This window comes from Lepisma saccharinum, chromosome 2, assembly GCF_977018435.1.
Source record: "Lepisma saccharinum chromosome 2, izLepSacc3.1, whole genome shotgun sequence".
NCBI classification, from domain to species: Eukaryota; Metazoa; Arthropoda; class Insecta; order Zygentoma; family Lepismatidae; genus Lepisma; species Lepisma saccharinum.
Window position 1 is genome coordinate 36,918,311 of NC_139230.1, and position 72,089 is coordinate 36,990,399.

General features: G+C 35.3%; 2 protein-coding genes across 3 annotated transcripts; both read right to left on the minus strand.

Annotated features, from left to right (window-relative positions):
* Window positions 1-14,666: 14,666 nt before the first annotated feature.
* Window positions 14,667-19,575, minus strand: LOC145984401 (uncharacterized). Of its 2 annotated transcripts, XM_083118061.1 has the most exons (4): window positions 19,347-19,575; window positions 18,451-18,873; window positions 16,765-16,924; window positions 14,667-14,721 (listed from the first exon to the last, which is right to left on the minus strand). In XM_083118061.1, the coding sequence occupies exons 1-3, from the start codon at window positions 19,540-19,542 to the stop codon at window positions 16,893-16,895; spliced, it is 651 nt and encodes a 216-aa protein (XP_082974187.1). In that variant the 5' UTR covers window positions 19,543-19,575; the 3' UTR covers window positions 14,667-14,721; window positions 16,765-16,892. The 2 variants fall into 2 exon arrangements, 1 of the variants encoding a protein (XP_082974187.1); XR_014441306.1 differs by lacking the exons at window positions 18,451-18,873; window positions 19,347-19,575 and adding an exon at window positions 17,404-17,429.
* A 1,223-nt stretch (window positions 19,576-20,798) lies between these two features.
* LOC145981773 (uncharacterized) lies at window positions 20,799-22,188 on the minus strand. The gene has a single exon (XM_083115192.1). The coding sequence runs from the start codon at window positions 22,050-22,052 to the stop codon at window positions 20,799-20,801; it is 1,254 nt and encodes a 417-aa protein (XP_082971318.1). The 5' UTR covers window positions 22,053-22,188.
* Window positions 22,189-72,089: the final 49,901 nt, after the last annotated feature.

The window sequence follows — 72,089 nt, forward strand, 5'->3', positions numbered from 1 at the left end:
TTTATCCTATATACTTTTACACTACTCGAATTAATCGAACTTTCACCAGCTAGACTAGAAACGACAGCTCAAATAGCACTTCAGGTAGTATTTTTTGAACAAAAGAAGTGTTATCCCTAGTTTATATTGCATATAACGCGACGTTTTTCGTGTTAAAGTGCAAAATTCGGTGTTATTCTGAAAAATGGTATAATTCGAGTTATTTCGAGATTCCGAAACACCGAAAACTTGCCTCCTTTATTTACCCAAATCCATTTTAGACACTTTATTGTGCTTTCTTCAAGTATTCAGTGTTATCGTGAAAACGAAAACTTTACGTCCCTACTCATAATTTAATCAATATAAATCTGATTTTTTAAATAATTTCCTATTACCTTTAAGCAACGAAAGCAATCTCGTAATCGTATTATTTAGCACAGGACAATCATAATTAAGAATATCTATAGTTTGAAGCACAGAATTTTACTCTTTTTACAATTCTTGGATATTAGAATGCAATATCACCATAAGTAAATGCAAATGTGACAACTAAGCTTCGCTTTAACTTATTTCCAAAAAACAGAACTTAAATTTTAGGTAGTTTAGATTGTGTCAGGAAATATGATTTTAATGCCACGAACATTTTTGCACTCTTTCGACAGGAGGGGAAAGTGACAGCCACCTTACACTTTATCTCATATTTGTTTCTTCCATCCTCTAAAAGCTGGATATTTTTTGCAAGATCATTGATGAATTTACACTTTCGCTTCGTTATTTCATAAAAGTAAATATGACTTCATAATCAAAATTCTCACTAAGCGTTTCTGTATCGCGTATGTATGACTCTAAAATGAACTGGCCGACCTATGTGACGGAGTGGTTAGCACACCGCGCCACAACTCCAGAGGTCCCGGGTTCGAATTCCATCCTGGGTATGGGTGTTCTTTGTGAGTGCCCCTTCATGATAATCATCATATGATCCCTCATCCTCATCTTCGCGATTAGCAAAAGTGGCAGAAAAGGGAATTAAAATAAATCAGTCCATCAAAAAGGAACTGCTCAAATTACATGTGTTTCACAAGTCTCAGATTGCGAAGCAACGAGTTACAATAATACATTCTAATTACTAGGGGTGTGCGGGACAGAACACATTTTTTGGTCGGGATGTGGAATTTTTTTTTAAATCCCGACGTTCCGGACGGGTAAAATCCGCAATTTCCCGAGAAATTTTCAGGAATGGGTAATGATAAAACATTCCCGACGGTGTGGAAATCAAGAATTTGACGTCATTTCCCTTTCTTTCGATTTCTGAAATAAAAAGCTAACAATTTCAGAGAAGTGTCAAGACACTTATAATGCAAAAAACATCAAGAGTTAACCACTTTTTAAAACGACCATTTGGAAGTTTAGAGTAGTCACCCCCCCCCCCCAAATCTAACAATTTCATAGTGAGCTCTCTTAGTGTAATTGATCTGAAAATCATTATTTTAGCTGATTTTCCAAGTGCAAAAAACTGAAAATTTGTTTTACGCAAGAGCTTAAATTCCAATTTTATTGTATAAAAATTCTTAGATTTAGATAATTACCCCCTATGACACCCAATTTTTTAAAGTTCACTTTTTCAAATAACTAAAGCGAAATCCATTCCTTTTTTTAACTGTAAAAAATAGTTGACTCACATGAGTCAATTTTAAAATTTTTGCAAAATACCCCAGTATACATTCGGTCCATTTATATCTGAACCGAAGATACCGTACTTGAATATTCTCATATCCTCCACCCGGGTTCGAATCCCGGTCGGGCTTGGTTGTTTGTGAATGTCCATTCATCAATTTCATCATTTCATCACTCATCCCCATCTTCGCAAATTAGCCAAGAGGCACAAAACGCGAAGTAAAATAAACTAAATCAAATCAAAAAAATCAAATCATATCCTCCAGTGTTATGATATTGTTTGTGCTTGTAACTAATCAGTAACATCATGGCGGTACAAGAAATATACAAGTTTAAGATATTCTAGTAATATTTTGGGCCCTAGCAATTAGCTACTTGAACTCGAGAGCGCTCCGTCATATGTCTTCAGCTAATCGTATTACTGCCGGACGATATATAAAATCATTGAGTAATGAAACTTTTTTCCAACAAGTATATTTTTTTGCAACTAGATGGCAGCATCTAGTGATACTTACTGCTTTCATGTTCTCTAAGTACATTTATTTGCAACTAGATGGCATCGGTGATATATAAATTACTGTGTAGGAAGTATTTTTTGGGAACCTAACTTGCGTCACATGCAAGAATTCTCATGTAACCTATTTTTTTACTTAGACAAATCAATAGCTTTGTTACGAGAATTCTTTGCATTCCAAACATTCCTGAGAGTTATTATTTTTTTTAACCAGTAACATTGGGGGCCCTACAAACTTAGCTACGTCAACTTAAGAGTACTTTTTTTTGCAACTAGATGGCGAGCACTTACACACACATACTTCTATTTGTTAGTAACCCCCCTCCCTCTTCTGGAAAAGTGTAATATGCATGTGTATGTACAAACATTGAGGCATTGCTAAATGTTACTAGCTCGGAGAAAGTTATGCATGCTTAGTTATGAAAGCTATATTAGTACTCTCCATTGCAACTAGATGGTGAGCACTTACATACACACACACACACACACACATCCATATGCTTCTATTCTGCTTTCATGTTTCTCAAACTACAATTATTTGCTGCTAGATGGTAATACTGTGTAAGAAATAACTTCTCTTCCCCCTTTGGGGGGACTCTGTAATATGCAGGTGTATGCAATGCCCTGTTAGAAATATTATGTCGATAATAGAGAGACAAAAAACTGAATGAATGCATGAATGAATGGCAAGGTCACGCATGTTGAGCGAATAGAAAATCAATGTTAGCATGTAACACTGACATATGCAGTGTGCGAACATGGGATCGATGACATGACACGCTAAACAGATTCAACTTGGAATAAAGATTGTTATCTGTTTCTTTGCGTGTAATAAAGAAAGATAATAAGTAATAGATTTTGTCTTAAAGTTTTCTTGACCTATTGGTTATTTGCAAATTATTAAAACACTCATATCTCGAAAACTATACAACGTAGAATGGTGCGTTTTTTTTATTCGCTTCGTCTCAACGTACTCTTTAAAATTAGACCAAAGTCGACATAGCTTATCATAAAAAATATTTTATATTTTCAGAATTAGTAAAAAATATATTAAAATGATAAAAATATCCCAAAAGGAAAAAATGCCAATGAATGTATTTGGCTATAAGAAGCAACATATTCCCCAAATAGAGAGAAGTTCAGACAGCAGCATGCAAGTGATTTCCGATCTTCACCGTAAATTAAGAGGGTTGGTCATTATTCAACTTAATAGTATATGGTACGAAGTTGATGAGAATACCGGAAAGCATTGTTATATGTTTTTAACAACAACCATCCATCATATGAAATCCCTGTGACAGGAAAGATTCAAATAAGTATCTCTCCTCCAAATGCTGCTGTTGTTCATGTAGGAAAAATCTCTATAGAATTAAGCACAATAATATGTTTCCCAACACATCATACGATGTAGAAAAAGGAAATTTCCTCTATGCTGAAATAATTGGCGATTATGATAAACTAATTCCCCTATTTATCGAAATAAGAATAATTTATCCTCTTATGAATATATAAATACCGAAACAAAAATAAATAAATAAAAATAAAACAGAAACAAATAAACAAAACAAAATGGACATATTTGGAAACAGAAGAAGGCAGGAAATACCAGATAATTCCCGCGACATTGCCAGATTAGACGAACGTCTTAAGAAACTTAAATCCGATTTATTAATATTACAAAATTCTTTGAATGTAAGCCTACACGCTGAAATTACCAATCTACAGTCTGAATTAATTAATCCCATAGTAAAAATTGATGCGGAACTCAAGTCTTTACTTCAAAAATATACTAATTTACCGTCTCTCGATAATGTTGAAAATTTAAAAGAGAAGTTAGCTAAATTAAAAAATGATCTTGAGAAATTCCGTCAAATTCAAACAACTACCTCGGAACATCTAAAGCAAGAATTAAATAACCAAGCGAATACTATTCGTACCGAACTACTTTCCATAATTGAAACTATCAAGACAAGATCAATATGAACTGCTTAATGCAAGCATTCTTGAATTACTGGACCAATTTTTATCTTTTGAAATTCCCTCACTGGAATATATTAAATCCGAACTGCAAACAGCAAACAGACCAATTACATGCAGCCATAAGAGAAGTTCAATCCAAACTACAAACATTAGAAGACTTTATCAATAATTTACCTTCATCTTCCGAATTAAATACCAGCATCAAATTGCAATTAGAAACTTACGAAGATTTTGGAAAAATACAGGCTACCATAGCTCATATTGAAGATACTTTGACAACCATGAGAAACGAATTGACGAATGTACAGGAAACTCTGGAATTTAAGTTGCCAAGCATAACTGAATCTTTAAAGGTAATTCAACGACAGATCACAAAATTAGAGAATCTCAACACTGAATCTGAACTATCTCATTTTCACCATCTCATAGACGACATACCGAACAAATTGCAAACACTGCAACAGTCTACCCCTACATAAGATGACATACAGCAACTTAAAAATGCCTTAACCAGTGTAGCAGATGCTACAGAATTAGATGTAGTTAAGCAAGCTTTAACCTCACTTCAAAACACAGTATCCAATTTACCCACTTCCCCGGAGATGAGATCTGTAAAAAGAGTAGTAAATAGAATATTGAAGTCGGAGGACATTAAGAATATTCAAGCGGAAATTGCCATAATTCAAGATACTATTGCTACTTTGCCTACCAATCAGATTCTGAATAAATTACATGCATTGTTTGTAGAAATCAGAAGGCAGATATTCGATCTTACAAACCAGAGCACTAAATTGAAACTTGTAGAAAGTTTACTGGAGATTACTTCCAACATTAGAGAACAAATTGCTACCCTCGAAACAAGCCAGGAATCTGCTTTATCAGGTTTCACATCAGAACTTCACCATCTCAAAGAACAATTTAAACAATTGTATGTCGATGTGAAAATCAAACCCAGCTACGATGAAGTGGTACGCACCATAAACGAATATCAAGAAACGGTCTTAAGCAGATTAGACGATCTCGAATTACGTCAATTTTTCACTGTTGAGATAGTTAGGCTTGAGAGTGTACCAAATGTACGAGGGTACTGGACTTATGTTAATGCAGGAAATGTTTACAAAATGTACCCTTACAGTCAGTCTCATGAATTTTTCCTTGATGGCGAAATTAAATTTTTAAAATTTGGCTATGTGAAGAAGGGAAAGCATATGGAAGTGCCAAATTTCACCATACAGAGAAAAGATAGCGTCTACAGAGCACTACAGATACCTGTTGCATATTGGGACGAATCTGGAAAGAAATATAAAATACATGGGGATCAAGAATTATCTGTTTTCCCTGTGCAAGCTATTGACAAATTATTATTTGAGGTGAAACAATTATACCCCGAGGATAATCCATTTTATGTCATATTTTCTTATAGAATCCGATGTCAAGACAAGATATAGTTAATGAATTACACAGGCCAGCTCGTCGTAACTACAAACGACTGAGTGTGGTAACGAAAGGTGTGAATGATTTGTTTCAGGCTGATCTGATAGAGATGGCTACAGGGACTTTAAAAAATTTGGATAAGATAAATCATGGTTACAAATATATGCTTACAGTTATTGATACATTTAGCAAATATGCATGGGCTGTTCCCCTAAAATCCAAGACTAGTACTTGTGTTACCGAGGCTTTTAAGTCGATATTTAGTGAGGGAAGGATACCAAAATATTTAGAGACAGACAGAAGGAAAGAATTTTACAATTCTACATTTGCTAAGTTAATGCAACAACATAATATTAAACATTATTATACATACAGTGATCTGAAAGCTAGTATAGTGGAACGATTCAAAAGAACATTAAAAAATCGCATGTGGAGACAATTTACTCTACAGGTCAATTATAAGTGGGTGCAAATTTTACCCGAGCTAGTTCATAATTATAACAATACAGTACACAGTACTATTCACATGAAACCTGCTGAGGTAACCAAGTCTGATGAGCAACGATTGATTTCTACTGTTTATTGTCAAAAATATACATATACTACCAAGGAACCAAAGTTTAAAATAGGGGATCAGGTAAGGGTCAGTAAATATAAACAGTTATTTGAGAAGGGATTCACTAAAAATTGGAGTACGGAGTTATTCTCTGTGGTTCAAGTTTTACCAGGGAATAGAAATACATATATCATAAAAGATAATCATAACAAAATATTGAAAGGGAGATTCTATGAAGAGGAACTCAGTAAAACAAAATATCGAGATACATATCTAATCGAGAAAATATTGAAGAAGAAAAATAATAAATTGTATGTGAAATGGTTAGGTCTGCCAGACAAAAGTTGTATGGAAGCAAACCAGGTGATTCTTTGACGCCAACATGGAATGTGGCGTCAAATGTTTACCACATGTTTACCACATGTAGTGGAAACTAATAAAAAAAATGGAGAGTTGTTACCTGGTAACATAAGATGCCTCATTGCAGGCCCATCCGGTTGTGGAAAATCCACTTTGCTGTTTGATAATTTCTTGCTTGCCCCCAAATTGGCTAGATTGGAAAAATAGACACTTGTATGTATTCTCAAAGAGAATACCAACAACTCATGAAGTTGTATGAGGGACTGGGCATAGCTACATTTGCATCAACAATAAAACCTCTTGACCAATGTTTGAAAAATTATGTTGTGGTGTTTGATGATGTTATTCTGGAAAATCAGAATGAAATTAGAAATTTCTTTACACAGGGTCGTCACAAAGAAATAGACTGCTTTTATTTAGTTCAAACTTATTCCAAAATTCCCAAACAATTACTACGAGATAATACAAACTTAATCTGTTTGTTTCGTCAAGATCATACTAATTTGAAACATGTATACGATGATTATGTGGGAGGAGACTTAAATTACAATCGATTTTCAAAATTCTGTTCATCTTGTTGGAACAGCGACGATTTTGGATTTGTCACTATCGACATGACTCGTAAACCTAACAATGGTAAATTCAGAAATAAAATCAAAGACTTTTTAAACGTTGAAACGATATAAAATAACCATTAATCAAAAAATAAATATGACAAAACACAAAATTGAAGATAATTCGAAATTACGAGAGTATTGTCCAAACGTTTCAAAGGTTGGAAATCAGAGAATCGAGGTTTTTACGAACAACACAAACGTCAAGACCAACCAATTATCGATGTGATCAGTGGTCTTGGTAAAGAGATTAAGGGTGTGACAGAACAAAATAAAAATCTCATCAATGAATTGGTACCTCTTACTGCTAAAAATTATGCAGATTTTCCACCTACCCCTTTATCCAGTATCCATACTCCTCTGATACTCAAGGAAGCACCTGCTAAAGCAGCTATAGAAGAATCAGAGAAAATCGAGTTGGGTCCCCTGGCAAGGGATTACCTGAGTACTGGAAAATTCGAAAAATGTGAAGTGTTTGGATTGTATCTGACTATGGAACCAAATGAAGGCTTAGTATGGAAAATTGGCAAATCTAAAGTAACATTCGAAGGGGACAACATAAAAATTAATTTGGGTGGGAGAAACAGCTGGTCCAGATATCCTGGTACTGTGGGGGTATGGGAGCTCATCACTAAGAAACAACCAAAAAATTTTACAGAAGATGATTATCGAAGTTACTCTGAAATTTTGACACTCTCTGATGCTCTGTACCAAAATAACGATGCCAGTCAAAAGCGTGTGAAATCGAGCAGTGGTGATAAATACAAAAATCTGATCAAACCCATCTGGAACCAACTCAAAACCAGTAGTGGTATCAAGCAATACAATACTCTACCTAAAGAATTTGTGTGGGTAAACGATGTTAGAAAACTCATAGATAGATTGCTGGTTATAGCAGGGGAAGAAAATGCTGCGAACAACAACTTCCATAATGAGAAAATGGGTATTGTAAACATGATCAGTGACAAACTAGCTAATTTTATTGTAAACGATCCCAAAGGTATAGGATACTTAATTAAAATTATCAATACTTTACCTCCTAAATTCTGGAATATATCAGAGGGTGGAGGCTTGGTGAATTAATAAACTTCCATTCGAATTACATGTACCTGGTTACCAATACTGTGGTCCGGGAACAAAACTTGAAAAAAGGTTAGAAAGAGGAGACAGGGGTATTAATCCTCTGGATGCAGCTTGTAAAGAACATGACATTGCATACAACACACACAAAGACCTGGATGATCGTCGTGTGGCTGATCAAAAATTAGAAGAGACTGCATTTGAAAGATTAACCAGCAAAGATGCATCATTAGGTGAAAGAATAACAGCATTGGGTACAACTATAGCTATGAATACAGAACAAAAATTAGGGTGGGGTTTGTTATATAAATATATAATATAAATACCTTGAAAAATAATAATAAATAATAACAACAACATGAAACCAAAAGGAGTTGTGTACCAAATACCATATCACAATCTTAAAATTTTAAAAATAAATTCAATTTTAACTAAAAAACAACAAGAAAAGAAGAGACAATGTATAGTCAAAGGAAATGGAATGAAATTATTACTCAGTACTCCACAATTATAAAGATTGCAAAATACAAGAAAAAAAAACACATAGTGGAGGATTCATATTCAGCATTCCAGCTATGCTGGCAGCTTTGGGGGCAGTGGGGAGCTTAGCTGGGGGCAGTGCGGCTATAGCCAAAACTGTAATTGATTCAAAAAAGAATAAGGCAGAACTAGAAGATCAGAAGCGTCATAATCTTGCTATGGAGAAAAAATTAAGCAATGGTGTGAAGTCCAGAGCACTCAGAAAATTTAAAAAAAAAAAAGCACTCACGAACCAAGACATTGAATCTTTAGTTAAAGTATTTAAAATTAAACACTTCAGGGGCTCCCTAAACGTAATCCCTATTCTCGAGAATGTGGCGTGGTCAATTTGGATAAGTCCGAAAACATCGGTACCTACTGGATATGCTATTATAAACAAAATAATAATTCTTTTATTTTCGATTCTTTCAGAGGGGATAACCCCTACAGAATTAATTCATTACTTAAAAGATGTTAAGGTTTATTACAACGACGATCGTATTCAAGATTTCTATCAAATTATATGTGGTCATGTTTGCATTACGATGCTCAGAATATTGAATAAAATACCAAACATCAAATTAAAAGATTTTCAAAAAGCTGTATTATATATTAAATATGGGAATTTTTCATCTCTCCAGCGAGACTTTGGTCTTGAAACTACATCTTCACGATGATATTATCTATCCAAAATCCATAGCTCTAAGAGCATTCTACAGTATGTATCTGATTCCGAATGTAACTAACTACAACAATACTATATTAGTAGGTAATGAAAAAAATATTATTCCTTCCGGACAGTATAACTTATCTACCTACTTTACAATCTGAACTTCCAAACACCGTATTGCTATCTCAAAATTCTGTAACACACCGAGTGAAGATTGTGTCTACCAATGAAAGAGTGGACTTATCTACCATGGGGGAACTTCTAGGATTCGAGAACAATAGCAAATTAGAACCATGTGTTACCCATACAGCACAACATAGTGTCAAATACATTTCAATTATGCAACTCCTGTAACATGGTAACATTGCAACATCATCACAGAACATTACGTTAATGTTTCTCGTATGTTACAGTAATGTGGAAATGTCCGCGAACATAACATAACATCCCAAATGTTACCATAACATACAGTTGAAACATTACAGAAATGTGATTTCACATTATAGTTACATTGCTGTAACGTCTTTTCATATTGCAGTTGCATCCCACAGATGTAACCTCAAGTTACATTGCAGTAATTAAAATGCTGCAATCTTGAACCTGTGCCAGCAAATTGTTTTGAAAATGGCTATGTAGTTTTGAAGAACGCAAGAGATATTTAAAATTCAGAAAAAAACACATTGTTTAGAATTTTATTGAAAAATTCTTGAAAATGCTCTTCAGTTGAATTCAAATATGTAGGTATTTGAATTTTTTAGTTTCATGCTATTTTCAATTCACTTGACAGTAAAAATTCTAAACAAATTTAATAATTCAGAATTTTTCGATGTCAAAGTAGTCCTAGAATAGCCATTTTCAAAAGTCTTTGCTAACACAGGCACAACGATCCAGATCACATTATCATGATTGGCATATTTAATGCTACCCATACTGCAAAAAATATTAATATTTGGATGAATTACATCCATGTCCCTAAGCCTTTTTCTATTTTTTTCTGAAAAATAAAATTGCGAATGCAGGAAAACTTTGCATATTTTGTGTAAGGTTCATGCATTTCCAGAAATATATGCATGTATTTCTAACCTAACCTAACCAATATATACACATTTTTAAAAAATGCACACGAATCCCATCTGCTCTTCACCATAAAATCAAAGAAAATTACTCTTTCTTTGGTATGAAGTATGTTGAATTTTCACACCTGCACTTCAACAAACAGAATTAGATTAAGAAAAAATACAAATTTTTTTCTTTGGACAGTTAGCATAAGGTTCCGCAGTCAATGAAAATTATTGAAAAACAAAAATATGTAGCATATTAACTACATACTACAATCATGAAAATCTGACAATAAGGTGGGGGGGACAGATAAGAAAACTTTTCTTGTCCTGTGGTAATTACTTTATTTTTCAACAAATAAGAAAAGTAATATGCCCTCAGTGGTCTATTGCACTTTCCTTTGAAATTAGTGTGTAGTGTAGTTTCGCACTGGGAAACCTTTTCTCCATATAGATATTCACCTTGGGATAAACATGACCCGAAGCCCACCTGGGACAAATACAACTGCAAGTTTGTGCTCTTAAATGTTAAATATCAAATTGAGATACTGGGTAAAAAATGCAATTTAAGAATGTAAAAGAATAAAACCTTAAATATGTAAAAGGTATTGATTGGCAGATTTCTTCTAAAGTGAATTGAGTTTCAAATGCTGCATATAAGAACAAGAATGCTTACCAATGAGCATATTTTACAAAAAACTGTTCATTGATAATATATTTCAAGCAAGCAAGCCTGGAAAGGATTTGGTTTCCTTGTACTCTTAGATATACAGATCACTTCCCTTACCACGCCTGTTCAGTTCAGTACTTGGTCCACACCAATTTTTGTCTTAAGCAAATAACACCTATAAAAGAAAACAGTAAAGAAATCAGCAACAGAGTCTGGAAGAAATGCAAGCACATCAACTCCAAGCACTTCTTTCACACCAAATCAGCTGAACATCCTTACAGTGACAACTCGCCACCATGCTTTGTAGACTAAGCAAGCCTTATTTGAGGGGCTCCGAGCACAAGTGGCACAACTCTATTCAAGGTAGTTGAGTAAAAGGCACATTTAAATACGTACCTTAACACTGTTCATCTGACTTAGCGGTTCCTCTATGAGCAATAATTTTAAACTTTGAAGATACTTACTTCTAACACTGAAATGTTGTTACATGTATAACTAGAACTGTGAGGTAACTCAATTCCCAGGCAAAGTAGAGTAACACCACTTGTGCTCTAAACCACTCGCATGGAACTGGACCAATTCAGAATTTACTGAGAAGTTATTTTAACATACTTTGCAGGTCACTATGTGAAAAAAAACCTGAATAGTGCTTTGGCCGTGCCCATGTCACAAATTCAGGTCATTTCAAATATTTCCTACACTCGTGCAACTGAAAATAATGAATAAAAACCTAAAAGTTACAAAGAAAGAGGTGTACATGAAATTAAAAATAAAATATTTGACACAAATGCTTTATTTATTATTATGGTACAAATTTATGGAATAAATGTCAACTACTTTCCATTTAACTACAATTGTCCATTGGTTGAAGTAGATGGCTGGTCGCTACTCTTTTCCGAACTCTCAGCGTTGTTCTGTTTCTTCCTGTAAAGACAACATTACTATATAACTGCCATATAACTACTTTATAACAGATTCTGAAGTAACATGATCAAAACGAAACTAAAATCAAGTTTTAATTTAGAGAATTTTGCCCAATTTTAATCAAACTAAAGGGCCATTTGTTTCTGACCTCTCTTGAAATCTTGTGTCTACTCTACAGGAGTAAATTTTCTATTTCAGATTGAAATTGCAATCTCTTTAAGATTGAGTTCCTTGTAATGTTACATTTACCTTCAGAGTATAAGATTATATTTTTAATTAAGACACCCATATTCATTTTGAGGGGAATCAACAACACCGTTGATAATATAAGACTTAAGCGAGTTACTAAAGATATATCCACAAAACTTACTTGTAAATGTTCTATTAATTTAGTTGGCCTCTTCCACCATCCCCTTGGGAACTCTATGCTTTACTGTTAGGTTAACTTCCGGTTCCAGTTTCCTGAACTACCGCTAGGGGTGGTGCTGGTGTAGCCATTTCGTCTGCTGCATGCAATGGGCTTGAGCTGCTGTAATAGCGGGAGCCAAACATGATGAGCCTGTCCGCTGTCGATATTCAGCTCATGTGGAAAGTGCATAATCGCATGAGTCTGATTTTGGTGTCAATTACGGTGTGTGATGTATGCCTAACTGAAACTCTTTGGATCCTGTGTTCGTTGAACTTAAAGTGCACTATGGTAACTTCTTCCTTCAAATCTTCTTCACTTGAACAGTGTGATAAAGCTCTTCTGTACAAGGTATGGCTTAACTTCCACAGAAGAGATTTCTCGCACGGTTCAAGTGAAGATTTGAAGGAAGAAGTTACCATAGTGACTGACATAGGACTTCAAAATGGATACACAGTACATCAACTCTCTACATGGTGCAGCAAAGCAGAAATGCAAGTATGACAACCTAACCTACTCCACCCAGCCAGCAGTGATAAAGCCAAATTGATTGCCTTCCCTTACCAACAGACTACATACAACCGCCTAGCCAAGACCTTGAAACAATATGACATAAAACTCTCACACAAACCAATGAAAAAAACAGCAAGTGCCCTAAGCAAACAAGAGATCATTCCTTTCCCCACTAGACAACCCAGGTGTATATGATGCCCAGTGTGAATGCAACTCACACTACATTGGCAGATCCATCAGATCTGTTAACGAGCATATAAAACAGCACTTAACGGAGGCAAAAAAAATCCCAACCCATTACTGGACTAGCAAGGCACTTTAAGTTCAACAAACACAGGATCCAAAAAGTTTCAGTCAGGCATACATCACACACCCTAATAGACACCAAAATCAAAGAGACTCATGTGATTATGCACTTTCCGCACGAGCTGAATATTGACAGTGGACAGGCTCATGTTTGGCTCCTGCTATTAGAGCAGCTCAAACCCATCGCACGCAGCAGATGAAACTGCTACACCAGCACCCCTGGCGGTAGTCGAGGAAACAACAACAGGAACCGGAAGTCAACCTAACAGTAAAGCATGGAGTCCCCAAGTGGATTTTGGCAGAGGCCAACAAAATTAATAGAACATTTACAAGTACGTTTCGCGGATATATCTTTAGTAACTCGCTTACATCTTACACACCCATATTGATATGTAAATAAATATGCTGGGTGCATGTCCACATTTGGTGACAAAGGGTGAAAGAAAATAGGTGTTTAAATTTTGTATCATGTTAATGTCATTACAAATGAGTTTCATCCCCTCAAATCAAATCCACACTTCTATATAACAACCTCTCCTCTATCCCATGTCAGGATATCAAGTTAGTTTGGGAATTTTGAAATGTTTGAACATTGCAACCTTTTAAAACTTTCATGAATGCCACAGTAAGATAAATTCACTAAATGACAAAATTACCAATATAGAAAAACATTAGGGAGGGGAGGGCACCAAAGTGTTGACCTGCTTGAATGGAATGTATTTTTGTTCTCTGAAGGATGACTCCTCACAACTCTGCATTAGTCAAAGAAGCCTTCATTATAGCTAGACACAACTTGTAATATAAAATACAAGCAATGTACAAGAAAAATATAGAAACTTATTACCTTATCTAAATAAAGTTGATTTAATTTTGGCACTTAGTTGGGGATATCAGATTGAAAACTTAATAAAAAATTTGTTGCTTGAGCAAGGTTTGAACATGACCTATTGTGCCTTGTGATAAACTTGCCAAGCCTTCTTGTCAGGTTACAGAATTTGTCACAAATTTACAGATGTTTTTAATTCCATGTGAAAATATCAATTCACTATGTTCAGTGTGTGACCAAAACCTTAAAATGGGGATTGGCCCACCGACATGTGTCCCACTTTATTACAGCACCTGGGACACTTTGAAACTGACTTCTTTGCAATGGCCATTGCAGTCCGAGACAATTATGAATTTATATACATAACAAATGATAAGATTCATTATTGTCAGACAACATGCTATCCATTGCAATGACAATGCTGAATAAGATAGTCAAGGGATACACGAAACACAACAAAGATTATACATGGGTAGCTGTGTGATTTAATCCATATTCTTATAACAATGCAAGGTATTGACCATAGGATTTATGTATATTGGTTACTTACAAATTTGCTCTGTCTGTTCTGAGTTTTGCCTGGACAATATTTGAAATTTCTTGTTCTGTTGAACTAGGTTTGTGGTGACGAACTGTTCCTGGAAGGGGAAAAAATTAAATATATCAATAGTAATTCATTTATAGTTGATAACACATTTGCAATGTAATTTTGAGAATTTTCACTTTTTCAAATTGAAAGTGATGGTGTATGTCAAGAACAGTGTCAAACTGCAGGGTGACTGTCAGCGGAACACAGTACTAATTAAAAATATTTATATTCTGTCCCAGTAATCTCTGGAGCCAGCAAACAAAAACAAATCTCTGCATATGTGGTGACTTGAGAGGGCTTCACCAATGAACTCACGAAGAGAGGAAGTGAGTGCCATTTGCAGCAGTGTGCTTCTCCAACTCATTTTCTCCCCTTATCTTCCATTATATGTGGTTTTGTCCCACAGATTGAGTCAGGGTATAGATGATAATAAGCTTTAACATTACTGAAGGCTCCACTCAAAAGACAACCCACACACTAGCAAAGATTAAGTCACTCATAATAAGCTGAACATTGTTGATGGACAAGCCAGATCAACATCAGACACCTGAAATATACATTGAAAATAAAACACTAGTTCTCATGTGAGCGGTATTGGAGGCCAGCAAAATTGTTTGCCAGAGAATAACGTAAATGTTAAGAAAAACTCCACACATATTGAATATACTTGATACTATAAAATACTTTTGGTACAAAAACTGGCACAATTCGGGACAAAAAGCAGTACATAAAATGGCATTTTGGTGTTAAAATGGTGAATGTAATCCTAAATTTGAATATAAAAACTATTCTTTGTACTAGGGTTGAACAGATGCCTATACCGATGCTCTTACAAATTCCCACCAATACTGATACTTGAAATAATAAAAATTTGTTCAAAATATTGATCATAATTGGTGTGTAAATATTCTTCTCCAAATATATACATCAATTTAAAAATAAATTTGCTTTCGAATATTCAAGAATTATAACAGAATAAAGAGAAACGTTAAAAAGATCCAAAAATCAGTTACTTACATGTGTGAGTATGAAATGTCGATCAAAACAACATTTCAGAGGTCATGACTGCCTCCTTCAGGCTAATGCGTATTAGTCGACACCTGACATGGTGTCCCGTAAAGAAAGTGTTAGTTGAGGATACAGGATTAGCTTCTCCCAAGCACTGGCCAGGTGGCTTCTAACAGCCACTTGGGACGTTTCTTTTATGTGTTCTTAGATTAGGAAATACGCGGTTTTAGATTTATTATCGTGAATGTTTTTTACAGATACAATGCGGGTTTTTTCCATAAGTGTTTACCATAACCTGTCACCTGTATCCTCAACTAAAACTTTTCATTACGTGACCATGTCAGGTGTCTAAGAATACGCATTAACCTGAAGGAGGCAGTCATGACCTCTGAAACTTTGTTTTGATCGACATTTCATACTCTCACACATAAGTAAGTGATTTTTGGATCTTCTTAATGTTTCTTTTTATGGTGCTGTAATACGCACATCATAATATGTTTATAACAGAATATTAAAATAGATGTCATGTAATGATAAAATACAGTCTTCGTGCAAAATCAAAATATTGAATTTTGCATGATTTCCAGGATAATTAGTCCCAACAAAAGTCTGGCATGGCATTTTTTGTGCACCCCATGAAAGACCTAATATGTATCGGCTGGTATACTTAGATTAGTTTCAACCCATACTTTCTGATGCAAATACATCGGCATCAGCTCAGCTGTACTTTTTACACAAAATAAATAGTACATATGTGTAGTTATCAGAGCATTAAGTTTATCCCTGTGCAAGGAGTACAGTTTTGCTTCTCAAATATTTGCAGCAGGATTAATAAATGTTCTGTGAATTATTTCACAAGATAATTCTGGCTTCAGAAAGTGTCGCGTCGGTAAATAAAAGTCTAAATCTCACATTTAATGTCAAGTTCATCTCGTGGCAGCAAAATGCACATCACACCTTTCAAAAACAAACATAGTGTTATTTCAAATATCGTATTTTCATCAAAAACTAAACATACATGCCTCTACACATTTTACATCACAACAATGACAAGTGAATCAATGGCTAATATGAAAGTGCTTACCTACAATCAACCTGCAAAGATTTAAATCTTTGAAAGATTTCTTCTTTTTTGCACCAGCCCAACTATACTGAAATGCTACTTCCTTACTTAATACTCGCCTCAGGATATGCACTGTTACATTATAGAGGTCAGAACCCCCGATGACCTTGAGTGTGTTTGCCTGTAATATAAAGATTTCACAATTACAGTGCATGTGACAGAAATGTGTGGTATACGAAAAATACAACAAAAAGTAATTAGTGATGTTTGGGTTTTTAAGTCCACTATATGAAATGAAATGCTAACTGGGACCAGACCTAGTTTCAAATAGGATCCAAACAACTATGTGCCTCCACCAGGTATCGAGCCCAAGACTGCCTGATTCCAAGGTGACAAAGTTACCACTATGCCATCAGAGGGGGGCAGTGTTGTATAAATCTACATATTTGAACAATTTTAATAATTTAAGCACAAATAAGGCTCGCACAATATAAGAATTGTAGTGGAAAATTTTTATACTGAAAAAACATTTTAGGGGATTCACGTTAGTGCAGTTGCCAGCAGAATATTTTTTTATTGATACTATTGAGATTTTTTAAAGAAAAATTAGTTTTTTCAAAACATTCTGAAAAAGATATAATTTTGTAGAAATACACTTACCAGCTTGTCTGCGAATTCTACTTCCTCCAGAGCTTTTAGTGTTGCTATTGGCAAATCAAGTTCCCCTGGCAGCAACTCATTCTTATCTATTTTTTCTTGGAATGACTTCTTCTCCAGATTTCCCAGCCGAGTCTTTATGATATATACCTCATTATAGATTTGATTCAGCTTCCTCAAGATTTCCTTTCCTAAATCTACACATTACAAAGAGAAGAGATTGAAGTTTGTAAAACTCATGTTCACACATACATACATACATATATACATCCTGAACATTAGTAGTTAATGACTGAAGATGGATGTGTATTTGCTAATTATCAGATGTGTCTAAGCAAAATTGCAAGAATGAAATTTAAAAAAAAAATTATGTACATTCCATTGTGAGTTTATACAGGTAAAAAAATCACTTCCCCATTCAAGTAGTTTTCATGTTATTTCTGTCCTTACTCTTCAACCTCAATCGTAGAAAATGTAATTGGGAGTCTTGTAAAAATATGCCAGTAATGTTAAAATGTCTATTTGGCTTGAGATGTAAAACTGATTAGGCATAATATAGAATAAGCAAGGTTGAACAAGTGAGAGGCTGGGAGTTGGAAGTGTGGAAGTTGGAAGTTGCTCTGTTCATTGTGTCCAGGCACACACAGTTTGTGTAGTGGGATGTTATATCTCAAGTTTCTGTTTATGATCTTATGCAGAAATTGCATGTAACAGTTAAGCCCTGTTACACAATGGTGCATTCTTACAATGTTCTTCTGTTATACTTGCATGTTGTGTGTGTCAGTCAGTCTGACAAAAATTTTGTGCTTTCACTGGGGATTGAACCTGGGAACCCTCGATTACAAAGCTGACAGTGTTAGCTACTATGCAATTGGGGAGGTTTCATGTCATGTAGATGTTAGCACTAGTAATGTCTGTATATAATTCAAATATTGCCAATAAACTAAAGATTTTACACTAAAAGAAGCAGACAATACAAACACCAGAAATTGAAAAACAATACAGTCCTACTAAAACATTGCAGAGAAAGGAAATTAATTAAACGATTACCTCCATTTTGCAAATTAGTATTGCATTGCATTTCTGCTTGTAGCAGTCCATTTTGGCCCACATAAGCTTCTGCAATTATCATTTCTTTCTTACTTTCTCCACCAATCCCCGCCAACAGAGACTGTGATGCAAGTGTAGCATCTGTAGACGGTGATATATCCAATTGCTGAGAAACATCTACCGCAACAAACAGTGGAGACAATTGTACTGGTGCCAAAGTCGCAGGTGGTTGTGGAAGAGAGGGGAGTCTTTTTGCTGGTGGCTGATAATCATGGTCTGCTTCATCAGAAGAATCGGTCTGCATTACATGCGTACTTTTGTGTCGTTGCCTCTTCTTTCTTTCTTCGTTATCAGAGGTGCAACTATCGATGTCGGAAAATCTTTCCGCCAGTCTCAGCTTCTCCATCCCAACCTTGTAGTCATCTGAAAAATTAAAGTAAGCAGTATATTTGTCTAATTTTGGTCATAAAGTTAGGTAAATAAATAAGCAGGATTTTTAAAGAAATACTAGGTTTCTTTCACTATTATCTTTCAATGTTATTTCCGCACAACTCACTAAAAGTAAGAAAGTATAAACTGAATTAAAAGTAAGAAAGCATAAACTGAAATTAAAGCACATTAAATATGTTAAAATTACAAGATATGAAATAGATGTTGCAATTAATGAAAGCATCAGGAAAATTTGTTCAAAGAGAAAAAAAACATTGTCTATAACAAGAACACTATGCAATCAAATTAATCTCCACAATTCAAGTTGCAGCTAGAGCCCTCGCTGCACAATACTCTTATTTACATGTTAGAATTGGAAATGTGCATATTCCTATCACAAATAAAGTATTTCTGAGAGAAGCTATACCAGAAGTAAAGTTAGCAAGAATGTAATGGTAGCATCTTACCTGCTGATCCAAAAATCCTCACGACTTCATATCTTGGCCATTCGGATGATGGAGATTCACTTGTCGCAATTGCCTTGTTTATTTTAATTTGGGTGGTATATGGTGCCCAAAAGCACTTTTTTCCATCTTCAAATACCCAGGATGTTGGAACCATCTGAATCCCATCTCCAAATTGAAGTATCGTATACTTCTTCATGATCCTACATAATAACTCTCCTTCATAAGTTATTTACTTTCTCAACACAAGTAAATTAAAATGAACACATATGCAAAATTGTGCCACTTTCCTGTTGTTTCCACATAGTACATCCAATTGTCAACCCCACTTCCACATACTACACCCTGGACTACATTTGGCAGACTAACGAGGCTCTGGTGTCTGGACCTACGACCAGTATAATCCTCAGTAGGGCTGTGTGTGTGTGGTCCATTTGTGTGCTGAGTGTCCCTTCACAGCCTCAACTTTTATCCTAACATACAGAGTTAATATCCACAAAACATTTGATAGAGAAAACATTTATTTTGATTTGTTGAGTTGAACAACATTATGCTGCCAAGTGGTTTTGGGCCTCAAGCAGGTATTAGTCATTATTACAAAGTACTATAACTGTTAAAAATCAGATGTAGTGAACACTGAATCAACACTTATGTGAAAAAACTAGAATGTACTGAATATTGGACAAGTATTAAAAATTAATTAATGGAGGCACTAAATATTTTACACACATGAAAACATTAAACAGGCAATGACTAAATATTTCACAAACATCAAAAATCATAAGCACACTATGTATATCATGTGAACCTCAATGAGAAAAAAACATTACGCATGATTGATAACTGTACAGAAGTAGTAAATATTGAATAAACACTAACATGAAAAAAAGAAAATGGCTCTGCATATAATATACAAGTATTAATAATTAAAGGAGGCACTGAATATTGTACATGCATGAAAACATTAAACAGGCAATGACTAAACATTGCATGAACATTACAAACCATAAGCACACTATAAATATCATGTGAACCTCAATGAGAAAGAAAAAGCATGATTGATTAACTGTACAGAAGTAGTGAATATTGAATAAACACTAACATGAAAAAAAGAAGACTGCTCTGCATATAATATACAATTATTAATAATTAAAGGAGCCACTGAATATTGTACACACACGAAAACATTAAACAGGCAATGACTAAATACTGCATGTACATTAGAAACCATAAGCACACTGAATATCATGTGAACCTCAATGAGAAAAATAATAAGCATGTGTGAATATTGAATCAACCTTAATAATATATGAAAAACAAAATGGCACTGATTATTATACAGACATCAAGGTACATTAAACAATCACTGAATATTTCATAAACACTTAAGAATAAAAAATTAAAATCATAAGCACACTATGAAGATTATATGAATCAATGATAAACTGTACAAAACTAAGTGTGACGCAATGGAATAACAATGTATTTGTTCTTGTACGGTATCTTCCACACTTTGGCCAAAATCGAAGATGTATGCCAAAAATGTAATTTGGAAGAGTCCCCTACAATCTGTACATGGATTCTAGAGGATTCACATGGTTCAGAAAACAAATTTCCTTCTGGCGTTAGTTTTTCCCCAACAAGATATTTTTCACCATCTACAGTTTCCATGAAATTTGCAACCGACACAACCTTTCCATCATGCAAAAGGCAGCAATTGTTTCTGTCATCACTGGAAACCACTGAAAAAAGATCATGATGGAATGTTGCATATTGCATCATACCTGTGCCCTCACCAATTATAGGACCTTTGTTGTGTGGCTGGGAAAAATGTGGTTTCCTTTCAGATTTAGAGTTTTCACGTTCTACAACACTGAATTCAAAATATCTCCTTGCCAATTGTTGAAGTGGTTTGTCATGCTTTCTTATAGTTTTCTTCAAATGTTGTAAATAGTTCTCGAACCTGAATGCACTGAAATTGTCCAATGGACCAAATTTCTTCACTTCCGCAGCCAAATGTAACAAATTATGAACATTGTGGGATATGTGGTCCTTACCATAGAGGATGCCAAAAGATGTTACAAAATGCTGGAGAAGTCTGTCAGCATATTGTATGTTGATGTCATCAGAAAATAAACTGTGGCTGCACAAGATCGAAATTGCTATGTGGAGTGTCAAGAAGTTCAGATAAATATTATGTTGCAACACATTTTTGAGGCAAACTGGGCCAGTGTATAGAAGAAATTGACTAAACTCTGTTGCCTTCCAGTTCTTCACTTCTGAAAGTGATCTAGGTTTCCTCACAAATTCAATAGGTGTACTATTGCGAATGGAAATTAGTTTTTCTGAAATTTTCCTAACATCATTGCCAGCTATTCTTACAGACAATGGCCCAAACATCCACAGATACAACAATTTGCGCATTACACCTAGGCACACCAAATGCATATAATCCAGGAGTACACTCGACAACCCAAAATTTGGAATTGTGTTCAGAACAGTTTCACCAGTCTGAAACTCTTCATATGAGTTTGCTGCAAATTGCTCGTCTGTCCTGAGTTTGCAGGCTGGATTGACTTCAGGGAAGCACATTCTTCCATTTAGGTATGCACCTTCAATCTCACACTTTGTGCAGCTATTATACCCACTGTGACCCTTTACTGACAGTACAAATGCTTTCGCAGGAGCATCACAAATCAGAGCATGCATGATCACTTTTACTACATCACCACCACTGGGAAAACCATCATTTACAAATGATATTGCCTCATTTACAAATTGTTCAAGAAATTCATTTGCATTTCGAGGTTTTTCATTTCCATGAAAAGCTCCTACAAGAAAAACTTTTTTTGAGATTGTATCTGAGCACAGTATGGGCCATAAACAAGATGTTGAGGATCTGGATAGTTGTAGCCCATCAATATTAACTTGTAGATTAATTGTATCAACTGGAAGTTCAGTTGTTCTATATACATGTAGGATTTCTTTGAGTACATCAGCCAAACCAAAATGACAATATTTCCCCCCTTCTATGCACACTACATCAGTTCTTCTCGGGGTTTTAAGCAATGTTCTCGCATCCTTTGGAAGTTTTTCCTCGGTATGGTTCTGTAATATGCCCAAAAGAGCAGACACTGCATTATGTGGTACCTTATATTGTAATGCCCACACTGCTAACTCCCCCCTTAGTTTCCCATTATATGAAGATTCATTCTACCCATCGGATTCACTGCTTTCTGAACAAGTGCTAAATGAAACACTGGTGGCACTTCAAAATTACTGCTTCCTGTGGCCTCATCCTCATGAAATAATTCAAAACTTAAAGAGGGTGGTAAGTCTTCCACAGGGACTATGTTCGTGCAAATGTCTGTAGTGTCGGATTTGTGAATGTATTGAGGAACTGTCTGTGTCACTTTAAGTATATCAAGAGTGCTATTAGTTTCATTCTCAACTAATCTTCTCAAATGTCTTTGAGAATAACTCAAGAGGGTTCTTTTCTTCCCCTTGTCATTCATAATAATCAGATGTATCTGCAAAATAAAATCATACTTGATTCACAGAACAACATAATTGTGAAGTTAGCATCAATGATTTTTTTTTACCACTATCCGATTTAGACAAGACAATTACTAAATATGCATATATATCACAAGTCAATACTCCATAAACTATGGGCTACTCAATATATTTTTGGGCCTCCCCGATGGTGCAGTGGTAGTGTCGTCACCTTGCAATCAAGGGGTCCCAGGTTCGATACCCGGTGGAGGCAGATAGTGGTTCGGATACCACTTTAAACTATAGGTTCAGTCCCGATTAGCTTTAATGTGCACAAAGTGGACTTTTAGAAACAATTTTCAGAAACTGAGGCAAAAAGTGACCACCCATAAGTAATCACTGCCAAAATAGATAGCCAATCTGAACATTTTCTCTGTGGAGGCACATGCACAGAGGTTCTGGTTTCACTTTAAACTCTAGGTTCAGCCTCGATGAGCCTATCTGCGCATAAAATGGACTTACAACTATTATTTCCTGGGCATATAAGATACATACATGTATGAGGAAAAATGACCACAGCATGTAGGAGCATAATCATAATGATAACTACTTATTTTATGATTTAAGGTGAAGAGAACCAAGAATAACATTCTCACTGCATTGTGTTACAAAAAAGTAACTGTTCCGATTGTTTTATGATTTTTTTTTCAAATTCCCCTAGCAGAAAGACTAATTATCGTAAAATTTTGGAAATCACTGTTGCACAAAGTTTGAACCTTCTTTAAAGTAATGAGCACCATTTGGATTAAAAAGGAAAGTTATGTTGGGGGGGGGGAATTACCTTACCCAAGCATGAGTGCTTCCCATGGACAAGATATTCTCAGTTGACAAGCGACAGTGAGTATTGTAGACTACTGGGAATGAATCTGAACCTTAGTTGAATGTATTTAGGAACTTTATTTTAATGCTAAGAGAACCAAACCTAACCACGAAAGCTTATATTGAACAAAATATTAGGTAACCACTAAAACTGCGCAGTGTGTGTTAACAAACGTGAATCAAACTCGAATCATGTAAAAATGCCATTCCCAGAATGATTAAATCGCAATAAAACGAAAGGAACTTGGGCCCCTCAAAAATATATATGATTCTGCCTGTGAACTAATACTGACTCAATTGTAACATGTAACTGCAAATCCTACCAACAACTACATTCACCAAAATGGACATTGGATGTGACATGAAGTACATTTTATATTCTAACTTCATCACTAAGAAACTGCCTTACTTCTCAATGTAATTGTTACTAGCTTTCAAAACTGATGTGGTAAATTACTTACACCCCTAACAGCCAACATTTACCCTGCACTTGTGAGCTTGCTTCTGCTTGGATATGCTATTTGTAAAATTCCACATATTATAAAAATGCCAAGGGAAAAGCTTCTACCTAAGTGGTATTGTAAGGAAAGACATGGAAGCTTAGCATAATTGAACACAATATTGCCTTTGTTCCTCCTTCCCAGTATGCTAAAAGACTTCCTAATACTCTTATTAATAGTTAAAAGATCATTAAACATTTGAAACAGTTACCTTATGAGAACAACTTGATCCACCAAAAAAAAAACATTTTGGGTTATTAAAATGCCAAGGGAACTAAATCTGACCTGCCTAACCTAACTACAAAAGCATTTATTGTACAAAACCTTCAAATATTTTGGCAGCAAGAAATTACACTTTGCTAAAACTCTGCAGTATGTGTTAACACACACAAACCAAAATCGAACCATCTAAAAAATGCTTAAGTAGCAGGATGAAATCACAATAAGACAAAAGGAACTTTGGGTTCTCTTAGCATTAAAATGATATCACTAAATTACTCTCGCTTCTATCTACATGGGAAGTGGCCATGCTTGCGTAAGGTAATTTTTAAGTTTTTATTTCCCCAAACATAAATAGCTTTTCAAATCAAAACATTTCTCATCACATTAAGGAAGGTTCAAACTTTGTGCGACGATGATTGCCAAAATTCTACAATAATTAGTCTTTCTGCTGGGGGAATTTGAAAAAAAAAGTCACAAAACAATCTCTACTGCAACAGTCTACATTACATAATGCACAATTACTGCTTAAGGGCATACTTTCTGCCTCCCAAAATTGCTCAAGAAGTGCATAAATTATACCCGAAAGCATTGATTTTGATTGTGCACTACTCCCCCACCCATTTTTGTGTGTGCGTGAAGTTTACAATGAGTTTATGCCACAAACTGTTTCACAAATTATACAGAGAGCACTGTACCTGTCTAACTTAGCATTAAAAACAATAACCTAAAATAAATATACATTTGATACTGGTGATCATCTGTGCACTCCCCGAGAAAATTTATAACCGCCCGCGAATATTTCCACCAGGTGATGAGTGCAGCATGTCTGGCTATTTTCACCAACAAAAGTAATTACTTTCACCATAGTATTGTTTTTGGTATTAATTGGCAGAGTGTTAACTTGGGCCATTAATTTTTCTCCTCACCTAATGTTTCATGAATTTTAAACAAATTTGTTACCATAACTTACATATTTAAATTCACTAACATAATATTTTAGCAAGTACACCAATAATTGTAAATATATTCAATGGAAAAGCACAATATTCTTTTTGGTAACAGTTTCATTATTGGGGACACTTTTCATTTTTACAGAAGAAACTACTTACGGAAATGAGTTTCTTATAAGGTTTCCAAAGTTCGTCGAAGTATTTTCTTTAATCGTGGAATCTATTTGACCGGGAAATCATGTATTTTTCAAAAGAAATATCTCACCGACGCACAATTGCCATTGCTCTCCCTACGTGAACGGGATGCTGCATACCTTTGATAACTTAACCCCCTGTCAGTGTTTCCAACCTCTTTTTTATAACTATGCTTGCCTAACCTAACCAAACCTAACCTTATCGGAATGGTTCGTGGGGCTATCCATCAGCTACCCGTGCATAATGTACAATTTGCACACGTGACGAACACAATAGTAGGTATTTTTCAGTGAAGGTTATAAACACTGCATACCCACTACAGTAGTCAAGTTTAGCCTGCCATATTGTGTTAAGGAAGCGAAAAAGGGAATAAAAAAATTAAAAAGCATAATGGCATGTTGAACTATGTTCCGCAATAAACAATTGGTAAGTACGAACCACGAGAAACAAAATAACCGATTATAATGTGTCTCCGATCTATGAAACTGGTACCTTATTTTTAACAGATATTTAGCAATGGATTAAGTAATTCTGATAAATTTACCTTTCCTCCAGTAAACTTAAAATACTTTGAGTGAAGCCTATTTTTAGGTTCCCTTGCAGGTTACTATTATCACTTTAACGTGTGATTTTAAAGTAAAATTAGTCACCATAAAAACATTGCAATCTACTCTGCAAGAAATTAAATAATTTTCAGATGCTAACCGACTACTGTATCCTGCAAAGCCCACTCTGAAAGTAGGTCAATAATAACTTATTGGAAGAACCTTACTTATTGCATGTAACTTTGAAGTAAAAACATAGAAAACTACGTTAGCACTGAATCGCCTTTGTTAGGGTAGTTTAAAACCATCAAACTCATTTTATCAAATTATTCAACTAGTCCCTTGTAATTAATGAAAAAAACAAGCTTCCATTTTAAGAGGGAAATTTATTTTTAGGTAATTTTGTAAACGATTCTAAGTTTTATTTTTATTTTTTAGGTCAACTTCCGAGACCTAGTTATGATATAGTTCAGAATAGGACGAAACAAGTAGCACGTGGTCATGCTTAGTTAATACAAGTGGAGAAAACTGCATATTTTCATGGTGGTTTCCACGTGGTGAAATAAAATTCAGACATAGAACATCAAAATCTATAGATTGAGATAGAAAAACAAATTTTCCAGGGTGCACGGTCTGTTTCTATGGTGAAAATGTCGAAAAATAAATATACCGTAAGGGGGGATCCTCGGTCACTGGAGCCTTCTACATATTCAACACAAAAATAATAGCTAAAAAAACCTGGTCAGTTTATTTATGTTTCCTGGACATGTTCACTGCAACAGCCGGATACGCTCGGCAGAACGATAAACATGACGAATTACGTGGAAATAAATTAGATTGTCTTAAACTTTGGTTTAACAGAACATAGTTTTATGTATACGCACATATGTATTATAGATTTGTGTGTGATATATATGTACACACACGCTATTTTATTTTACAACAAAATTAAAGTTACTTTCGCACTAGTCGGAAGTTGCCTTTGTTTCCTATGGATGAAGCAGAATTAATTATAGGCAGCATTTCTTTTATATTTTGAACTTTCGTCAAAAAAATACTACTGTTAAAGTAAATATTAATACACTTACCTCTGTCTTGAATAAGTTTTCAAATTTTTGAAGCAAACCGGGAACTCTAAACAAAAACTCTACTCAGGTCTCAAGTTGTGTGCTTTCAACGAAGGTGTGCTGTACAGACTGAGCAGTCAACGTGCTTGCCGCAGTAGATCATGGGAACAAAAGAGGGAGAGATCATTGTAACTACATGGAAACATACCTGTGCAACAAGTAACCAACATCAGAAATGAAAGCAAGATGCCATGTTTTAGGAACCACGACAGGGTAGCTTGAAAGTATGTTATATAAATGAGACTTCATAAGGTTACAGAAACATGATTCTGACTTTGTGTGTTGTATGGGTAGGCACATAGGTAAATTTATACCAAAATTCTTAGCTATTGAGACATTGAATATTCACTGCAGCATTGCCAAAGGCATGATTATCAAAGCAGAAGAAAATTCGATTGGTAGCCACAAAGAAACAGGTATCATTGCTACATTTAAACCAAATTCAGAATTTATGGAACCCATCTTCTATTCCCCAATCCCACCAGTCTATTTCCCTGTTTCTATTGATAAAGTTAATTACATAGAGATAACAATTAAAAATGAGAAAAATGAGATCATCGATTTTGCTGGTGCTAATAGCACTGCAATAATAGAAATTAATATTTAAAATATATAAATAAATACCAAATGGGGGATATTGAGAGTTATGAATTACAGTCCTTCCCACCAAACAGGAGAACATTTGCAAATTTGAATCAGCCCAACAGAGAGATACAGTATGACATCACAGTAGGGGATGGGTTTATTCATCCACATAGATCAGATCTGTATATAAAATTTGATATTGTAAAACAAAGTAATGGTGATGAATATCCCCTCCCCTGGGCTAATATAAAACTTATAGATAATTTTGTTCCATTCTTATTCTCTCAAATTGAAATTAAGAAGCATGGTACAGTCATAAGACAGGATTGATTGCCCTGGAATTACATCCACTACAGTGGGGACATTGAAACTGTCCAAATCAGAGAGTGCATATTATAAAGTTGGTGGGTTCGAAGCTGGAACAAAAATTCAAGCAAAAAGTCACACAGTACTGTTCCCCATGAGATTGCTATTTGGATTTTTCTCTGATTATAAAGAAATTATGTGGAAAGGTGGTTTGAGTGTCATATTTCGCAGAGCACCCAATGATCATAATGCCATCATGAGATACAAAACTTTAAATGCAGATGGAACAGCTAATGAGGCTAGTTTACCCGAAGCTGCGATATGAATATAATTGAATATGAGTCCAATTATGCTCTCAAATACAAAGCCAACATTTTGAAAAATCCACAAATTCCGATTCAATTTTATACTTATCAATGCATTCAGAAGCCTGTGGAGGGTAATTTTTTTGAAATCGACATTACTAATCAGTTCCAATCTCTACAATACGAAATGCCAGAGTTAGTAGCTGTGTTGTTTGAGACAGGGAGAGATGACAATCAGGAAAAAGATAGGAGCCAGTTTGATAATTGTAAAATTAAAAATGTGTATCTGAAGAATGGCAGAAATGAGGTGTTCCCTCGTGAAAATTATAATTTAAACATTGCAGAACAAGATTATTTGAAGTATATAAAGTATTTAGTGCTTTTAAATGAGTAACTGAAGGAAACATAGACATGTGTTATAATCCAGATGAGTTCATAATTCACAAACCAATGTCTTTAATAAATGCGTCAAAAAGAAAATTGGTAGTTATAAATGATTGAACTAATAAAAAATTGATATGTGAATTTCATGAAACTCTACCAGAAAATACTACATGTAGTGCTATATTAATAGTAGAGAAGTCATATGTATATTATGTAAAGAATGAGAGAGTGATAGAACAATTTTAAATAGAATAGAATAGAATATAGAATTTTATTATTTTATTATTTACTTCAGAGCCTTAGGCTTGATAAAAATATATGAATAATTATATATAACATTAAAAAATTAAATATAAATATTTTTATCAACTTTTTAATTTACATTTATTACAATGATTTGTGTCAACATTTTCATAGTGTCCATATTCTCTAGTATGGATGTTACAATCTAAAATTTCTAATTTATTGTCATGGCCATCGAGGGCTATTTTATTTTTTATTTTAGTATAAACAACATGATTTTTGTTGGTAAGATAATATGCAGACATTAATTTTTTTCATTTTTATTTTCAAATAAAACTTTTTTAAAATCATGCATTGTCAGTCTTACTATATTTGATCGTTTCATACCCTTAGCTTTTTTAATTTCTTCTTCTTTTTCATCTATTTTGATACAATACATTTTTGCTTTGAGTCCAGCAAATTCTGATATTATAGATCCTGCTACTTCATCTTTCATTTTCCCAGGGATGATCTTGTTATCAACACTGTATAATAAATTATATAATTGACAATCTTTTGGATAGTTACTAAAATCAAAATATTCTTTCATATCTAGTAAATCTTTGTACAAATCCTCTGTTTCTATTTCATATATAAAAATATCAGTATCCATGTATGCTACTTTTATGTTTTCGTATCTAGCTTGCATCACATCATAATGAAATTTATACATTTCTAATTTAGATAATTCAAGAATTGTAACACCCACAGCTATTGGCACATCACACACTACATCGGTGTTACTTCTTTAAATAAGAGTCATACTTTCAGTAATTTCTCTAAAACTTTGTATGAATGATCAGCAATAAGTTTCAAAAGTTTTTTTTTCCAATTGGTCACCAAACTACACCTCAATCGATTTTTTTTTGTTCTCTAAAAATTTTCCATATATGGCATTAATTATTAATTTATAAAGATCTTTCAAAACTTTAGAACTTGTTTGTATTCGATTGTTTGCATTTTTCACAATATATTGAGCTAACCATTTTGTTTGATCAAATTTTAAACCCCTATGGATTTTTGTAAATATTATACCTTGCTTTTCGTAATATTGTTAACAGTCGATAATGAAGTACATAATTATTTTTGTTTTCGAATGTTAACATTAATTTTGTTTCTTCTGTACCTGGAACCTTTCGAGATAGTGGTGCCATAGCTAATCCGTGGTGTTTCTCATGACAGCATGGTGGGTATAGCATATCAACTTCCAATAGACAACCTTTTGGATGATCTTCAGGCCATTTAAAAAAATCCCTGTCTTCAAGTTCTTCGTGGGTCATCCATTCGTAATTACCAATTGGGAGTGATTGAGTCATAACATACCCACATAAATTGTTCATATCAATATAGAAAATATATTTAGATTTTTTATCATCATCATAATCCGATAAATATTTATTGTTTGCTTTTATATATCTTAAAGGACACTGTACTATACCGCCACGTATAGCAGATTCAACAAATGTAAACTGTTCAGTATCTTTGAGAAGACCAATTTCAACTCCAGTATTTAAAAGCATATAGCTTGCCAAGATAAACCAGGTGTTGTACACATAAAAAGAGGATCCAAATTATATTTTTCAAAACAATTTTTTAGAAAAGTGTCGAACACATCAGCCAACAAGAGAACATCTAATTTCAAATAGTAATCATGATAATCTCCCATTGTTTCACAACCTAGCATGCCCCAAATTGTGTGTGCAAGTTGATAATCTTCCTCGCTACATTCTTTATCTTGAAGATGGTTATAAAATGCTTCTCTCGGTGGTAACTGTGTGTCTTCAAATTTTTCAAAATTATCCATGTGTTGATAGGGGTAGACTCCTTTTCTCATTAGCAAATATATATCATATTGCCCAAATTCTTCTTTTGTATAACTGCTGGAAAGAAACTGATGTGAATCCAAAAATTTAAGAACAACTATTCTTTTATTTTCTAATCTGATAGTTTTCTCTACAATAATAGTATATTTTTCTTTAGTCTGTGATATAATATTAATATTCTCTGCATCATAATCTAATTCTTTAATAAATAAATGTGTATCAAAATTTTTTGAATTGTGAATAATTACTGGAATAAAAAATGGTTTTTGTATTTTCAAGTTACATGAATTACAAATTGTATGGATATATTCTCCATTAAAATGGTTGTGGTGTAGAATTTTTTTATTATCTAAATCAAAATTACTTTTACAGTACACACATTGTATGGCATTATTATATTCCTGTTGTTGTTCTGGTGTAAGATCCTTCATTGGTTTTTCTGTATGTAAGAATGGAGCAAGAATTTTTACCCACTCTCGAAGTGTTTCAATAAATTTTTTGGCTGCATCTTCACCTCGATATATAAACGGTTCTCTTAAGTTATCTGGTATCTGAATCCCATAAGTATTTATTAATTTTAGTCCAAAACTACAAGCTTCATGATTAGCTATATGTCTTGTATATGATGTACTTGAATCTTGGTTAAAGTTGTTTGCTATTAGTTTTTGTATTGTTTCCAAATCAGCAGAGATTATAAATGGATGTTTTAGAAGTGCCTTAAACATAGAAAATTTTATACTTTTCTTTGGAAATTTGTAAGTTACATGAGGATGAGTATTAGAATTTCTAATATGTTGCTCTAATTGTTGTTCGCTTGATATTTTACGCCTTCCATAAAATGTTTTCAGACATCTATCGCATATAGTAATTTTACCATGATGTGGTGTTACTTGACTTTTTGTCAATTTTGGGAGATCCTGTATGAGACAGTAGCGTTTTTTGTTATTTTTTTTAACATATAATAAATTTATAGTATGTATATCATGTGGTGATGAATGATTCTGTTTGAGTACATAAATATCATCATTTTTTCATTATAACCATAAACATGAACAGCTATCGATCGATTATTGTTTTTTAAAAAATTGTTTTTCAAATTGCTCGATAGCTAAGATGTCTACTGGATATTTTATTCCTTTCATAGCTTTTTTAAATTCTATTTCATATTTTTTATATTGAGAAACACGATATTTATGATCATTAGCTGGATGAAAGTGTGCTATGATACACCAAAGAAAACATTTATTGTCATCATTTTGAATATTCAATACACCTTTTTTGTTTCTGATCTGTTCTGGTAATCTAAAATAACTAGATCCACTTCCTCCTCCAAGAGGGTGATATTTTGCTATTTTCAATTCAAGTTTATGGTTTGTATCACAAAGTGACCATCCTGAATTTCTTTTTTCAAAATTTTCATGTTTTAACTTAAGTTCTTTACAAAAGCTATCATAAATATCATCTAATTGATGTTTGTTATTATAGTGTAGAATTTTTGTAAGAATATAATGATAAAAAACATCTTCTTGATTTTTAGAAGAATTTCTATAGTTTGATGATAAAATAAAATTTATTTTGAGAGAACACATATTAAGTTGACTATTTATTTTATTTCTAATTTCGGGTTTAAATTTAGTTAGAAAATGGGGAATATCTAATGCTTCATTATTTATATCAGTTGTATCATTTATAATATGATCTAAAAAAAATTTATTATTCATTTTTTTTATAATTAAGTTTTGGAATTAGTTTTAAATATACAATTTTTTTCTTTTGGTTTCTTAAATTAATTTTAAAAAATTATAAAATTTGAGATTGGTTTTATATATACAAAAAAACTTTTTTTAAGATGACATATTTTTAATTAAAATAATTAAAAAATATATGTTATTTAAAAAACAAGAAAATATAAAAATACACTATACACTGTAATAAATATTTGTTTTTTTATATGTTAGTATACAAAACTATATTTTTTTGTAATTAACAAACCTCTTCTCTGTTTACTTTGATCAAAAATCTGTTTTAAAGTTTTAACACTTGGGGATATGAGAATATGCAAGTACGGGATCTTCGGTTCAGATATAAATGGACCGAATGTATACTGGGGTATTTTGCAAAAATTTTTAAAATTGACTCATGCGAGTCAATTATTTTTTACAGTTAAAAAAGGTAATGGATTTCGCTTTAGTTATTTGAAAAAGTGAAATTTAAAAAATTGGGTGTCATAGGGGGAAATTATCTAAATCTTAGAATTTTTATACAATAAAATTGGAATTTAAGCTCTTACGTAAAACAAATTTTCAGTTTTTTACACTTGGAAAATTAGCTAAAATAATGATTTTCAGTTAAATTACACTAAGAGAGCTCACTATGAAATTGTTAGATTTTGGTGGGGGTGGCCGCTTGTACCCCCTCTCTGACTACTGTTTTGAACTGCTCGGGATCTCGAAATGTCTGGAAATCATTTCCTGAAGTTGGGATCGGGACGGGAATTTTTTTTAACTGACTTTTCTGGATACCGCACACCCCTACTAATGACTCAGTCAGGAAAGTGATCATGTTCAGCTCCCAGATGCTAGGTGAGCATTGCTCTCATATTTAACGCGCCCCAAGTGATATGAATATCATTATGTGTGGCAGCATTCTCCGATTTCTAAAAAATCTGCCCGGACGCTGGACAGACGCCTAAAAAGGAGGACATGTCCAGATAAAAGAGGACATCTGGTCACCCGAATATTATTTAATATTTTTCCTGTTTTGCTGGATTCTTCCTGGTATCTAAGAATAGTGCAATGTTGTTCTAAACGAATGTTAACTTGTGTGAAACCAGTAATACATCAGGATGATAAAAGAAAACCTTCGTAATCACTGCTACATTAAGTAAGGTTAAGTGAGCCAGAAGAGTAATAAAATTCCAGCAGCATATTTGAAGTCTAAAGCTCTTGTTTATGAAAGCAATTATTGTTGGATGTTGAAGTCCGAAGACATCCAACAAAAATCAATTCCATAAGAGTGACATGCATACAATGTGTGTCTCATGTTGTAGTGAGATACTTTGTCGGGCAGCGATATTCGACAAAAATCGTATGTATCAATGAAGCCTATTTGTTTCCATATTCCTTCAGTTTGTCCAACAAAATGTCTACTATGATGTCTGACAACTACTGGATGGCACCACCAGCTACCACCCCCTCCATCTGTTGACAGTTCTGTCCCCCTTACTACTCCCATACGGACAAGAAAAAATGATAATTCAATGCATTTTCCACGTAATATTTAGAGGCTTAACACATTTTTCTGCCCCTCCCGAAATTTCTCTCTCTCTCTCCTGCCATCACTGGTTTCTGGCACTGTGGTTGTGTTGTGCACAAAAGGGCCCTAAAAGTTGAGGCCGAAACTTAGCAACAAGATTTCCTGTTACCGTGCAGTTCCATAATGACATATAGCTATATATATTAAAAAAAAAAAAAAAAGAAAAGAAGGTCGACAAAATTCCCTGACTTCTTTTGACACCTCAAATTCCCTGACATTTCCCAGTTTTCAAGGTCTGTCATCACCCTGTATATATATATATATATATTTCATAAACACCAATATTTACTACTCCCTCTGTCCCATAATTATTGTCTGGTACACTTTTGTTTGTTTTCCCAAAATACTTGTCCGATATTCAAACTGTGACATTTGTGTATACAGAAGAGTTAATGAAACACGGGAATGAGTCATACAACGTTATTACTCAAGGATCAGTACAAATTGGCCGATCAAGTATCCAAAAGAACATAAATAAAAAGTTACCATTTTGGCATACCGGACTATAATTATGGGACAGAGGGAGTACTTGTTTTTATTTACAATGAAGTATAAAGGGAGGTCTGCTCTTAAATTTTATAAAAACTGCCATATGTTATGATAATATCAACATCATTACTTTACAAAAAACATTGCTTACAAAAATAATAATGTATTTAGGGAGCTCACATCCATTATCAATTCAATAATGAAATTCAAGAGCTTTCATTACTTTGATCATTTCTTAAAACTTCATGAATTGGAACACAAAAAATAAAGATCAAATATTATGAACATGCTATGATCAAGACATAGCTACTAATATATACTACAAGAATGCACCATTACCTATGTGACCCCATTCAAAATAATAATATACATTGATGAAATAATTCTCTCTTTGGAGTGGGATGAAAACCATTTTGTGCTTCATTTTGAACACCTCATTGGAGTAGGTAAAATATTAAAAAGAAAGCAGGTGAAGTCAGTACACTTGCTATAGATATTTCTATCTGGCACATTGTCTCATCTTTAATAGGTGATCAGAAGAGCACACAAATTTGATAAAATGCCCTTCTTTATCAGCACATGTATTGGTAGCTTCATAACAGATGTTGTTGCTGGTCTCTTGCAAGTTTTAACATTTTGCCTATTTTACTTATTTTTTCTCCCATTGTCTGTTTTGATGTTCATTCCTGTGTTTTTCTTTCTTCATGGAATGTAATAGTCCTTAGTTCAAAGATCAATATTTTTGTTATTACCTTTTACATACAGCTCATAAGAGCTACACTTTATCTATTTAACCTTTTCATTGTCTTTACATACAATCATAAGTTGCTCCTAACAAACAACAATGGTGATTTGACCAAAATATTGAATCTCCTTGAGATATATGTTGTCTCTGCATTTACTAATGCACAGAATATCCTTTTGATCACAAGAAAACTTTGTTAAATTGATATTGTTTAATACCAAGTATCTTTTAACTCAAAGTAGTTTGCATTCTGCCAGTTGATGCGATTGGATTTTTAGTGTATTTCAGTGTGGACCAATCAAAATACAGGTACTTTTTAATCCGAAGTTATGTCCCTTCAGAAAACTAATATGCTTAATTTAAACTGCCAACTCTAATTATACAGTAAATATTTAAGCATTCAGGGTAAAGAAAAGTAAACATTTTTACAAAATCAATAATGATAACACTCACACTATAAATGCAAGTAATATTTTCTAGATGTATAATACAATTAAATATTATTGGGTGTGTCAAAAATTTTCAGGACTCATGCCAGAGCTAATAACCACATTGCATTGGAAAAAACTGTGTCATGCAAAGTGAAGTTCCCTCTCTTACAAGAAATACAATGTTCCTGTAAGAAGTTAGAGTATTAATACAACACCACCAGAGGTGGTAATCAAAATTATCAGAATGTAGTAGAAACTTGATTTGAGTGCCAGACACAGAACCAAATGAAAATCACCTTTGCTGGTGATGAGGTGTTATAAATACATAACAATGGAATGCCATAGTTTAGTAGGTTCTTCAACCAAGAGAAAGTGCACCTTTGCGAGTCTTGCATCAAGATGATGCTCATCACATTCTTACATTCCAATGCAATTCACAAATATGTTCTTTAGAGCAAATGGTCAGTGGGAAGTCTATCTACTGGTTTCAAAATGCTTGTGTGCAAGAATTTGTAGGACATGTCAGCAATACCAACAGCAGGCGACTTTCTCTCTCTTGCATCATAAGTCTCATCATATAATCAGTCACTGATTGTCCAAGAGTTTTTGACCCCCAAGGAGATTGTTGTTCCTCACCACGACATTTGTCTATTCTTGAATCTTTCCTATTCCCTAAACTTAAACTGCAACTGAAAGAGACTTTCTAATGTTGTACATTAGATTCAAGCAGTCAAGAAGTTCCTGCTATTCCAAGGAAGGATTACCAGGAGTGTACTTGATTGATTGATTTATTTTATTTTACTTCGCATTTTGTGCCTCTTGGCTAATTTGCGAAGATGGGGATGAGTGATGAAATGATGAAATTGAGGAATGGACATTCACAAACAACCATGATTCAAACCAGGAAAAGGGTCCAGCTACATTAAGTGTACTGATGCACAAAGTACATATTTAGAATAACATATGGTAAAAACCTTCCTTACCAATATGTGGGTTGTTATGATCTAGTCCTGAAAGTTTTGTGGCACAATGCGTAGTTTCATACAAACTTGAAATTATTATGGTGTTACAGTACATATAAAGCTTAGATAAATTGAAACTATTTCTTACAGGTGGAATTTATCTTTGAGGTTTGGATAATTTGGAAAAGCATGTCTAATTTGAAATTAGTATTAATTTATTTCCTTGAATTTCAAAGTTATGAAGTTTTCATCTATGTGCATGCAAAATAAAAACTGCTACAAATTGCTCGTGTGAATATTCTGAGTATTTTCAAGTCTTACTTTCTGTTTCCCTTAACTAGTTACATTCCAGCAGATGTTACGAATGTTCCTGATATTACATTACAGTTTCAGATATCCTTGCTATTACAAGGAATTAAACTTGCTGCATGTCTTTCTAAGTTATAACTAGAGACTGGATTTTAAAGGGGAGTCCTTTTTTTATTTTTCAACACTGATCATGGAATAAAAAACAGTGTTGATAATTATCTTCCACCAACAAGATTACAAGGTTTTGACTTCCCTTTTTCAGCCCACATTCCTTCTTTTCCCTATTTTAAAACATTTTCCTTTCTGGTCCCTTTATTCACTAATTTATCAGCCTACATTCCTATCTCCCCCTCCTTTTTTTTTAAAAAAAAAAAAATTTCCTTGGTCCCTTTAATGACAAGATATCAAATATATTGTACGACTGTATTTCCCTAAACAAAACATTCAACAATTATCTAATTGGTGCAGCTTACAGGAAAGAAAGAACAAGCATCTTCTACCTTACCTTTCCTCCATGAGTGTTGGGAGTATGTTGCAGGAATTGTTGAAACAATGCAATCTGGTCTTCAGCAGCAACAAACACATTGTAAGCAGCATGCCTGTTCGGTTGAAAGTGTACTTTTCTGCTACATTTAGACTTCTATTGTGAAGTTTTTTAGAATACTTTTAACTTAACTCCATGACAGTGATGACAGTATTGAGTGTCAGTGAAATGGCGAAGCCAGGTACAAGTGGCAGAAAGCTATGGAATGCGGTAAGCTGTTGAAAGGAAGATTTCATCGAAACAGATGGTAAGACTATTCGCTGTACTTTACCTTCAAAAAAAGGAAAGGAAAAAGAACTATAGTTTATTTTTGTACTTCACTAAAAATATTTTAAAATTTTATAGCACAATATACAATATATACCATTCATACAAAATTAAAATGGATACATTAATACGAAATTTAATGTATCCCTTTTTATATATGAGTGGTATATATTGTGCTTTCATTTAAAATAGTATTTTTAGTGGAGTGCAAAAAAACTATTGTCCTTTTTTTGTCAATAATTTTCCCTTTTTTGTTCTTTTTAGAGGAATTTTTTCCCCTTTAAAATCCAGTCTCTAGTTATAACTAAGTGTGTAAAAGAAAGGATACAGCACAGACAGGCCCATGAAACATGTTGTTCATTTCTTCTAAAAATCCTAACATCTGACTGCTTTAATGTAAATGTATTTGAAAGTATATTAAGCAAACCAAACAACAGTCAACACTAGCACATAGCATACACTCAAACTGTTAACCTTTGAGTGCTTGCGTGGATGACATTTACACAGTCTTTTTTGAAATAATGCACCAGATCCCAATGCTCAGGTCTATTTGGCGAGACCGTCGGGTGTATTCTCTAGTTAACTATCAACAGAACAGATGACTGTCCTGCCGTTACTTCGGTTGTCACGTGATCTTCACAGAATAGTTGCAAACTTGACGTGATGCATCTGAGTGGTGAGAGTGCCACCATGCGATCTGTTTTGTATCAGTTTTTGTCGGCAGTGAGGAAAAAATGTAAGTATATTTTTCATGTATTTTCGCCATATATATGCACTGTAAGTTGATAAATACTTACTGTTATGTTATTTATTTATTGTTTGTATGATTCTTCATGATTCTTGTATCTGGGCCTCCCCGATGGCGCAGTGGTAGCATTGTTGCCTTGTAATCAAGGGGTCCTGGGTTCGATATCCGGTGGAGGCACATAGTGGTTCGGATCCCACTTTAAACTGTGGGTCCAGTCCCGATTAGCCTTACTGTGCATAAAGTGGACTTAAAACATCAAACCATGATTCTTGTACGATTTTCTATCTCTCTTCTGACGCTCCCTGTGGCGAAGTGGTTAGCACATCATGCTACAATGCTAGAGGTCCAGGGTTCGAATCCCAGCCTGGACGTGGATGTTTGTGTGTCCATTCATCAATTTGATCATGTCATCACTCATCATCTTCTTTGCAAATTAGCCAAAAGGGGAACAAAAAGTGAAGTAAAATAAAGCAAATCAATATATAAAAATCAAAATCTTTCCAATGCCCTAGAAAAGTTATTATTGATAAAACTTTTTTGTTGAAATGTATGTGTACTTGATGTTATTGATTGAATTACCAGTGATTTGCGATGTAAAAATGCAATAATATGCAAAAAAAAGCAATCAAACGTGAGGGCGGTGAAAATGCCGCCACATGAGCACTGGCATAATGTCAAAAGATGCCCGAATGTTAAAGGACAAATTTCCTTAATGAACTTAGTTTTGATAATGTATCTAATACAATATAAAAAAAGCAAAAACCACTTACCATACAGTTTGTTGAGAGCAATATCAAGTATTATACATTGTGATTGATTTTTCACTTTATCATTATAGGAAGTGGCCTCTCAAGGTCCTTGATGTATTCAAGGATATCTCCATAATCCATCACAAATTGAGCAACACGATCATCAAAATCTTGCTTCAATTCACTTTCAATTTCTTCTTTCATGCTTTCGTTGAATTACTTTTCATTAATAGTTCCTTTTCTGACTTGGTAATTCTCAGTGCTGGTGGATTATCTAGTTCCTTCTCGTCCGATGCATCTTCACAGTCGTCGTCGTCGTCCAACGCCTCTTGACTGTCATCGTCGTTGTCGTCCAATGCTTCTTCACCGGCGTCGTCTGACGCTTCTTCACCGTCATCGTCCTATGCTTCTTCACCCTCTTCGTCGTCATCTGATGCTTCTTCACCATCGTCGTCGTCGTCCGATGCTTCTTCACCGTTGTCGTCGTCGTCCGATGCTTCTTCACCGTTGTCGTCGTCGTCCGATGCTTCTGCACCGTCGTCGTCGTCGTCCGATGCTTCTGCACCATCGTCGTCGTCGTCCGATGCTTCTGCACCGTCGTCGTCGTCGTCCGATGCTTCTGCACCGTCGTCGTCGTCGTCCGATGCTTCTGCACTGTCGTCGTCGTCGTCCGACGCTTCTTCACCATGATCGTCGTCGTCCGACGCTTCTTCACCATCGTCGTCGTACGACGCTTCTTCACCAACGTCGTCATCCAACGCTTCTTCACCGTCATCGTCGTCGTCCGATGCTTCTTCACCGTCATCGTCGTCGTCCGACGCTTCTTCACCGTCATCGTCGTCGTCCAACGCTTCTTCACCGTCATCGTCGTCGTCCAACGCTTCTTCACAGTCATCGTCGTCGTCCGACGGGTCTTCACCATCATCGTCGTCTGACACGTTTTCACCATCGTCGTCGTCCGATGCTTCTTCACCATCGTTGTCCGATGCTTCTTCACCGTCGTTGTCCGATGCTTCTTCACCGTCGTTGTCCGATGCTTCTACAACATCATCATATGACTCTTCTTCACCATCATCGTGTGATGCTTCTTCATCGTTGTCATCTGATGCTTCTTCATCATCATCATCTGATGCTTCTTCTTTTTATGTCATTGTCCGACCCTTTATCATTCACTGACTAGTTTTCATTTTCATCCTCTTCTTCCTCATCACCTGACTTTGCTGCCATTCTTTCCTCTGTAATGACACAATAGCAAAGGAAAAGACATTTACTCTCTGAATGTAAAGATTTAACAACAATATTCCAAATATGTCAAGTTATAAAACCTGCAAAATACAGTGTTTCCCCAGAGACTGTTCTTTATTTTTTTATTTTTCTGAACATCATGCAAAATATGTTGCTAAGTTTGTTATTATTTACCAAATCTTTCTGAAATCTTCAAGACATCCTTTTTCCACAGATGTATGTCATAATTTATGTACAGTTTCTCACACTTATGAATGAATGTTTGTCTGTAACAATTATATTTTGAAAAGGCAGTGTGCTATTTAAAAAATTTCCAGTGAGGGGCATTCTACCGACTGTCTAGGGACAGCATGAGATAATGACTTTATGCCATATAACATGTCCCGCCCATGGATAAAATTTATCAAGCAGAGGGGGACACAAGTACCCAGAGGGGGGAAATCCCCCTCATTCCCCCAAATACCACTCTGTGAATAGGTAATACAGAAATAATTAGTAAAAATAATCTAAAAACTTCCTATTCACGTTGGAATAGTTACTAACTGAAAAATCCAAAGCAAAATTCTTGTAAAGAATTTCCACAATATTCACATAAATTGTTCAATGCTATTCAAGAGTATAAACAAAAGTGCAATGTAATTTGACATGAGCACAAGTACAATTCTGAAATGAAGAATACGTGATAACTAGCAGTTAGAATTTGAAAGAGTTGGTTAAAACACATGTGCAGAAAAGACTGCACATTCACAATATGATTGCATACCAAAGGTGGACCATGTTCATCACCTGTCTTCTTGGACGCAGAACAATCCCACAAGAGGTGGTTTAAAGAAGCATGAAAAAACAAGTGACAAATTGATTGACAATTGGAATAATTGATTTGATGTTTTAAGTCCACTTTAAGTCTACAGTTTAAAGTGGCATCCGAATCACTATGTGCATCCACCAGGTATCGAACCCAAAAACAAGTGGCAAAGGAGAATAATTTAGAAAAAAAATTAAAGAAGCTCAGTTCAGAAATAGAAAGAAAATAAAGGTATGAAAAAGCTGTGCACAAAAGGATGAAGAAAGAGTTCAGGAAAAAACAACTAGCAGAGATTGAAAGCTCATGAAATCATCAAGTTTTAAAATAAAATAAACTGTGGCCAAAAGAGTTTTAAGCTCATAAGGACTGCCAATAAAGATGATACATGCTCAAACAAAAATTTTGGACTGGTGAGTGAACAAGTTCTGTAAACTTTTGGTACGACAAATAGAAACTCAAGATACAAGAGAGATCATTCAAGCTGAAGATGATGTTGCAATGGAGTATCTTTACAGGCAAGAGAAGTAGATGTGAAATCACCACATATTTTAATTTTTTTTAAAAAAAGCTCAAGAATTGGACAAAATGAAATAATGATATATGATAAATATATGAACAAATAAATGAAATAATAAATAAATGATAATAATCCAAGCTACAAAGCTAATGATAGAAAAAAATGCTTGAGTTAATGGTTTTCGTGTGAAACAAGAGAAAACTGATTGGAATAAAGGGAATATTTGCTCTATTTATAAGAAAATAAGAAGCTCTTGAATGTAGTAATTACACAGGTGTAAACTGTGTTACCAGTGGGCAAAAGATCTTTATAGTCTCCTATATGGATGACCTTTGTTATATATCATAAGATACATAGGAAGATTAAGCATAGTTTCTGCTCTGGTAAACATCAGCAAATTCTTGAAAAGTGTTGGAATTTCACCACCAATCACCTCTTTATTGACTTTATAGCAGCATATAATATAGGAGGATAAAATAAGAGGTTTTGAACCCATGATTGAATTTTATATTAAAAAAAAAAAATTGAAATAATTTCTCAATTATCCATGATTAAGTGCTGTACTGTATTTGTGTACAGTCAGATTTCTCATTTTTGGAGATCAATTCGGTGACTTGCTTAATATAGTACTGGAATTTTCATAATTGGGAGAAGAGAGACGCGGTAGTATATAAATACGGAGAAACAAGTACTCACTTTATTCGCGAAACTGTTTTTTCTTCTTCGTTCTATAAATTTCAGTGGCCGCTGCCACCATCCTCGTTGGAACTTGCTGTACTGTTGCTTGGTGTGCGTCTTTTGTTTGTAGCTCTCCGGCTGCCACTAGGTGCGCTGCTGTTAACCAACCACAAGCAACCCAGCCACAATCAACCTCCAGCAGCCAATATAAATGGTTTGCCTTCCCCTACCATCCCACCACTTCCAACCGCATATCCAAAGCCTTTCTCCCATATGGCATCAAAGTAGTGCACAAACCCAATTCCAAAATAGCTGATAAACTGAACAAACACAAACCGTACTTCCTCTCCCCCCTTGATAACCCAGGTATATACGATGCAGAGTGTGAATGCAAGGCACATTACATTGGCAGGTCCATCAGATCTGTCAATGAAAGAATCTAACAGCACCTAACAGATGCGAAAAAAGCCCAACCCACTACTGGTCTTTCTAAACACATCAAATACAATAGCCATAAAATTCAGAAGGTTTAACTCAAACACATTGCCCACACGCTCGTAGACACCAAAATCAAAGAAACACATGCCATAATGCACTTCCCCCATCAGCTAAACATCGATAGCGGACAGGCACACCATTCTTGGATTCCCCTGCTACAACAGTTATCGCCCGGAAATAGCAGACGACACAGACCCAGACACACAGTTAAGAACAGTGCACCTAGCGACAGCCGGAGAACTACAAAGAAAAGATGCACGCCAAGCAACAATACAGCAAGTTCCAACGAGGATGGTGGCAGCTGCTATTGAAATTAATGGAACGAAGAAGAAAAAACAGTTTCGTGGATAAAGTGAGTACTTGTTTCACTGTATTTATAGTACTCAAAAGATAGTGGTTAGAGCATCTAAAATAATAGACACAAGGCACAATGTTTACTTTGACACTGCTTGCATGTCCTTGGAACCATAAGTAGACAAAAAGTTGATAAAAAAAAACTTTCAAAATTCTAAAAGCCACTGACAATTGAAAACTAGAAACTAACTGGACTCACTAGAAACATATACAAATACAATCATCTCTGAAACTAGAAAATAAATCTTGGTGACAAAAGCATTTGGACTAAACATGATTGGGCATACTTTCTCATTAAATAAAGACAACTTTACACAAGAATTGATCCACTTTATTCCGCCATATGACTCATAGAATGGGTAATGTCAAAATCATGCTTAATACTTTGAAAGAAAGTTAATTATGCATCTACCAAAATAACAAATCTAAAATTCTTGACTTTTTCATTACTTTTTTCCCCCCCAGTTTTCCTTAACCTTTATTAATATGACCCTTACATAGGTAAAGTTAGAAAATAGCAATTAAGAAAATAAATATTTATTTCATGAAAAACCTCTGCCAATGTGATGTCAGCTAAGATGAAATCTAAAGCTATATTTAACAAGAGAATTAAGACTTGCTTTTCCTATTAATGCATCCAGGACTGCACTTGGCAGACTAGTGAGGTTCTGGCTTCTGGACCCATAGCGAGTTTAATCTTATATGGGGATGTGTCAGAAGGATGGCAGAAAATGAGGCTACCAGGAAAAGAATTATTGGCATTTTTGGAAGGAGAGGAGGACTGGAAGACCACGAGCCAGGTGGATATATGGCATTGATATTATTTCCTCCAAGAAATGTAATTTGTATGTTTCTTTGAGTTTCATTTTAAGTCCACTTTATGCACTGATAGGATAACTGGGACTGGACCTACCATTTAAAGTGGGATCCAAACCACTATTTGACTCCACTGGGTAAGGAACATGGGAAAGAATAAGTTAGAAAAAAATCTTCTTTCTCTCATGGCTCTTGGAGCTCACCCCTTGACAGTTACAGTATGTCTTTTTACATGTTTCTCTTTTTCAAGTTGATGGCAACATAAGTAGAATACCAAGTTATGGAACATTACTAAGGATGCTATTAAAATTATATAAATTGCCAATATCTGTGACAGAGTGGTTAGCACAGCATGCTATGATGTTAGGACAGAAAATCGAAATAAAATAAATCAATCAATAAAGTATTATCACTTTTGCATTACTTTCAATGCCTGTGTTTATAACCTAAGTTTATCTTGCAATTTTTTGCAAAAATACACTTTGCAACATAAAGGAATCAACTGTCCATCGAATCCCCTCACCCTTGGGAAATTATGTTGCAGATAATAGCATGGAAGTTTTTGGGCTAAAGCACTTGTGAATGCAGTGTTTCATTCAAAGATGATGTTAACGAAGTGTATTCAACTGCTTTGTTAACTGCTTGGTATGCAGTAGAATGTGACACATATTTGTTCTTTCTGTTGTTGACTGTATGGCAATGGATGACCATCAAAACTTTAAAACGATAAATATTAGTGGCATAAAAGTATGAAGACTTAAGAAATCCAGTACAACCTAATGCCCATCAGGCATATACAGCTTGTAAATCATTACAAGGGAACAGAATGAAAATGAAATTAACTGAAATGAAAAATCTCATCTTCATTCATTTGAAATATTCGCCAAGAATTCATGCATCCACAAGATGGATCCAGTAGACACAAAACATAGTCTGGAAAATTTTCTGCATGAACAAGGCACTCACATATCCTTAAGTCCATAGGCATATTATCTATAATCCATCCTCTGTACCTGAAAATGTATGGACAGAAACAAGATAAAACTATGTTTATACCCAGAACAAAGTACGAAGTATAAATGTAAGCACATTTCACAACTTCATCAATAGTGTTTATCTAACTGGTTCTATTTTAATGTTTGATGTATCAATAATGATAATCTCCCATCTCCCATTTTTTTTCTCTCTTTTTATAACAATCTTCTAGATGGTCTGCACACATAAGCACTCCATGGAACTGTACAAAGCGTTTGCCAAATACGTATATTAGCAACATTACAAAATATATTTTCATTCAAATCACAGCATACAACGCTTTCTTTACAATTTTTATAAGATGCAATTTACAATTCATTACACAACTTACTGCTAGATATTGACTATTCCCCGTCTCCCTTACTAGATATCTGTGGAGTAAATAGTGAAATTATTGTTACAAACATAGCTTTATCACAGATGCAGGCATTGAACATTATCACCTGCATCAGGATTGCTACAGTTAAGTATTATCAAAATCCATGACAAAAGTAACAAGACAAATGTCAGGGTGCGAAATCCTGGGGGGATTTACCCACAACCAACAATCTTTACCTCAAAAATACCCACCACCAAAAATTTTCGGGGCAGGGGGAGAGTTTTTGTTACAACAAACAAAAGATAAACAATTTCTTTTAATTTCAAATATACTGTACTAAGAATAATATCGAATACATACACAAATTAGTGTAGTTGTGAGTGTTCAATGCTTTTTCTCTCTCAAGAGATCATTAACAAATCTACATCAATACGGACAATAAAAGTAAAACAAGAATGCAAAACATAACTTTGAATTATTAACATAAAGCAAAAGCTTAATAAAAACTTGCACATAATAAAACCACTTCAACTATTTCATAATTTATTAACATATTTAACCAGTTAGTAAAGGCTGTAGTTTGCTACTTTATAATATCTGATATATTTAAAAGTAACAAATTTATTTATTTTTGGGTAATTCATAATAATATATTTTTAATTTAGTAATTTATTTTTAATTTTAATAACATTATAAATATGTATACCGTATAATTCATATGTATGTTTGCGGGGAGGGGAGTTTGTAGATTAAGATCTTTCTATCCCCCACCAGTCTTAAATTATTTTGCACCCTGACAATGGTGATATACTGCTTGCTATATAAGCAGATGATCTCTCTTTCCCTAAATTGAAATGAATTAGGCTAAGATATTTTCATACTTGTTATGTGTATATGATCATTTTATACATACATACTCCCTCTGTCCCATAATTATTGTCCGGTACACATTTGTATGTTGTCCCATAATACTTGTAAGATATTCGAACTGTGACATTGGTGTATACAGAAGAAGAAAATAAAACACGGGAATGAGTCATACAACGTTATTACTCAAGGATCAGTACAAATTGGCCGATCAAGTATCCAAAAGAACATAAATAAAAAGTTACCATTTTGGCATACCGGACTATAATTATGGGACAGAGGGAGTATATATGTATGCAGTGGTGGCGATTGGGTTCCAAAACCAGGGGGCACGGTGCCAAAACTGTGGAGGCAAAGACAGTATATTTCCCTTTGTAGATAAGGTTTAGCATAATGTGAGGGCAAAAATGGCAAAAAGTGGAGGGCAACTGCCCCCCCTCCTAATTGCTGTATGAAAACTAAATAAGTTGTTTTGTTAGGGAACATGTATGCATATTTGACCATTTTCTACATGACAGAGCAAAATTTAATCATTTTTGGTCATATTCAGCATATTTTTACTTTTCAAGGTATAAAAAACTTTGTTTTAGACTTAGCTATTTGCAGAGCATATTAAATTTGCTCCTCTTGTGCTGGTCAAAGTAGAAAGAAGCTTTCTAGATACAAAACATGTCTGGAAAGTAAGTTCCGTTTGCAATTTATGCATCACCTGAAATGCAATCGCAAGAGTGTGCATGCATGCCAACAGTGTTCGGAAAGTTACTTTCAAAAAGGTAACTAGTTACAGTTACAGTTACTTGCTTAAAAAAAAGTTACAGTTACTTATTTTAAAAAGTAACTCAGTTACAGTTGCATGTAATTCAAAAGTAACTGCAAGTTACTTTTACAGTTACTTTCTGCTCAAAATTTTCTTGCAACCAAATTACACAAATCAATCATTAATTGTAATAAAATATTTTGTGAAGACTAGCATGTCTTTTACTTATGTTACTGGTACAAAATATAATTCTTCATATATTTATATTTATTGCAAAATAAAGTGCTCTCCTGTGCTTTGCGTGACGTCATGAAGGCGTATATGGGGTGTGGAGTTTGAGCCCCACACTTTCTTGATCATGGCCGAAGGTGGGGGTGATGTGATGAGCACCACGTCTCTGGCATCCTTTACCCCCACCCCCCAAGAGTTTCCTCCAGATACCCACTTTATACGATGGTGGGTGCGTGCTGGAGCCGCTTCAACAGGTGGAAAAAATCTCGGTTCTCCCCCACCGAGGTTCTAACCCGAGGTCTCTCGCATGGTAGTCAGGCACCCTAAGAACTTTTTTTTTTAAGGAATAATATGCGATAGTATCCCCCATTATTAACAATTTCTCAATTTTCACGTATGTAATTTTTCTGTATTCATCTTGGGACAAACACAAACATCCATGTCCGAAACGAACTTGAATCCGGGACCCCTGACATATAGTGCGTTGTGCTAACCACTCTGCCACAGAGGTTGACCTTAGCTACTGCGACTTAAACATTTGTATTTATTATCATTGTTGTTCTTAACGAATGTCCATTGGAGTGGGAGGGGGGATTCTACGAGGCTTGTCCGGAAAGTAAAGATACAAACACATTTGCACGTTAGGGGAAAAATGTGTACCAAAGTTGGCAACACTGGCAGTAACCATGATCCATGCGACGAGGATTGGGAGTGAGTCGTCAGTGCTGCGCTGAGTCTTGTGCGAGGAACACGCGTTGGAAATGTAAGCGGCGATACCGAATCCCGCCAAGTGCGAAGTGCACGCCGTGATCAGGTTTTTGCAGGCACAAGGAAAGCGTCCATCGGAGATCCACTGAGAAATTGCGACTGTGTACGGGAACGTAATGAATCGTCAAAATGTGGCGAAATGGTGCCGTGCCTTCGCAGAAGGTCGACGTGATGTTCATGATGAAGAGAGAAGTGGGAGGCCGTCCGTGATCACTAACGACCTTTGCAATAGTATTGAAGCAGAGGTGCATGCGAATAGGCGGATGACAATTCGAGAATTGTGTGTGATGTTTCCTGACAGTTCGAAAACCACTATTCATGAAGTTGTGAGTGGGTTAGGGTACAGAAAGTTATGTGCACGCTGGGTCCCAAAACATTTGACTGACGAACACAAAACCAAACGACTGGGATATGCACTGGACTTTCTTACTCGCTACGCAGAAGAGGGAGATGAATTCCTGGACTCCATTGTGACAGGTTATGAAACATGGGTGTTCCACCATACGCCTGAATCCAAGCAACAGTCACTACAGTGGCGCCATACCCATTCTCCAAAAGCCAAAAAATTCAAAACGTCAATTTCATCCCACAAGCTGATGGCAACCATTTTCTGGGATCGCCACGGTATCCTGCTGGTGAAATTCATGCCGCCTGGAAGAGCGATTAATGCTGAAACCTACTGCCAGACTTTGAAACATCTTCGACGTGCAATTCAAAACAAACGGAGAGGCATGTTGTCAAGTGGAATCCGTTTTATTCATGACATGGCCCGCATCCATGCAGCGAATGTCACCAAGGATCTGCTTGCACAGTTTCAATGGGAGGTCCTTCACCATCTGCCATACAGCCCTGACCTTGCACCCAGCGACTACTACCTGTTCCTGTATCTCAAGAAACATCTTGGTGGAAAACACTTTGCTGACGACTATGAAGTCAGAGAAGAAGTCACAACTTGGTTCAAGATGCAGGCGGCGGATTTCTACGATTCAGGGATACAAAAACTTGTTCCCCGTCTGAACAAATGTTTGGACAATGGTGGCACTTATGTGGAGAAATAGCCTCTGTATCAGTGTATCAAGTATAACTTTAGTTGCGAGCAATACATTTCTTTTATATCTTATTTTTGGTTTGTATCTTTACTTTCCGGACAAGCCTCGTAGAAAGTGCATAGAAAGAGAGAGAGATATCACTCACGTAGAATATATTCTAAGAAGGGAGATCTGTTTCGCATAAAGGACTTGTCAGAGAGAGATAAATTTGTTGTACAATTTCAAGTGTTTATAAACCAGAAAATGATAAAAAATATAATGTACTAGAATATAATTGTGCGTTATTAATGAAGGTGAAAATAGTATTCTAAACTTACCCCTTCAGTTCTCTCCGAGACTATTACATAAACAAGCGAGAATGATCATTAGGGTCTTCCTGATTCTTTCGTTTGCCACTTGAGTGTTGTAATTCACTGTTGTATCAATAATAATGGTGAGATCTGTCGTATCTGTTATTTCAACAAAATGCGTTCTCATTTAAATCTTAAACGTATAGCACTTAGCCTACCAAAATATATTACTTTTTTCAAAATGTCCAGAAATGCTGACTAATCATAAATAAGCGAATTCTAACCAGAAATATTTTTACTTCCATTTCTAAATTATCAGGAACTGAGATAAATGAAATCACGTGGAAACAATTACATTGTTTTCCATTCATATGCACATTTGCTAGCTCTCGTCTTCTTCAGTTTTGTTCATACTACCTATCGTTGAATTCTTTCGTAAAAACACTGAAATATTGCAGTACGTCCCTCTTCAGCTTAATCTATCTGATGCTGCCTACAGAAGGGGCAAGTTATAAGGTCACACAGGAACACCACAGAGGAACAAACTACAGAAACAAGAGACACTTCACAGCACACAACTGACAAACTGTTAGCAATAGGAAGAGGCTTATCTTCCCCCTTCTGGGAAATCCACCCTTCTTTGAGGTGTGTATATCGCTTTGGAATTCAGGTCTACCAAACGAAAGATGAAACATACGATAAACCTTGAAATTCCTAGCACCTGGCTGGAGCCTACCGACTGACCACTGCCAGGAGACAAATTTATTACAACTACTTTCTCTTCATCTATTGTGTGCAAGAATTAATGTATCAAAGATGGGCTTTTATATCACAGCAGAAACTAAATTCCGGTTCACTTTGAGTCCTGAATCGCCAATAATTTATGACACTTGCATAGCAATTTAAATGTCGCAAAGTAACTGTAGAAGTAACTGTTAAAATGTTACATCTATCGTAAAAAAGTAAGTCAGTTACAGTTACTCACTTTTAAAAGTAACTAGTTACAGTTACATTTTCTCAAAAAAGTAACTGTTACTTGTAACTGAGTTACTTGTAACTAGTTACTTCCAAACACTGCATGCCAAGTAGTTGGACCCATTGGCAAGGCAGAGACGTCAAGTGTTAAAAAAGACAAAAATGAAGATGCCACGCAGTGGGTTGCGATAATGTTAAAGAAAATCGAAACACCCGCAGCATGTGAAGTGTGCTCAGTCTTATGGCTTTTGAATGCACAGAATGTGTCACCAGCTTCACTTCAAATTGGTGAAGTGTATGATGCACAGATCATGAGTGCCTCAATGGTATGGAGATGGGTGCTACAGTTTAATGAAGGACACAGGGCGGTTACTCTAGAACCATGATAAAATTCAAGTATAATTCCTGGTTTTCAAGGCGAACTTTCCAAACATTCAAGGTTACAAGCAGATGTTTTCTCAATTTCAACCTTACGTATTACCATCTCTCACCACCCACACACATACACACACACAAATATATTAACAATATAAAGGGTCTGTGCGATTCCAGTCTATCTAAAAATTCTACATCAATTCAATTAAACGTTATATATATTTAAAATATGTAATTTAAGGTGTGAAGTTTACATTTGCCATTTCGCATACTCATACATGAAATACATCTACAAACAAGTCACAAACGTTACGGGATATATTAATCTATTGTTAATTGTATGTAAGAATTTCAAACTCCAATTTACCTACTCAACTTCAAGATAATAATCTTCCGTCTGCAAAGGACACTAACAAAGCAAACGGATTGAGAGTTGAGAGAATTCTGTATTATTTTCAACGCAGCTTTCTTTTCTTTTCCTTCCTCGATAAAAATAAAATCTAAACCGTGAAAAACTTGCCTCAGAGCATTAATAAATATGTATAAATTCAATTGGATTTGGATTATTAAAAGTTGGAATTTTTCACGTCTATGGGGAAAAATTCATGCAGATTTCACATAAAATTCCCGGAGCCAATAATTCACGCATAATTCCCAGAGTTCCCGGTGAGTAGCCACCCTGGGACAGAACAATGTGCATTATGAGGAACACAGTGGTCGACCATCTTTGATGACAGACAAATTGGTCCATGCTGTGGAACAGAAGATTAAGAGAACCTGATTCACCCTGACAACACTGCCTGTGCATTTTTCTCAAATTCCCTGGTCGCTGCTTCATGAAATTGAGTCTGACAAACAAAAACTTCTGCAAATTGTGTGGGTCCCACGCTCGCTTACAGAAGACCACAAAAAGAACCGAATGTGGAGTGAATCACTGTTTTTGACATGGTACTGTGAGGAGGGTGATGACTGTTTGAATTGCATTGTGACTGGGGACAAGACATGGATGTCGCATGAGAATCTGGAAACAAAATGCCAGTCCATGGAGTAGAGGCACATGTCCTTGCCACGAAAGACCAAAGACAAACCCCTTCAAGACCAGGTCGGAAGGTCCTGTGCACGGTGTTTTTGGACAGACAGGGTGTATTCCTTGTGGACTTTTTGGAGCGCAGCGAAACCATCAATGTCAACACCTATTGCTAAACTCTACGAAAATTGCATTGCACAATCCAAAACAAGTGATGTGGCATGTTGAGCCATGGTGTTGTTTTCATTCATGACAATGCTCGTCCCTATATGGTGGCTGCAACACGACGACTCCTTCAACTTTGGCTGGGAAACATCATCTCCTCATCGGCCATATAGCCCAGACCTCGCCCAGTCTGATTTTCATCTTCTTTTGCACCTGAAAGCTTTCCTTGCTGGCCAGAGCTTCAAGGATGATGATGCAGTCAAACAAGCTGTTACCACTTGGTTATCAAAAAAGATGGCATCGTTCTTCAATATGGGGATACAAAATATAGTGTCTCGTTATGATAAATGTCTCAACAGGGATGGCAATTATGTTGAAACATAGTCCAAGGCCTGTATTTCAATGTACAAGTGTTTTGTTCCATTACATTCTGTGTTTTTTTTTGTAATTGGCCAATGGAACTTACTTTCTGGATGACCCTTGTACAAAGCTTTGTTGGCTGAGAGTAAGCTGTCATTTACATTTGAAAATTTGCAAAAAGTAGTCCTTGTACACTACAACTCAGAGCTCGTAAGTGAAGTGTGTAAAAATATCCCAGCATATGAGTTACTGATATTTGGCATGAAATAATACCCCCACATACTTTAAAATGTCATGCTTTTTACTGGATTCCCTTTTTTTTAAATCTTGCATAAATAATTCACCCTATGAAGAAAACACTTTGTAAATTGCAAATTTGTATTGTTGTTAAGTGACACTTTTGACATATATTTTAGGGCATATGTATAGAAATTTCAGGACATTTGTATATTTTAGTTATAAAAATCTTAGGCCTAGTAATGAGTCTGCCCCAATGTGTCATCATCCCAGTTAGTGTGGAGATAAGAGATCAACCAATGCACTGTGGCAGTGAACAAGAGGTTAATATTAATGTGCCCTGAGGAACTTTTATTCCCTCTCTTGTCTCAAACCCATTAAATATTGGAAAATGAATCTACCATACATACTAATGTAAAAAAGGGAATTTTGAAACACCGAAGCACTCAAGGCACTGTATTTTTTGTATGCAAAACCTACACTTGAATATGCATCTGTTGTATGGAGTAGAGACATGATAAAACATATTAAGGGGATCGAGAGAGTTCAGAAGAATTTTTTTCGGTACATAAAATTCAAAATAGAGAAAATATATCCTACATTTGAGCACTATGACAATCTTGTTCAGAGTTTAGCTTCACAAAGCTACAAGAATGAAGAACACTTCATGAAAATATACACCTGTGGAAATTAATAAATAACGACACACACAACAAATTTCTTATCAAAAATCAGTCTTCAGGTTCCCTGACTGAGAACGAGACACAAAAATGATATTTTTTTAACAAAGCAGGCTAGAACTGACATACTTAAAAAATCACCAATATATAAGAGTGTGCAAAAGTTATAACAGTCTAGTAGCTAGGAACAAAAACATCGCTATATTTTCTATGAACCTAAAGGAATTCCGATTAAATATCCTCAATACATTTCATGATTTAAGACAGTAGACGTAATAATTTGAAATAAATATACATATGTATGTATCTATAATATATATACATATAAAATAGTAATCATTTTTCTCCTTGTTACTTGTTTTATTTTTATATCTTCATTATTTTATATTATATTGTATTATATATCTTTATTAAATGTATTGTATTGTATAATTTTATCAGCTAAGATTATTATAATTATTATGAATGGGTACAATGCCCAATTTATAGAATGCTGTAATTAGGAATCTGCCTGTTGTTGTTCTCAATAAATAAATAAATAATCCTAATGATTAGAACTCTCTATAAATCTCTAGGTAGGAATATGTAAAGCTTCTGAGTAGGGGAGGTTTTGAAGTATGTGCTTTACAACTGTGCAGAAATGTAAGCAAAAATATGTTGTAGGACAACTATTTATCCTAGGGAATTGAAACTAATTTGAGAAAAGGACTGGACACACACACACTAGTGAGATATGATGCATTGACATCCATCCCTCCCCAGCCAACCTCAGTGGTGGAGTGGTTAGCACAGTGCACTACAACACCAGGGGTTCCAGGTTTGAATCCCAGCCTGGGCATGAGTGTTCTTTGTGAGTGTCACTTCATCAATTTCATCATATCATTACTCATCCTAATCTTCGCAATTAGCCAAAAGTGGCAGAAAAGTGAAGACAAATACACCAAATCAATCAATCATGATATCCTTCCTCCCAACAAGTGCAATGGGCAAACATACAGAGTGCTGAAATCATGATCTCACCATTGACAGCCAAGGTTTGAGCCCTGGCATGAGTTTTGTTGTTTCTTTGTTGTTGTTTCTTTGGACCATTCTTTTTCGCTGAGAACACCATCACATCTGGAGTGTATCTGGGCATGTTACAATTGTTTGCTGTTCCTCAGTCGCTTGAGTATCACCCAGATGTTATTTTCCAACAAGACGGTGCACCGCCTCATTGGGGTCGGGAGGTTCGTGCTTATCTTGATACGACTTTTCCTGGATGATGGTGCTAGTGTCGTAGAGGTTTGAGCATTTTACATTATACTAAGTAAATCACTGTTCTACCACACAGCAAATTATGAAATAACAATAATGTATATAGTTCAAAATCACAACACTGTTCTCTGATGAGTATACTTATTATTTGCATTGAATAAATACATTAAATAATTCACCAATTACTATGATTCGAACAATATGCCAAAAACGTTCTTGTTATCTCTCTTCACTTGTTTCTTACAACTGGTTGCTACGCAACAAAACAGTATGCTATGACATTTCTTTCTTTTTCTTTTACCCAAGAAGTGATTATATATTTTACAATTTGAAAACAGTCACAACATTCTCCCTCCTTCGGAGAAAAATTTTAGAACATCTGTTTTAAAATTTTTAGATAACATGAAAAACTACAAAGAAAACAAACTTTTTCATGACATACATATTGTCATTAATTAACACAGAAAATATTTAAAACATATTAACATTTCTTATTAAAAGGTTGTTGAGATCTTTTGAAATTACTTAAGTTTACATAATTCGTCCTTTCTTTCCTGACTACAATTGAATTTCTTTAAATTGGATACATTATGTGTTTGTACAGTTCCCTTTCCATCCAACGATAACAGTTCACAACAGTTACCATTGGTTTCTTTAACTAAATATGGACCAAGCCACAAGTCCATAAATTTGTGTATTCGTTTACACTCAGCACTGCTTTGTCCATGGTTTTTGACTAATACTATATCATTTTTCTCTATCCTTGTGTATCTATCACTAGTTTCCTTAGGCTTGATTTTATATTTTTCCTTCAAACGAGATTTGGCAATTAAACATTTATATTTCCAAGGAACTGCTTTCAATGTCTCAGGCCAATCAATTTGGTTTAAAACAGGATCTCTTATTTCGTAATGCAAAAATAATTCATTTGGAGTGTATCCCGTTACTTCAGATACAGAGTTATTTAAAAGTCCTAAAACAGAACTTAAATATTTTGACCAATGTTCATGATTTTTGCTTATGTAGAGCCTTAATAATCTAATTAACTCCTTGTTGTATCGTTCAATAGGATTGGCAAACGGAGAATAAACTGAAGTTGTGATATGCCTTATTTTAAATTCTTCCACAAACGTTTTCCATTCTTGTGACTTGAATTGCGAACCATTATCAGACAGTAGACTATTACATACAGGATAATGATAAAAATATTGCAGTTTAAATTTATTAATTACTTCTCTAGATGTTGCTTTCCTTAAAGGATATGCCATAAGAAACTTAGACATTACATCTATTACAGTCAATATAAATGTGTAACCTTGAGATTTCGGAAGTGGTCCTATCAAATCAACTGAAATCAAATAATGTGGACTGGTAGAATAAACGTGTAAATCGTCCTTTTCATTTTTCAAAACAGCTTGTTTAGTTCTGGCGCATGTTAAACAATTATTCAAATACTGTTTAATACTGAAGTTCATCCTTGGCCAATAATATAATTTCTTACATTTACTGAAAACCTTTCTATATCCAAAATGTCCTTGCAAATCATGCACTTTATGTAAGATTTTCGGTATTAATGAAACTGGCACAACTAATCTCCAATTATCTTCAGAAAAACATTTTAAAAATAAAATGCTATCTTGGAAAGCATACCGAGTCTTACAAGACTTGGAAAGATTTCCGTTCTCTATCTTCTGAATTAAAGCACTACAATATGCGTCACGATGTTGAGACTCCTTCCAGAATTCCAAAGTATCTTCTTCAATAATATCCAATTTTAAGTTATTAATAAACAACTCGGATGAAGAAATATTTCCTGTAGTAGTATCGGGATATCGACTTAATGTGTCAGCCGCTTGATTGTTTACTCCCGAAACATGGTGGATATCATAATCAAACCTTGCAGTTTTAAACACCATCTATTTAAACGTGGATTTAAAGTTCTTGCTGACTCCAGCCAAGAAAGAGATTTGTGATCTGTGAACAAATTAATTTTAGTTCCGGCTACATAAATATAAAATTTCTCAAAAGCAAAAATAATTGCTAAACATTCGATTTCATGTGTACTGTAAGACAACTCATTACCACGAAGAACTCTACTTGCATATTGAATAATCCTGGGATTATCTTCTGGTGTCTCTCCATTTTGCCATAAAACACCTCCAATACCTTTCTTTGAACCATCTACATTTATGTTAAAAGGTTTAGAAAAATTAGGCTGTGCTAAAGCTTCTGGAGATATAACCAAATCACGTAACCTTTCAAAAGCTTCTACATGCACTTCCTTCCACGTCCAGAGAATATTCGACTTTAGAAGTTCATAAAGCGGATGGGCAACTTCTGCAAATTTATTCACGAATTTTCTTCTCCAGTTAACTAAACCCAAGAATTTTCGAAGTGACCTTTTGTTATTTGGTGTTGGAAAATTTATTATAGCAGAATTCTTGCTACTATCTACCTTAATTTCATTTCCAGAAACAATATGTCCAAGGAAAGCAATTTCTTTAGAAGCAAATTTGCACTTTGAAAACTTGATGGACATATTAACATCTTTCAATTTTTGCAGAACAGCTTCCAGGTGTGTTAAATGCTCCTGCCAAGTTTTACTAAAGATCAAGAGATCATCTAAATAGCAAACAACAAAGTTGTTGAATTCTCTCGTGAAAATTTTGTTCATTCTGTCTTGAAAAATGGACACAGCAGATCGTATGCCGAAGGGAAGATATCGAAATAAATATTGTCTACCACGATATGAGAAAGCAGTATAAAGATGTGATTCTGGAGTTAATGGGATCTGGAAATAGCCACACGATAAATCAATAGAAGAGAAATATTTTGATCCCAAAAATCGTTGTAACATTTCATGAATTGGTTCAACTCTAACTTGAGGACTGATGACATGCTTATTCAAATTTCTAAAATCAACTACTGGTCTCCATAAACCACCTTGTTTTGGCACAATGTGTAGAGGATTTAAATATGGGGAAGATTCTTGATATACCCCAACTTTCCCATTTGGCGAGTTCTTCTTCTAAATTCTTTCTCCTAGAAATTGGTATAGGATAAGGTGCCGTGGCAATAGGTACGTCACTGTCTAACTGTATCTTATATGGTTCTACCTTGGCATGTCTTGGTTTGTCAGAAAATTGTTCGTGATAATTCCATAAGAGTGAAAATAAATCACGTTTCTGTGAGTCACCGATATCTTCAATTGCAAATACTTTCTCGTGAATATCCCTCTGGGAAGGCATATAATTTGTTTCAATATCTAACATATGTACATATTTTAACATTCTACATGACTGGAATTTATTCTCAGTTATGTCAGTATCGTGCTTGACATCAGATACAAGCTTGTCAGATTCAACACTTATCGTACTAGAATTCTTATTATCTAATGTTGTACACACTTGCTTTCCTGATGAAGTTATTAAACTTATATTCTGATTCCTAAAATCCACAATTGCTTTGTACTTTCGTAAGAAAGGAACACCTAAAATAATATCTGCATTAAGTTCTTTTAAAATGAAAAATTCCATTGGAAAGTATTCGCAGTCAATCTGAATATTTATCGTCTTACAACCGACAATTTTGCACCTTTTATTTCAAGCAAATCCAGATAGTCTAATGTCATCCACCTTGTCCAACGTAAGATTACCAATACATGATGATATCTTACACCAAACCTCATAATTCATAACATTTGCTTGACTACCACAATCTATTATACAAATGAAAGGCAATTGACATATAATTCCATGTACAATTGGAACTTCTGTTAAAGGTACAGGAATATCTTCATCGTTAATAACCCAGTCAGGTTCTTCCTCAAACCATTCTAACAAAAAATTAATTTGAAAGTTACTTAATGCATTTTCATTCGAAAATTGCATAGCATCACAAACATTAAATAAATCATTTGACTCTTCCTTGTGCCTCTTGTAGGTGGTGCAGAGGGAAAGAGGCTCTTCCGACTGCCACTTTAATTTAAAGTAGATTGCCTTTCCAACTGCTGTTGCCTAGCATCATTAAATTGTAAAGACTTAACACCAGAAGTTGGATTTTGAGTCAAATTAGGATTTACACCAGTATTAGATGTACTCGTCATTATATTACTTTGCATATTGCTGGGCTGATTCCTCATTGTATCACTCACCACTGGCACATCTCGATTTTGTGGTGGACAATTTTCGTAAACAGAGGGAAACAAAGATCTGTTATTATTATAGTAACCATTCCTAGAAAATCTGTAATTAGGCTGCCTAAAATGAAGACCATTATCTTGTCTGGAATTCTCATTCGGGATATTTCTATTATTATTACGGTAAAACCTGCCAGTATTGTAAAAATTCCTAGGAAACATCTGATTTCTATTCCGTCGGAAATTTCCAAAATTAGTAGCATTACTTTCATTATATCTTGAACTCATAGATTGGTTTACATTGTCTGAACTATTTCCAACAGAGGCACCCAAATTATCAGAAGGCAGAGTTTGAGTAGAAGAAGAACTAGTACTTCTTGCTTGTCGAATATTTACTTGTCGTACATTTAATCTTTGATGTTCATTCTTCTTAAGACCTTTGTTAGACTTGTCGCAATCTAAATCTTCAGGTAAATACATAAGTCCTTTCCTACTAGTTCTAATAACATCTAATTTACGAAGCATATTTGTAAGCTGATCCATCGTCTGAACACTATGACAAGCGATATTGTTAGCAACATTATCAGGCAACTGGCTCATTATCAATTGTATAACATCAACATCATTCGGATTGTTCACTAAATTACAATATGTGGAATGTATTTTTAGTGCAAAGGTTTCTAAACTACCATGTGCATTTTGGTCGTATTTTTGATTCCTTAAAACAGCTAACTGTGACTGTAACATTTCAGGCGAAGCAAACTGTTGAATAAACTTACTTTCGAAATCAGTGTAAGAACAGAAATATCTTTTGTGTGTTCTAAACCAATAAGCTGCTCGATTTGTAAAACAATTCTGAATGCTTTGCAATCGTTTATCAGCAGGTACTCCTATCAGATCTAATGTTGAGTTTAATTGTTCCAAGTATTCTCTTGCAGATTGCTTTTCAACTCGACCTGAGAACTTTGGTAATAAAGACAATTCATTTAACTTCAAATGTCTATCTTTCCTCATGTACAAGGGCAACGAATCAGAGTTCGGTCTTGTATTACAATCTTCTTGAAAATTATGTGCATCCTTACAATTTTCTATTCCATTCACAAATGCACTATCATGAATGTTTGGTGACTGTTGATTACCAGCAAAATATGTGCAAGGGTAAGAACGATTAAACAGTTTCCTTCTAGACTCATCGTTATTATTATGAGAATTAAATGCTCTCTGTGTATTATTCATTCTTGAAGCTGTGTTATCAGACCTGTCTGGATTAATTTGAGTATAATTAGTAGAACCGGAACACCAAGTGCAAGGATAGTTTGTGTAATTCAAATTACAATATCCTCCATAACTGCGGAAGTCCTCTGGCCTACCTAACATATTTGATGTTGTTTCAGGAAATGCGTTATTCGAGGAAACATCAATGTTATTCTCAGTTTGTACTCTGTTGTGTTTGTTTAAAATACAGCTAGATCTATTCATACAAGAGCAATTAGAATTTTCTTGCGTCTTTCTAGCATTATGTAAACTAGATTGTTTGCGATTTTGCTTCCAACTTACATGCTTAAGATGCGGTTCCCTTACATAAAACGTCTTTACTTTAGTAGTATCCGTAGAGTTAATAGAACTTCCATCTGAATCACTCAAACCAGAATCATGATTATGCCCAGTTCCAGAATCACGCCTTACATTTAATCTTCTCGATTGGCGATTTGCAACATTATCAATACCATGAACTTGAGTGTTCGTATTAGAATATTTGTTATGAGAAGTACCTGTAACAGTACAATCAGCACCACCATAATTTACATTAACTGGTTTCTGCATATTATTCTCAATGACATCAACACGCAATGCAAGCTGTTTCAAATTATTATCGTACTGATTAACAATTTCGAAACACTGTGAAACCTTGGAATTGAATGTTTCAACTTGCGAACAACAATCATCAAATCCACATTTGAGTTTACCTATATCGTCTTTTGCACCTTTCAAAGAACCTTCAATTTCATTTCTTTGTTTCTCACGAAGATCTTGTATACTAAGAATGTCTGATATTTTACAGTCATAATTTCGCATGCTTTCTTGCAACTTCTGGTTTAATTCTGCATTTGAACTTACACACGTTTCTGCTAAAGATTCGATTCTTATTGCTACATCAGAAGCCAACATGTCTATATGGTTATTAACCTGCTTAAAATCAAAATTCATAGATTCAATTTTAGACTGTGATTCGACATTGGAAGCTTCAATTTTGGATTTCAACTCTTCGTTGGAAGCTTCAAGCTGAGATTTTAATTCTTTGTTGGAATCTTCAAGCTGAGATTTTAATTCTTTGTTTGAATCCTCAAGCTGAGATTTTAATTCTTTGTTAGAATCTTCAATATGAGATTTTAATTCTTTGTTGGAATCTTCAAGCTGAGATTTTAATTCCTCGCTGGAAGATTTCAATTCTCTATTGGAAGATTAAAGCTGAGATTTTAATTCCTCGCTGGAAGATTTCAATTCTCTATTGGAAGCTTCAAGCTGATATTTTAATTCTTTGTTGGAATCTTCAAGCTGAGATTTTAATTCTTTGTTTGAATCCTCAAGCTGAGATTTTAATTCTTTACTAGAATTAACTACAATGAACTGAATGTTCTTGATTGTTTCTAGCAGATCGTTAAAATTAGGACTAATTCTCTCTTTGTAAGCTGACAATTCATATGGATTATAGCTAGGTTCACACAGTAGCGAAGCGTAGTCTTACGAAGGAGGCAAGCAATGTTTCAGTACAACAAAACATGTAGTACAATGGCACGCCAAGAGGGGGATTAAAGGTTTATAGCCTCATTGGCCCGGTCGCTGGATTTGTCAAAATATCATAATAAAATGACGGTTCTAAAAATAAACCATATGATCCTCAAACGTCACATTTACTTTCGAAATTCCAGGTAACGTTATTCGTATGGTAGTAAACGTCTTACATATGCGAACTTTCCGCATACGACTAAAGGGGTACGTAATTTCTTATTTATTTATTAGTACTTTTATTTGTTCATTATTTTTTAATGTGGGCAAACGGTGACCAATTTAATTTCAAACCAAAGAAACACATGCATAGACGATGTACTCACCACAATAAATTCCAAACTCCTTTGCATATATAGGAAATTTCCCGCTATCGAACAATTCAACAAATCTTAGGTCCTCAAGGTTCTCAAAACGTGAAGACACTCCCTCGCTCTTTCCACAACTGGAAAGCATCCACGCAAGATCACTTTGGAAATCTCTGAAACGACCGAAAGTGATACCAACCTATTTCCTTAATTTTATTCATCATGGTAAGGAAAGATATATCAGTTTGGAGATAGAAATTAAGCGATGGAATCAGAATCATTACAGCAGAAAGAGTATATACATAATATTTAAGTAATAAAGTGAAATACAGAGGCGTGTCCGTGGCCGGGGGAGGGTTGCCCCCCCCCCCCTTTGGCCCAGTATTCCTATGGAAAGGAAAGTCAAAGGCAGGAAAAGATGACAAAATGAGGAGACTACTACAAAAAATCCTGGGTGCACCACTTGTGTCATAATAATAAAACTTAAAACATGTTCTTGTGTTCATAATATGTACAATGTATACGATTTAATTGTGCTGTGTAAATATCAGTAGAGAGTTCTTTTTAGATAGCTTTATTTTCACCCCAAGTTTTATTCAAAAGCAGTCAATTTATTGAATGTGGTTGTAAAATTTGTGAAACAGCTCACTTGAATTACTGTGTAAATAATTTGGCAGTTGCAAACACTGGTGCGGTCAACACTTTTGACGTAATTTGAGCTGGACCGAGCTGGACACAGGGTGCAGACCAAGGTCCGTCGAATCTTCCCTCCCTCCCTGGGGAAACTCTTCACGGGGGCGCAGACATTTCACTTACTGGAAACACAAACCCCCGCCCTTTACCATCTCGCCCGAACTCCCAATATCCATTTTTTTTACGCGTTTTACAATTCGCGAAATCTAAAATAAATTGTAATATAAAATTTTATATATATATATATATGGAATTTAGAACAATGATAATAACTTATTTTAGTTATTTTATGACTAAGAATTATTTTTATATTCGCGATCTTGTTTACGTGTTCATGAAGACAAATATTCTTTACTCATAGTTTTTGGTGGCAATATATCCTTCTGCTTTCGGTTGAGCTCGGCTATTTTCGGGAATAACGCAAGCTCAGCAAGCAGAGCTTTTGGTGTAAGCGTTGTGGACGGGTTCCACTCGAATTTCATGCTTCGCCATGTGACTCCTTCGGCTGCGTTATTTTCCCGCAGAGCAGCCGCAAGCATTGAGGCTGGTGCTTGCGACAGAGCTGCTGAGGGAGTTTGCGGCCGTAATTTTTCGTGAAATCGAGTGCGATGGAAACGAAATAAGGCTAAAACATTAAGTACATTAAATGATATTCGAATAATGCAAGCAGTGCTTGCATTGCTTGTACTATATCTTCGCCTCTGGGTTCACAAGATTTACAAAAGTAATTCTCTACCGTAGTAGAATAAATAGAACAATGAACAAGTGACAACTTGAGACAAGAAAAGTGAAACCATGAAAGACATTTATAGCACTGAACAAATCTGATGTCAGCTTTCGTATCACCACAACATTCCACCTTGCGAGTACTGGTATCAGTCTTATCATCAGAATTAACTTCTTGACCTTGAACGTTTGTAAACGTTGCTAGATGTGTGCCCTCGTATTGCATAGCAGTTTTCTTTCTGCTACGAGATTTAGATGAATCTCTGGAAGACATTTTTTATTAACGAAAATAAACTTACACACACTTAAATACTTGAATGTCAATCAAATGCAGTTAGAATTCGCTTCAATCCCAGACCTACTGAGATTATATTTCACATCATTTATCCGAAGAACTACTTAACTTCAGAGTCCTGTCACATGGTCGCCACTTTTTGCTAGTGTCGTAGAGTTTGAGCACTTTACATTATACTAAGTAAATCACTGTTCTACCACACAGCAAATTATGAAATAACAATAATGTATATAGTTCAAAATCACAACACTGTTCTCTGATGAGTATACTTATTATTTGCATTGAATAAATACATTAAATAATTCACCAATTACTATGATTCGAACAATATGCCAAAAACGTTCTTGTTATCTCTCTTCACTTGTTTCTTACAACTGGTTGCTACGCAACAAAACAGTATGCTATGACATTTCTTTCTTTTTCTTTTACACAAGAAGTGATTATATATTTTACAATTTGAAAACAGTCACAATGGATCGGTCGTGATGGGCCGAAAGCTTGGCGTGCATGCTCTCCTGACATAATCCCATTAGATTTTTTTCTATGAGGGTTATGTCAAGGACAATGTCTCCACAATCCCATTAGATATTTTCTATGGGGTTATGTCAAGGACAATGTCTATATAACTCCTGTATCAGATCTTGCAACTCTGCAACAACAGATAACCACAGTCATTACATCGATCCCTCCTGTGGTGTTGGCTAATATATGGACAGAAATTGAATATCGACTAGATGTACTTATGTGCTACCAAGCATGCTCACGTGGAGATTTATTGATGTGTTTCCTGTTGCCCCTTCAACTTGGTTACTTTTCCAACATTTTGGCACCACTTTCACATCTCTACCTTACATAGCGGATATGAATAAAGATTGTAATCAGAGAAAGAGTTTTCGGACACCCTGTATTTCCGGAACTAAGAACATTAGAGGGCAAATGATACCTCGTTTTGTTCAGTATACTTTGGGCTATAATCCTGATGGGAAAAAAATAAATTTTCCATAATCAATTAAAGGAAGAAGAAAAAAGGAAAAGTAACTATGTTTTTACAGGAAATTTGAAATTCGCCGAACCCCCACGCAGGCTACACCAGGACGTGAATCTTGAAAAGGTACCAGCATAATGCCTGGTATCTTTGCCATCTATGTGGAAAGAATTATGCACTTATTCCTAATACATTTGCAAGAAAAACATTTTTTCAATGCACTAATGCCAAGCATGTCTTCAGCATGAATATTTTAAATTCTGCATGATTCTAAATAAAATTTTATATTTCTGGAACTAAGAATGTTCGAGGTACAAATGATACCTCGTTTTGTTTAGTATACTTTGGGCTATAATCCTGATGGGAAAAAAGAATTCCGCAATCATTTGAAAGAAGAAGAAAAAAGGGAAAGTAAATTTTTTAATACAAAATTTGAAATTCATCAGACCCCCACACGGGCTACGCCAGGACATGAATTTCCAAAAGGTACCCGCATAATGCCTGGTATGTTTGCCATTGATGTGGAAAAATTTACACACTAATTTGTAATACTTTAGGAGAAAAATAATATTTTTCAATATAGAGCAAAATAATTCGAAGCTACAAAAAATAATCCTTGGGATTCCACAACCAGTAGACGGAAAATTGTGTCTGTGAACAGTAGCTGGAAGAAGTCGAGGGGAGATGAATTTGCATCCATGGGGGCAGTCACACCATGGTTACCTGTAAATGGTAGGGGAGTAAATTGTTGGTGCCATCCAGTTGGTTTTTGCTAGGTCGAGTCATCAGGAGCAGTAGCTTTCATCATCCAAAGATCCACCCTGAGTCCCCTCTGCCTCACTGGAGTCACTCCTCAAAGTCAACAGGTCAGCATTGTCTTAGTCTCCCCCTTCCAAATCCATACCTAATAACTTATTGTCAATTTCACTCAGTGACAAACTGGGTCCTCTTACCATCTTATACACCAGTTACTCTTGTTGGGAGGAGAAAGAATCATCTATGCCACAGCTTGCTGCTGGTCACATGCCACAAGCTGGGGAACACACACACTGAACGAAAGTTCAAACATGAATAATTTCAATTCATCCAACTAGCTTTGTTAGTGTGATACCCCCCGTGGACCACCAGAAACAAGGCAAATTATTCAACAATACTTCCTTTGTAATCCTACGGTGCAGTTTCGTGAAACAGCAAAGAGCAGTCGGCTGTTTTCCCCTTTGTTGGCAGCTGCAGGCTTTTGACTTTGTTTCCCTGCTGCCTCTCCCTTCCCCCTTCCACTGCCCCCACCCCTTCATTTGGCACCAGGAATGTCGGAAGGTCGTACTTCTATTGCCAAATGTGTGTTTTGAAACACCAAAATTGAGAAAGAATCAATGTTTTCAAAACCAATGAAAAAAAATCGAAAGAAAAAATCACAATTTTTCGGACATCACCACCCCCCTCCCAAATAGTAACAATGAAATTAAACTTTACTAATTGTTAATTACATATCTCTAGACTCATGCAGAACTCAAAACATGTATCTCCAATCATTACTCAAGTTACAGTATGTTAAAAAAGTAACACTACGAGAAAAAGCTGCTTGTGACACTGGTGTCACAAGCTGTCCTTAAGGGAAATACCTGCTGCAACACCCATGGCACGGTCCATCCTTTAAGGGTTAAATTTAACTGACATTTGCTATATATTATTTCTATTCGAAAATCACTTTTTCCTCAGAAAGTGAGCGAGTGTCACATACTCAATTGTTTTTGGAAGTGATCATAGAATTGTAAAACAGACACTATTTACATACATGCCACTTTCAATCCTCAAATGGCAGAAGTAAAGTTTATTATTGATGAAAAAAACAGTTTTTTTCATAATTTCTTCTTCTCCTTCCAATTTATGAGGACATGATGGAAAAAACGAAGCATGATTCATAACTTGACTATTCCTAGTTTCCAAGATATTAAAGTTTATTTAGAACAAGGGACATTTGCTGTATAAAAGGTATGTTTACTTTCTCAAAAATTATTATTTTCTCAAAGTCAAAATGACAAGTACTAATATTTTACATCAGCGAAAAATAAAGCAGCCAATATTTTGGTAACTTCCAATCCTAAAGTGTTGACACTGTCTCTGGGTGACAGAGTCAAGGTCAATTTTAAAAAAAAAATCTTATATTTTCATCATCATCTAATTATTCAAGTATATGAGCCATCTATAGGCCTCATCTAACATCCTCAAGGATGTTTTAAGGGTTAATATATTCACCAACATGTGGATCAATGTTTATGAACCTTCAACAAACATAAAAACTGAAAAATTATTACAAGCATACAGAATAACATTTCTATGACTAGTACATCATAATCTACTGTAGTTAATACAATCACAAACTAATTCTAAAATAAAAAGAACAGAGAACTTACGTGCTACCCTTGTATATTCATAAACATATGTGGGATATTTACATGAAGGCTTAGGGAATGGAAATGGTTTCCTGAGGACAGATGGAAGGTAGTGCATAATCTTGGCTGGATTTGTGAGGTCCCATGCAGGCAGTTTTACAATCCATTCTGGTATATCAGGTTGAGGTACAAGGTTTTCTTTCTTAACGAACCTGGGGGAAGCATTTACTGCGACCTTCTCTCTTGCTTCTTGTAGTAATTCATCCAATCTTCTTTTAAGCCAAGGATTTTGCTTATAATACATCTTCATGTCAGAATGCTGACTAAAAAGCACTTCATCATCATGCTGACCTAAAAACAGAACATAGCGTAACAGTTCAAAAAGGAGCCAGAAATATACTGGCAAGCAAAAATCATGCCTTATTATACAAAAAGAAAAGTCTTACTTTTTGTTTGAGCTCAAGAAAGTTAGTCTACAATTTAATGTAAATTACATCTATGTGTGTAGATTAAAATATATCTGTAAATGTCCAAGTTCAAGCTTTTCCAGTATTAAGTTATGGTCATTTGTGAGTGAAATAAAATAATTACAATTAAAAGAGAAAGAACTGCATGTATTGACTACTAAACAAACTAGGATTTGCAGACATTCAGTGTTTATGTTCATGCTCTGTTTAATGTTTAACACAATTGAGAAGCCCACTTCATGTGAAATGTGGTCATTATGTCACTTCTTGAATGCAAGGAACATGAAACCAAAAAAAAAAATTATCATCAAACTTTGTGAGGTGTATGGAGAACATGCCATGACCAATTCAATGGTATAGAACAGGTGTGACTATTCAGTGAAGGACACAGATATGTGCATGATGATCTGATGGTGGTGATGATCGGTTCTTTGATGTCTGTTAAATGATATCTGTGGGCAGGGGCGCCGACTTGGCAAAATTATTGGGTGGGGGGGGGCCTCTGATCACTGAAATAAATTAATGAAATGACTCACTCTCCCTTTTTTAAGTTTTGGCCTCAGTGTTCGAAATCTCATAAAAGCCCATGAATTAAAAAAAAATATCAAAATTGTTATTCACAGTTCGATTGCAGAATATTAATTTCCACAGATGGATATGTCACAAGTTTCGTCAACCATGATAGCAAAATATTCCCGACTTTTAATATCTGCTACCATGGAGCGCAAAACATATTTCCCTAATATATCAATGATCTCGTTCTGAATGTCATGTGAGAGCCATTTGTAGCTCGAACTACCCTAGTTCATGTACATCGTCTTTTGAAACTCTTTTCAGTAAAAATTTTAACAATACTTAGTATATAGTAATAAGTCATGTGTTTTGCTGTCTCTGGTCATAGCCCCCCTCCCCCAAAGTTGATGGTTTAGCAGTCTCAGCCCCCAAAGTTGATTGTCTAGAGTCTAGAACATTTCAAATGTATATTTAAAGTTAAGTTCATGTGGCACAATTCAGAGTAAACTTTACAAGAGAAGCAAAATAATACATTAGATCCTCTTAAGCAAAATTATTTGTTGGGGTTCTGCCCCCATATCGTTAACATTGTGGGGGCTTGAGCCCCCCCCCCCAAGCCCCATGGAGTCAGTGCCTATGTCTGTGGGGCCTTTCCTTGTGCTGGCAAGGCATTGATTGGACTCTAAGTGTCTGGTTCATGGTAATAGAATCATTTTTGCAAGTTTGGAGCATGAAGCCCACTCGATCCTCATTGTGGCACTGCAGGATATTCCTACTCACATCCTGACATGCATGTCTTTGCACTGCACCTGACACACCCCTTCCTCACTTTAACATGCTTGTGTGTGATGCACTGCAGGGCACTTCTAGCAAGTCACACAGACACTTCCATATCTGAGAATGTGATGTACCCTGTTGTCCAGGGTGAGCCATTGCACTTAAGAGATGTCAGTCTGCATTGTCACGGTCACTCTCTCTCTGGATCTTCTCTGCTTGAACATGTATGTACAGCCATGGTGGACCAATTTGTAGGGTATCTTGACTACCATGCAGGAGACCCAGGTTTGATTCCTGGGGTGGATGATCTAAGGTCGGAATCTTTCTGGGGGCAACCTTGGAGGGGGGGGGTGCTGATCACACCACCTCCAAAATGGCTGCGATCGAGAATATGTGGGATCCTACCCCTACATCCCCTAAATGTGCCTTCATGACATGGGGAACTTTACCTTACTTTACCATTTTTCCTGACAGTTTTACACTCTTTTCTGTTATGGTGTTGGTTGGCCGCGGTGACTCAGTCGGTAACATGTCTGACTACCATGCTAAAGGTCCCGGGTTCGATCCCCGGCCGGTTCAAATCCGGGGGCTTTTCTAACGATGGAAGCGGCCCCAGCGCCCACCCAGCATCGAATAACATGGGTACCTGGGGGAAACCCTGGGGGGTAAAGGCGGTCAGGGGCGTGATGCTGATCACATCACCCCCACTCACGACCGGATCAAGAAAGTGTGGTGCGTTACCCCCACACCCCCTATACGCCTTCATGGCATGGTGCTAAGCACAGGGGAGCACTTTACCTTTTTTTTACCTGTTATGGTGTATGCTCTCCACACACTGCCACCAATTGCCTGTGAATCTCTGTGATGACCGAACCCTCTTTCCACAGAAACTATGTCCTCCAGCACAGTGTATAGCACGGTGTTGTGTACAGGTGAAATCTTTGCCTTCACAGAAAAAATAGAATTTCAGTAAAGTTCTGGTGGTGATATGACCTCTGTGCATGGCTGTAAATGTAAAAAAAACTAATAATGTTTACATATTTGTTGAAGGGGAAAGTGGGGGAATTGCAACCACCTAAGGGAGATTTTAAAAATCTCAAGAACTGTACGTAGTGAAACAAAAAGAAAATGTGGGCCTGAAAAAGCAGTTTGTAGTACATCTCTGCGTATCACTTTGCTTCCTGTCGTTAATAGTTATATCTATAAACGTCAAAAAGTAACAATGTGCGTGTGAGCGCAATTGCCCTATTGGTAGGGTAATGGCACTCAGTAATCATCCTAACAGTAAATCAATACTATACTATGTACTATACAGAAACTATATCTTTAAGTACTTATATTTATTAATATGCAGATACAAATTAAATTGAGCAAAATTTTGCACAAAAATGCACACATGGGACGCTTATTATGAGAAACGTCTTTGCACCCTTCATGTTCCCATCACAAACAGCGTGAGCGTCATTATCCGATAGGCGCCATATTATGTTCTTTGTTTCTCGTCTCATGAAGAACCTCAAATGTTTACTTTATAATAATTAAGAAATAAACAGGAGACACTATTATTATATCTGTAAAATTTTCAAGACTCTAGCTTAAACGTTCCGTCTACTTACCTTGCACTTTTTCCTTCCCAATTTTATAAGAAAATATGACAAATTCGTTTTTCGCACCCTGCTTCTTAAAAGTCAACTCCACATGTGCCGCCTTTTGTTTGGTGCCTTGTAGTACTGGGTTCTAGATGTCAGCACAGGTTACTCTTCAATAACACCCTCCGTAACGACTACAGAGGGGTGAGCGCCATTGCCCGCTGAGTGCCATTCCCCCACCTTCCCCTATGTCTCTTCTTTTACACTGTGTCTTTGGGCTATCATGCCAATGAGAATGAATGATTATTAGATGAGAGGATACTCACAAAGTGTCAATGACAGGACTCAAACATGAGACTCATTATGTTTCAGTAAACAGAACATGGCAATTGGCCTGTGGCCCATTATGGCCATTGTTTGTAATCCTGCGTAGGTTGTCAGTGATTTCTGAAGGCATCATTTACCATACAATGATAATTATAAATCAACAGATTAAATCTTGTACTGGGAATTTTACATGTAACAAGAAAACCAAAGCTTATCATTATTACATGTACTTCTTAACAGTTTTTGGTGAAAATAGGACTCACACATTCCAATATTTGAATAAATGATTAACAAATAAACCATTTCCAATGTCCACCAACACAGCAATATTTTTTACCTGGTGTTTAACTTGGGAGTACAACATTAATCTCATTAAACTAGATTAATAGTCACTCTTTCTGTCACGGAGAACATTTAAAATCACCTTATTCCATTTCTGGTAATGATCACACACACCTCACAAATGGCTACTGCGTTATAGTAATGCTTCACTGAAATAAGTAATATCTTTTCTTCATCTTATACTTCAAATCATTTATTTCCCCTGTAACAATACATTGATATTGAATCTGGTCAAGTGCATCTCCCACTCAACTTTTTACAACTGAACTTTGTCCTCTTTATTACCAGGATACAGTTCATTACACAATTACTCTTCAACAAACAATCAACAACTTCCCTTCCAAATTTGCATTTTCCCTAAAAGAGTCTTAGTGGCTGAGCATATTAAGTGGTACACTTTTGATCTCGCCATCAGTCATCCTAATTGCTACAATTAGCCAAAAGTTGGTAAAAAGCAATGCAAAATAACAGCATCCAAAAAATTAAGAACAGACTCCTCTTTAATGTGGTTTGAATTATTATACAAAATTGTGTGGATGGACAGATAAGAAATTTTGGCAACACTGATAAAGTACCAATATAAAATTTACCAATACTCTACAGATACTAAATAAAATTTCAAATGGTCCTTGAAGAAAACTACTTATAATACTTATAATAAATGTCCAGTCTTACCACGGGTGTCAAACATGCTGGCAAGGGAAGTGGCGAGAGGGCAAGTGACCAATCCAGTGTGATAAGAAACACAGCATCTCCTCCCATGATGTAACTACAGCGCCTTGAATAACGTAGTGTGGAAAACGACCCAAGAAACTGGTTCCCCAAGACGATGACAAGTAGATGGCAGTGCGATCGACCCAGGTGCTAATTTTGTTATGAAAGTAATGCGGCTTAGTTAGTTTTTGGAATATATTGTGTAGATTTGTTTCTCTAGAAAGTGAATTGAT

Coding starts and splice junctions, on each gene's coding strand:
- LOC145984401 (XM_083118061.1), bottom strand. CDS start 19,542: ATGAAGAAGTATACGATACTTCAATTTGGAGATGGGATTCAGATGGTT. Junction 18,874..19,346: donor GAGGATTTTTGGATCAGCAG/GTAAGATGCTAC, acceptor TTAATTTTTCAG/ATGACTACAAGGTTGGGATG. Junction 16,925..18,450: donor TACTAATTTGCAAAATGGAG/GTAATCGTTTAA, acceptor TTTATATTACAG/GCAAACACACTCAAGGTCAT.
- LOC145981773 (XM_083115192.1), bottom strand. CDS start 22,052: ATGCATGCTCTGATTTGTGATGCTCCTGCGAAAGCATTTGTACTGTCA.